Source organism: Euphorbia lathyris, chromosome 7, assembly GCF_963576675.1.
Source record: "Euphorbia lathyris chromosome 7, ddEupLath1.1, whole genome shotgun sequence".
In the NCBI taxonomy this organism is placed as follows: Eukaryota; Viridiplantae; Streptophyta; class Magnoliopsida; order Malpighiales; family Euphorbiaceae; genus Euphorbia; species Euphorbia lathyris.
This window is the reverse complement of record NC_088916.1, coordinates 45,939,331-46,011,419: the sequence shown is the minus strand read 5'-3', so window position 1 is coordinate 46,011,419 and position 72,089 is coordinate 45,939,331. Positions and strand designations below refer to the sequence as shown.

The 72,089-nt window shown below is 34.4% G+C and overlaps 3 protein-coding genes, 1 long non-coding RNA gene and 1 pseudogene across 7 annotated transcripts; 2 read left to right on the top strand and 3 right to left on the bottom strand.

Annotated features, from left to right (window-relative positions):
- Window positions 1-6,931: 6,931 nt before the first annotated feature.
- On the bottom strand, window positions 6,932-11,781 carry LOC136235276 (uncharacterized). Its single transcript, XR_010691739.1, has 3 exons — window positions 11,686-11,781; window positions 8,832-8,868; window positions 6,932-7,170 (listed from the first exon to the last, which is right to left on the bottom strand). It is a non-coding gene; the product is annotated as an uncharacterized lncRNA (long non-coding RNA).
- Window positions 11,782-17,380: 5,599 nt separating this feature from the next.
- Window positions 17,381-25,580, bottom strand: LOC136235069 (adenine phosphoribosyltransferase 1-like). Of its 2 annotated transcripts, none has more exons than XM_066024589.1 (7): window positions 25,363-25,580; window positions 25,027-25,143; window positions 24,752-24,862; window positions 23,897-23,989; window positions 23,393-23,542; window positions 22,283-22,341; window positions 17,381-17,872 (listed from the first exon to the last, which is right to left on the bottom strand). In XM_066024589.1, the coding sequence occupies exons 1-7, from the start codon at window positions 25,520-25,522 to the stop codon at window positions 17,819-17,821; spliced, it is 744 nt and encodes a 247-aa protein (XP_065880661.1). In that variant the 5' UTR covers window positions 25,523-25,580; the 3' UTR covers window positions 17,381-17,818. The 2 variants fall into 2 exon arrangements, with proteins under 2 accessions (XP_065880661.1, XP_065880660.1); XM_066024588.1 differs by having other exon boundaries at window positions 25,027-25,146; window positions 25,363-25,579.
- A 15,750-nt stretch (window positions 25,581-41,330) lies between these two features.
- Window positions 41,331-42,967, bottom strand: LOC136236093 (cytochrome P450 CYP94D108-like; annotated as a pseudogene).
- Window positions 42,968-49,108: 6,141 nt separating this feature from the next.
- On the top strand, window positions 49,109-50,135 carry LOC136200823 (zinc finger protein ZAT10). The gene has a single exon (XM_065991299.1). It carries the CDS (start codon window positions 49,202-49,204, stop codon window positions 49,937-49,939), a length of 738 nt encoding a protein of 245 aa, XP_065847371.1. The 5' UTR covers window positions 49,109-49,201; the 3' UTR covers window positions 49,940-50,135.
- A 15,389-nt stretch (window positions 50,136-65,524) lies between these two features.
- On the top strand, window positions 65,525-68,839 carry LOC136200760 (uncharacterized). 3 transcript variants are annotated; one of them, XR_010673488.1, is made up of 5 exons: window positions 65,525-65,704; window positions 66,178-67,935; window positions 68,099-68,256; window positions 68,338-68,510; window positions 68,594-68,839. XR_010673488.1 is itself a non-coding variant. In XM_065991190.1 (5 exons), exons 2-5 carry the CDS (start codon window positions 67,722-67,724, stop codon window positions 68,695-68,697), a joined length of 696 nt encoding a protein of 231 aa, XP_065847262.1. In that variant the 5' UTR covers window positions 65,525-65,704; window positions 66,178-67,721; the 3' UTR covers window positions 68,698-68,839. The 3 variants fall into 3 exon arrangements, 1 of the variants encoding a protein (XP_065847262.1); XR_010673487.1 differs by having other exon boundaries at window positions 68,096-68,256; XM_065991190.1 differs by having other exon boundaries at window positions 68,052-68,256.
- Window positions 68,840-72,089: the final 3,250 nt, after the last annotated feature.

Below are 72,089 nucleotides of genomic sequence, written 5' to 3'. Positions count from 1 at the left end.
AACCAATACTAATCCTCATAAGTCCAAATTTGAGGATAGATCATTTCCTGCCATTTACCTTGGCAATGCTCCACATCAAAAAGGTTTTAAAACCTATAATTTATCTACACAAAAGCTTGTCGTCTCTCGTGACATACATTTTCAAGAGGAGATGTTTCCCTACAAAAATCTCACACAAATTGCTGATGCTGATGTTCAAAACAACAATACACTCATTTTCCCATCTGTTGTAACAGATGAATCTGATTGTCATTTTCTCCACAATCAATTCAACAAAACCAAGGTGTCAATCAAGATATAGATCTTAATGACAGTCCTTTCATCCAACCTTCAACTCCATCTGATGTACCTATATCTCCACCGTCTGTTCAAATTCTACCTGTTCAGAGACACACCTCTAGAATCATCAAAAAGCCAACAAAATACAATGACTTCATTTTGAATACTGTGGTAGCAGATTCAGAAGCCAGTTTTGCTTTCACAGCCACTCATGAAGCATACCTTGTCAACCTTCACAAAATTCATGAACCCAAATCCTATTCTAAAGCTAAATCTGATCCGAAATGGTTAGAAGCCATGACTAAGGAATTAAATGCCCTTGAAGCTAATCAAACCTGGGTTATGGTTCCTTTACCCCCTGACAAGCAAACTATTTCATCAAAGTGGTTATTTAAAGTTAAATACAACCCTGACGGTTCTGTGGAGCGTTATAAAGCACGACTAGTAGCTCGTGGATACACACAGAAGGCTGGAGTGGATTACAATGAATGTTTTGCTCCTGTTACAAAAGTAACAACTGTCCGTATGTTCATTGTAATCGCAGCAAGTAAAGGCTGGCCAATTCATCAAGCTGACATAAATAATGCATATCTTCATGGCCATATTGATGAAGATTTGTACATGGAGCCTCCAGCAGGACATCATGTTGAGAAACCTGGACATGTTTGTAAACTTGCCAAGTCCTTATATGGTTTAAAACAGGCCGGGCGTCAATGGAACCTAGAATTCAGCAACAAATTGAAAAGTATGGGGTTCAAAAAGAGCATTCATGATTATTGCTTGTTTATTTTGAAACAAGAATCTGATTTAATTGTCCTCATTGTGTATGTTGACGACATCCTCATTACTGGAACTTCAGAAAAGTTAATCCAAGAGATAAAAGAGGAGCTTGATCGCACATTCACCATCAAGGATTTGGGAATTGCTCGTTATTTTTTGGGTGTGGAACTGGCTCGATCAGATTCTGGCATATTACTCACTCAGCAGAAGTATATTCTTGATATGTTAAAAGATGCAAACATGAGTAATGCTAAAGTAGCCAGTAGTCCTTTCCCTTCCGGTTTACAATTTGATGCAATTTCAGATCCTTTTGAAGAACCAGAGCAATACAGGAGACTGATTGGTCGATTTTTGTACCTTGGTTTCACTCGTCCTGACATTGCCTATGTCACACAGCAGCTTAGTCAGCATATGAATTCTCCCACACAGGTCCATATGAAAATTGCTCAACATGTGCTTCAGTATTTGAAAGGAACAATGTCCATAGGGTTGTTCTATGCTGCGGATGCAAAATTCTAGTTATTGGCATATTGCGATTCTGATTGGGGACGATGCAAAATTACACGACGATCTGTAACCGGTTATTGTGTAATGTTAGGCAGCTCTTTGATAAGCTGGAAATCAAAGAAACAAGGAACGGTGATAAAATCGTCCGCTAAAGCTGAGTATCGAGCAATGGCAACCACCGTATGTGAGATCAAGTGGTTAACACACCTCCTTGCTGAGTTCCAGATTCAAGTGCAACTGCCGATTCCCCTGTATTGCGACAATCAGTCAGCAATTTACATTGCTTCAAATCCAGTATTTCATGAACAAACAAAGCATATTGCCATTGATTGCCATATTGTTCGTGAATACTTGGAGGAAAAATTCATCACCACCCCACATGTGGCTTCACAATCACAATTGGCTGATGTGCTCACTAAGCCATTGAATTCTAATCAGATGTGGCCAAGTTTATCCAAGTTGGGACTGGTCCGCATAACATCTCCAACTTGAAGAGGGGGTGTTAGAAATATAGAATCAATTTTACTCAGCTCAGCTCAGCTTTGCTTAGCTCAGCTTTACTCAGCTCAGCTCAGCTTTGCTCAGCTCAGCTTTCCCTGTAATCTGCTATATAAGCAGTTCTTCTCTTCAATAATATTCATTCGGAATAGAAAGATATTTTCTAAAAGCTCTTAGGTTATGAAGAGTTTTTACATAATCCAATCATAAGGATGATTCATGCCCATTTCACTAGTCATGAATTCGAGCTCCACTTAGGAATCAAGCTCAACCATAAGTTTTTGAACCTATTTCTTCCAAGCCAAGTTAAGTCCATAAAAAAGACCCCAAAGCTCCACCAAGGTAACCGTTGAAATCCCAATGTTGACATCATATCCACCTAGCCAATTACCATTTGAGTCCCTCAAGAGACCCTTGACCGAGGCCCACCCCAGATTAGTTTTTCTCTCTTCCTTTCGCTCTTTTGTTTCGATGCTCAATGGCAGTTATCTTAAGAAAGAGTAGGGAGGTCGATTTCCTGGGATACCTTTTCTGTAATCACGACAAAGGAAGTTGCCCATGCCAAGATCAATGAAAATAAAAGCCGACTTTCCATTCTCCCTTCTCTTTGCGTCCTCTTCAATTGTTTTAAATTACGATTATATAAATTCATCTTTATCTGAAAAATAAAAAAATTTCCTTAAGACAATTTATATGCAGAATCTAAAGTATGTAAAAAGAATATGACTATCAACTATCTCGTTTGTACTTCTGGTAATAAACCGAAGCTTTCAGGACGAATTTGAAACACACACTTATGATGAAAAAATCCACAATGTATTTTTAGGCACCCTAACTTCTATTTTTCGCTCATATGGTTGCATTTTATGCTCCGTGTCATACTCACCTTTTTCCGCTATTTTCTTATCTCTTTTGCATTTGCTTTTATTTTTTACTCGTTTTTCGAGTTGCAATTTGCATATATATATATATATATATATATATATATATATTCTATTGGCTCACTTAAGCGGTTGTATCTTATGCTCCCTACCACTTCTCCCCCTTTTCATATCACATTGGATATTTCTCTCAACTTGTTTTTTTCTCTCAAATGCATATACCTCATCCTTTATTGACTTATGATCTTATATGTATTATGACTGTAGTTTTCTTAGTTCCTCATATGTATTTTGAAATAATTTTGAGAAGAATCAAGTTAAAACAGGTTTAAAAACATGTTTTAAGAAATCACAAGTTTAAAAATTGCATATAAACGTTCAATTTTAAAATAAAGATAAAAAATTATACAAGAATAACGTAAAATGACAAAGAGGAAGGGTACCGGGATTGAATTTTTTTATTTATTTTTTCGACCGCTTTCCCTGATTCAAGTCTGTAAAGAGACACAACTTTCTTGAATTTTTTAATTTTTTTGCTTTTTCATTAATAATAATTCTCTTTTTATCATACATAAATTCGATGACTCCCCCTACACTTAAATTGGACAATGTCCTAATTGAGCGGGAAAAACAAAAAATGTAAACATGCTAGAACTAAAAGGTAAAAAAGAATAAAAGAGAAAAGAAAAATGGAAAGATAGAACCTATTCATCAAGGGGTGAAGTCGGTGGAGATGGTGTAAACTCAATATTTTTACATCGGAAAAATGAAAACAATTTTCGACGAGTTGAAGCATGATCCTTCTTCAATGTCTCAACATCTTGGTCGATTTTGTCGACCTTTCTCAGCACCTATGCATTATTTTCATCAACACGATCCAACCGTGTCAAGACTTGCCTCCAACCCGAAACATCCGAGTTGTCCTTCTCATCATCATCATCATCTTCTTCTTCTTCTTCCTCCTCCGTCTCATCTTCTTCTTCCTCTTCAACAACATTTTTGCCTTTGCCTGAACTGCTTCCTACTTCAACATATGTAACCAAAGCCTTGGCAGCCCGTTTTTGGTGTGGAATAAACATACCGGGGTCTTTAACTAACCCAACTTTCTTTAAAAAGGCAAAATCAAGAAGTGGAAGATGAGCATTTTGTGGAATATGAGCCTGCAATTCATTTCTAGCAGCCAAAACAATACCAGTGATAGGGTTATCCATCCCAACTTTCAAAGTTCGGGAGCGTGATGCCTTATAGAGCGCATCAAAGATAATATCAGTAGAATCCACATACTTCCCTTTCAATACACAGTCAATCACAAACAAATCCTTAGGCCAAAAGTTATTTAAGCCAGTCAATTGACTCCATACTGGAATAACATTAAAATCAGCAGGCTTTGGAACAAAACCACGTTTTGGAAAACCAAACCAAGAAAACATCTCATTATACCCAATTTTATATTCAACTCCTCTAATCCTAAACACATGATGACTTTTTCTCTCGTCTTCGTAATAAAAAGTAGAGAAGAACTCAACTGCCCATGCATTAATCTGAATAAACCGAAGTTTTGTAAACTTCTCCCAACATAGGGCTTTGATAAACCTATAAACTTCATCCTTAATTCCCAACGTCTCCAACAACGCATCATCAATAAAAAGCATGCTTTGAAAATCTACCCCTTTAAAGTGAAGATATTGTTTACCTTCATCTGAAGAGTAGATGGGGAATGGAGCATCATACCTCTCAGCCAGATTGGTACGTGAGGAATCACCATGCCTTCACCGGATCCATGCATAGATATCTGAATACCTAAAGTTTAGGAGATCAGCTTTCCGTTCATGAACATAAGACATTGTTACATGCAAGTCGCTGCAGTATTATGTTAATCCTTTAAACATAATACTTTACTTGAGGAAATTTAAGTTGATCAATTAATTAATTAGAATCATAAAGTATAGTCTCATTTCATGCTTGTATGAACACTTTATGACTACTTTTATAAACTTGAGATTTCTTTTATTTAACCTGTTCAGTTTTACATAAAAGATAAATGCCTTTATATAGTTAAACTTACTATATCATGTAAATCAAATGACTTAATAATGAACAATTCATCTATTAATATATTATGTCCTAAAACAATTAGTTTTAGGACACAAAACCAACAACACCTATTAGGAATGTTGAAAATGTTGGTAATGGTGCTTTAGTTGGTAATAGACATGTGGATATTGTTGGGGCAACCCGTGACATCTTTGATCGTGTTAAGATGCTTGACTGCAAACCCAGTTCCACCCCAATAGCAATAACTCCAAATTTATCTCGTGAACATGGCTCACTACTTAATTTAGGGGAGGAATATCGATGTATTGTTGGAGCACTACAATATCTGACTTTCACACGTCCTAACATTGCCTTCTCCATCAACAAGTTGTGTCAATTTCTTCACTGCCCCATTGATGAACATTGGAAAGAGGTCAAACGCGTCCTTCGATACACTAATGGGACTCAGGACTTTGGTATTACTCTTTCCGATTTGGCTATTCAGTCCATTCGTTGTTACTCTAATAATGATCGGGGAGGATGTCCAGACGATCGTCGATCCATAGATGCATTTTGTGTCTATCTTGGCAAAAGCCTGATCTCATGGAATACTCGCAAGCAACCGACCATTGCTCGCTCCTCCACTGAAAGTGAGTACAAAGCCGTTGCAAACGCCACATCTGAGCTTCTCTAGATCCAATCACTTCTTCAAGAACTTAAAGTTTCCATTCCTCGACATGTCTTTCTTTAGTGTGAATGTTGGTGCCATCTATTTTACTGTCCATCCAGTTTTCCATGCTCGCACCAAACATATTGAATTAGACTATCACTTTGTTCGAGAACCATTATCATCTAGTTTTTTTGTCTATTCGATACATACCCATTAAAGATCAAGTTGCAAACGTTCTAATCAAACCTTTATCTAGTGCTCGATTCAACACTCTTTGCTGACAACTCACTCTATGCCCTCGTCCTCAGCTTATGGGGGGAATATTAGTACAAATATTATATTTATCTTCTCATTGTATTTATCTGTATCAAACTCTATCCTATATCTCTAAGTGTACCACGATCACACTCCTAGTTCATATAGGATTGTTCTATACCTATCAACACTAGGGTTATATGGCTTATAAATATATCTGCATAGGTCTGTATATTATTCAAGTAAATACAATACAAACAATTACTTCAATCACAACTTTAATATAAATAACAGTTAAATCAGTCTTTTCAAATTTTGATAGTAGGGCTAATATTGATTTTCCGTGGAAATGTTATAGTTAAATTTTTGCACCATTTCATACGTTATGCCAAAATCTACGCTTCATTTGAAACGTTAATGATTAAATTTGGCTCTTATCCCATTTTGTTTCATTATAGGCCTTTTATCTTTTATTTCGCCTAAAACCTATAAAATGTCAGGATCGGACCTACGATGTTATTCTATACGTGTTGTGGAAATCACGAATGCTTTTTGTTTTAGAGAGAACCCCTAATATTTCTGGTGTATATAGAAAAATTGCTTGTACTGTTAAATGCAGTAAGTTGAATTCCTTTTCCAATTGTACTAGTGTTTTTTTTAGGATGGAATTTTTGTATATTGAGATTTTGTTAATAATATCATATGTTCCTATTTCTGAAAAAAGTAAAGTAAGTACGCGTAGAAAAGTGACACCTGTATGTAATATTTCTAATTAGTAATTAGGCATCACATATACTATTAATTCATGAAAAACACAACACTAATTATATATCCTGAGTCGGTTACGTTATCCAATCACCATAATTAACTAAAATAAATAAATTCTAGAAAGTCATTAATAATTAAAAACGGGATTAGTTCTGCTTCCAGGCATATATAAATTTTTAATTGGGTAACTATCATAATCATACTATTATTTAGCATTCTTTGTCTGTTTCATTACCATATAAAATAAACTGTTACTGTACATTATTAATTGTATATTATATTGTTTTCTTTTTCCTTTCCCTTATCATAACAACTCCCATAAAAGTTCACATTATTGTATATTGAATTACTTAAATAAAAGGTATATACTATATATTTCCCAGAGAGCATGCGCCAGAAGGCGTGGAAGAGTATACTATTCTATGTGGATGTATAGCTCGGTTCCAGTATTTTAGAGCATCTAGCATAATTAATTATAAAATATAGTAGTGCTCCAATCTGAAAAAAAAAAAATCAATAAATTAAATTACTTACTGGTGGTATATTATCATTTTTTTTAGGTTTAAATTATACAAAGTCCTTAAAATTGTCGATTTTTGTTACTTTTCCTTTTAGATTTAAGAGACGACCCATTAGTAATTTTAACTCCTTGAAAATGACCTAACACGTTTTTTATTTCTCAATCGGAGAAGATATTGACGTGTAAAGAACACTTACCTTTCGGTCTCATATGCAATGTTACTTTTCCTTTTATAAAAATTTGCAACGTGGCATTTCATGATGATATTTCAAAGTGCTTATGAGTTTAGAGAGACTATTGCAAAATATACTCTAAAAAAGATAAATTTGTTTGAAGGGAAAAACCACGTTGTATATGGGAAGCCAATTAAAAACCGAGTGGTCAGAATTTAATCCGATTGAGAAAAATAAAATGTGTGTCATGTCACTTTCAATGATAGAGTGAGAGTGACTAATAGATTGTCGTTTAAGTTTGGAAGACAAAGTGATCAAAATTGACAACTTTAAAGAGCTCCATATAATTTAGGTTTTTTATATATATATTGAAAAGGATGAGACAATAGTAAGAAAAACAAAAGATTTACATGAGTCAACTGATTTCGTCTATATCTATGGTAGAAAATCCATAATTTATTAATAATTGGTAAGATGGTATAACAATAAGAAAATCACATCTTTTAACTCTCAATTTTCATGAGATCGGATTACATTCAAAACTCACGCATAAACATATTCTAATAAAGCAAACTCCAAAAGCTTCCAATGCAAGTAAATAAGTAAACAATACTTATACTTATATAGCAAACCAAAATTATTTAATTGGGTTGTTATATCCTTTTTATTTGTTTGTCTCTTGATATAATGTTTTTAGTAGGATGATATTAATGCGAATGTGATATAAAAATATATCATAGGCAATCTTATACTACTTTTAGAATCAAATCATAATTATTCATTTTAATTTTTTATTCATGGATTTGATATTTCTTCCAATAAAAATCACAATTATTGTTCATTTGATCTTGAGTTTTACAACACTGCGACTGTATTCATTGCATTTTTACTCAATTGATATACTGTTAATTCAAGCATATTGACATTATAAAAAATCTATTCATGATAGTATTAGCTTACATGAATAAATATAACGTGTGGATTCTATAATTTTTTAAATATAAAATATGAGTATTTTTTTTATTTTTTTATTGTTACAAATATATTTATTTTTTTTATGTGTTACTTTTTTATTTTTTATATATTATTCTCAAAATAGTGTAAAAACGTTCTTTTATAATAATAATCCACATATTATTGTTAAATAATAATAATAATAATAATAATAATTACAATAATTATAATATACTAATAAATAACCAATTATATCAAAATAATTAAATATTTTATATGATCCTTGCAATGTGTGGATCTTCGACTAGTAGTTAATTATAACTAATAATTTATATGTAGCAAATTTAGTTATTGCTATTTAATAGATTGTTTGTAATTGTGTTAATAACACAATAAATATTTTACACGTAATTAATATTTGAAAGATCCGATATAGAATTTAAATAATAGTAAACCAGTGGATTCAAATTTTTCAATAGCATTTATTATATAGGGGACAATTTTGGACATACCTTGGACATATATATGGAGTTTCCAATCTTCGAAAATCTGCAGAAAATTTCAACCCTAGTTGTTAATTAAGAAGCTACAGACCAAATAATAGTTAATTAAAAGTCAATGCTTATTTAATTAGAATAAGTCAATGTTAATGTGATATGGGCATATATAATATATGAGCAATGTCAACCCTGATTTTCTTTAACATTAAGCTTATTAGTGAACATACTATATAAATTTATTTATTTATTTTTACGAGGGATGGCAATAATAATATACTGTTTATTCATGGCAACATGAAAAATTATTTTGGTAATTAAGAAAAAAAGAGGGACCACTTCCACTCTATAATACAAGTCAAAGAGACTGCTGAGACGTTGTTATCTTGTTTGAGCTGTATCAACTTTTTTAAAATTTGAGTACCTGCATTTCAGATATGTTTCTTTATATATTTTTTCTTTCTGTTTATTAAATAAAATATAAATAAATTCTAAAGGAATGTCGATAGAAGACCATTCAATTCATTTTTATTTTTTTTAATGATATTCATATTTGTTTAATAAGTTAAAGCAATTCGATAGGTAGAGTTTAGGAAGGAGTGATTAAAGACTTAAATCAAGTGTTACAAAATGCTTCTATGGACCATCATCAATTTCCAATGCGAGATGCTTTCTACCAAACATTAATATTACTTTAAAAAATATTCTATAGAAACATCTTAGACGCGTAGATTAAGGTTACCCTTCAATCCGGAGGACATCAGTAACCATTCGATCTAAGAAGAGAATATTCTTTGATGATTCGAATGAAAACGTTCGGCCACGTGGGAGGATCTCTGCCATCCATCTATCCATGCAGCCGTACGGTCTGAAAAGAGCAACCGTTGGATCAAAAAAGACGGTTACGTGAAGGACATGGGACAAGGAATAGTGCACACCGATTGGCATACCAGAGGTCCAAAGGCCGTACGTCCAATGAAATCTAGCCACCTGGCAGAGCGTGTGCAACATGGTAGACTGCACTACCAGACAACGTCACAAACTGAGTATCAAAAAACTAACTGAAAGTTGACACGTGTCTTGTGACTCATTGGGTAAATTCTCAGAATAACAAAGAATACCATTGGTAAACACAATAAATAGAGAAGGTATATAGCCTACACAAGGTACGTGAATTACACAACTAGTATCAATACCCTGAATAAAGGTACGTGGATTCCCGTTGTCTAACTCTGCACCAGATGGGGTTATTTCCATGGAATTGGCTAAGGGCAGTTTTCTTAATAAAGGGATTAGAAGAAAGTCATAAGGTTCCTCTTCACAGTCAGAAGTCTTAGTCATAAAAAGGTAGGAAAGACATCAGAGCATAGGTCAGTCATAGAGGGAAACAATGAAGAAGTTCTAGGGATAAATTTGCCAATGTTGAGTGTTATCGTTATAGCAAGCATGTGCATACCAGAAGGTACTGCAGACAACTAAAGAAAGAGAATAAAAAGGGTGCTAAAAACAATTAGAAGACATGTGGTGGTGGTGGTAATGAAAATACTAAGGTAAATGCTACTACCAATAATTTTCTGATTTATGGTGATTAAGATGTTATTAATCTTGCATGTAATATTTTGAGTTGGGTGGTTGATAGTGGTGTTGTATGTCACGTTACATCACAAAGAGATTTTTATTCATCCCTCATACCAGGTCACTTTGATGATGTTTAGATGAGTAATAATGGACTATCAAAAGTACTTTGGTTTTGGATAATGTGAAACATGTTCCAGATATGAGAACGAACTTGATTTCTACAAGCTTTCTTGATGATGATGGTTACCACAACAATTTTGGTAATGGTCAATGGAAGCTCACTTGAGGTTCTTTAGTTGTGGCAAGAGGGAGTAAGCACTCTAAGTTGTACATGTCACATCCAAAGATCTTTAAGAGCATTGTTAATGCTGTGGAGAATTATAATGTGATTGACTTGTCGCATAAAAGACTTGTCCATATGAGTGAAAAGGGCATGTCTATATTGTCAAAGAAGGAAAAGCTATCTGGTGTGAAGGATATTCACTTGAAGAAATGTTTTGACTGCTTGGCTGGTAAATAGACAATAGTTTCTTTTAAGAGTCATCCTCCTCATAGGAAGGAGAAGATACTTAATTTGGTGCATTCTAATGTCTATGTTCCTATGTCAACTAAGACACTTGGTTCTTATAGTTTGTTTTGATTCCTCTTATGGTTCCAATCTGATTGTTCTGAGCGTTGTAGTTCTGGTTCTGTTTGCGGTTTCGATTCTTCAAACTTTTCTGATTAGGTTTCAAAACAGCTATGGATCTCTTAGTGTTGTTTGAGATAGCAAGCACTTTTTCTTTCTAGTCTTGTTTTCAAGCTTTCTCCTTAATACGAAGATGAGTAATCAGACTTTCCAATGAGAATTCCTTAGTCTTATACCTGAGAACATTCTTAAAGCCCTTCCAAGAAGGAGACAATCTATCAATAATAATAACTTGAATTTTTTTTCATCAAGAGACATACATTCCGAGATAATCTGATGAGAAATTTTCTGGAGTTCATGAGACTTTGCCTCCACGGGTTTATCACCATTCATCTAGAATTTGAGGTAGTGACTATCAACATATTTCTTTTTGTTCCACCCTCCTTGGTATCATACTTCCTATGCAACGCATCCCACACGTCTTTAGTAGATTTGTTCTTATCATTATAGTAATCATACAAGTCATCAACCAGGCCAATCAAGATGTAATTTTTATAGAGAAAAGCAGTCTACTTGCACTTATCAACAACATATTTCTCAGCCTCAAAGGCAGTTTCAGCAAGAATGAGTTTTTCAGAACTGAAAACAGAAATAGAAGCAAACCTTTTTTTCGTAAGGTAAAACAAATCTTCTATTTCCATCTTCGGAAATGAGTTCCCCCCTCAAAACGAAACACCTTATTGATATGAGTCAGCCCAGTAGTCTAATTAATAGTCATGGCAACAAGAATCATCTTAAAATTATTGAAGCATATTAAAATGAAAAAACATTGAATCAAACAATCTAGGATGAGTCACGGATGACGTCGCTCTCTTTAAGACGTTTGCAAGACAGTCTCTATAATGTGCAAGTAGACTATCAATCAATCACCTCTAGGATAAAATACCATAGACACACTATAATTGCAATTCTAAATTGAACGATACATAATCTTTCAATAACCACACTCTAATATAGAATTGTTCAATAACCACGGCCGATTAAGACACCACCTTACAAACTCTGCTTACTAGTGAATAAGTTTATTATGATGGACTCTTAAAACTTGTTTTATCCCAGATTAGAATCTAGTGGGTGTATAAATAGGGTTATTATGTTAGTAAAGTGCAAAGTTCATGGGCTATAATGTCCACTTTGGAAGTCTATGGGCCATAATGAAACTAAGTATAAAGTTTGGGAGCTATAAGTGTAAATTACCCTTCAAAGGTTTGTGGGAAAATTGAGTTTGGATCCTCTCAAGTTGAAATTCTCTCAAGATGGTCATGTTTAATACATCTTAACCATGTGTTGGACAAAATGAATAAAATTATGAAATCAATTTAAATACCATATAAATTTTGGAGAACTTCGTATTAAATTTCCTCAAATGAAACAATAAAAGAAAAATATTACTTATGTTGTTGAGAAAAATGATGTTACCTACTTACTAATTTCAAATTTAATATTAGATAAAGAAAAATATTTTATTAAAAAATAAAATACTTTTTGGTATTTAGTTACAACATTAAAAAGTATTGTCCAATGTTTGTTTATATTTTAGGAAATTCCTATCATTAACTTAAATATATAATATTATATTATATTTATTTATAAATTTTATTTTCAACTAATACTAACATACATATAGTTTATAAAATAATCACTAATAACAAAATATAGATGAAATTTAAATGTATTCTAAATTTAAATATTCATACATAAAAATATTTTTAACCATAATATTAATAGTATTATTATCCTAAGACGAGGAATTTCAAAATGAAGAAATAGGTTAAGCTGATCCATTTAATAAACAAGTTGGGGTAAATTTCACACATGGTGTACAACCTTTACCCTAAATCACATTTTGGTGTACAACCTTCAATTTGTCTCACTAATATGTACCAACTAAGGTGTGACCTCCCAATGTGGTGTATGGCCAGTGAAAATGATCAGTCAATGCCAGTCAACGCACCACATCACTGCTATTTTGAATCTGCTGTTGAAAAACATGGGACCCATAAATGTGTAAAGGCTAAACTACCCTCTTTGGTTTTCCCTCCTAATTTACTGCTGGCACAGTTACTGATATATCTTTCTCCTTCTCTCTCCTATATTTCGCTCTCTCTCTCCGTCATTTGTTAATAGTCATTTTTAAATCATTATTAAAACAATTTTAAGTCTTAAAAATGACTATTAACAATCTTCTAATGAAAATTTCTAAAACTTAAAATTGTTTTAATCAAATCCAAAACTAATGATTTTGAACGTGGTTTTGTAATAAATGTAATACTAAACTTTAATTCTTAGAAATTTCATTTTAAAGTCGTTGACAGTCTTTTATAGTGTCAAACAAAAAAGATCCTCATTTTTTTATGGAAAATTTCATAACACATCAGCAGTTCAATACATCATCAGTTACTATCTTTACATAGAGCAAAAAAACAGGAGGGACGAACAGACTCCATAAAAACTTGATATGAATCTAACAATGATGCATAACGGGCAAGAGAATGTGCCAAGCCATTTGCTTCTCTTTTTACATGGTTAAACGATATGCTTGGGAAGAAGCGAGCGAGGCTACGGATGTCATCACAAATAAGACCTAAATCATTTCGCCTTGGAGTTAGATCACGTATTGCACTGATCACAATAAGGGAGTCGCTTTCGACGTCCAGTTGAAGGAGCCAACAGTCCGCAGCGAATCAAAGCCCAAAAAGAATTGCTAATCCTTCTGCCAAATCAACATCGGAACATTTTATGTTTGGATAACATACCGACACCATAGGCTGCCCAGCATTGTTTCGGATAACAATTCCCAGGCTACACAAGGACCTGTTCACATCAAAAGCAGCATCACAGTTCAGTTTGAAGACATCAGCAAGAGGAGGAGACCAGGTAGAGCTGGTGCCAAGACACACAGAGTGGGTTTGGTTCTGGGGTTGCTTGGTATGACTGCAGTTGTAATCGTTATGCAACTCTATTATTTTTTCCTTCAATGCAGAGGTAGAAAGAGGGGGATCACCATGAATCATTTTGTTCCTATTAAACCATAACATCCAAATAGTTAGCAAAAATAGATTAAAATAGTATGCATCAGTAGTAGAATAAACATCCAAGAACCAAGCTTCAATGGAGTTGACAAAAAGTTTATCAACGCGGAGATCCGGGTTAAGGAGTTTCCACATTTCTTTTGCATTCGGACAGGAACACAGGATATGGCTAATTGCCTCACCAACGCATCCACAGAAGCAGCAATAGTCACATACATTGGCCCCTTTTTGGAATAACTTGTTGAGAGTTGGGACAACATTATGGACTGTTCTCCAGCAGAAAATCTTCACTTTCGATGGAACACCAGAATGCCTGATGATCTTCCAAATCTTGGACTTCTCGCTTAGTGATGTTCCCTCCCCACTTCTACGAATTGCTTCAGCTTGTTGATAACTGTCTTGACAGAGTAAGCTCCATTTTTTGAAAGGGACCAGAAGACAATATCATCAGGAAGACGATAACTAATCGGAATGCTCAGAATAGAGGATACCTCCGAGGGAAGAAAGACAGCATTAATCACATTTCTGTTCCAACAGCGGTGCACCGGATCAATAAGGCATTGGACCAACTCAGATTGAAGTGCATTAGATCTGATCAGGGGCTTCTTGTATCATTGGGTAAAGATCCAATTGTCATTCCAGATATTGATCGATTGACCATTCCCCACACACCAACAAAGCCCTTTCTCCAGGATAGGTCTGCCTTTTAGAATGCTTCGCCAAGTATAACTCGAGTGGAATCCTATAGGAGCTTGAGTGAAGGACGAGTTTGGATAGTATTTTGCCTTGAAGATACGGGCACATAGGGCATCCGGTTGGGTCAAAAGTCTCCAGCCTTGTTTAGCGAGAAATGCAAGATTAAAAGATTCAATCCATCTAAATCCGAGGGCCCCTTGATGTTTAGGTAAGCATAGTTTATTCCATTGGATCCAACACCCCCTTTTGCTACCTTCTTTCTTTCCCCACCAAAATTCTCTGATTAATTTCTGAATTTCTAAGCAAAAAGTGCTAGGGAGGGCAAAAGAACACATGATATACTGTGGGATTGATTGGGCGACTGCTTTAATGAGCACTTCTTTTCCAGCCTGTGATAAGTTCCTGTCTTTCCAGCTATTGAGCTTTTTAACAATTCTGTCCCTGATGAAAGCAAAAATTTGTTTTTTAGACCTGCCAATCATGGAAGGTAGTCCAAGGTAACTCTGAAAGTTCTGCACCTCTTTAACAGATAAGAAATTACATATATAATTCCTCATCTGGGAAGGAACATTCTTGCTAAAAAGGATCTCAGTTTTATCAAAATTGATCCTCTGCCCAGATGCTAGTTCATAGCAGTTCAAAACTTGCTTAATTTGACAACATTCCTCCACGGTAGCCCGGGCAAAAAGGAGAGAGTCATCCGCAAAGAATAGGTGAGAGACTGGTGGTCCCAACCTACTGGCTTTCATTCCGTGAATCAGTTGCCTTCTTTCTGAATATCTCATGAGTGCTGACAAAGCTTGAGCACAAAGTAAAAAAAGGTAAGGGGAGATCGGGTCCCCTTGACGTAGCCCCTTGTTCGGCACCAGATACCCTTGAGCTTGACCATTTATTAAGAAAGAGAACGATACCGAGGATAAACATACCATAACCAAATTGATAAAGCAATCAGGAAACTGCATCTGTTTCATAACTCTCTTCAAAAAAACCCCATTCAATCCGGTCGTATGCTTTACTCATGTCGAGCTTCAGTGCAAACTGCCCTTTAGAACTCAAGCTACGATGCTTCATTGAATGGAATAGCTCAAAGGCAATCAGAGCGTTATCAGTAATGAGTCGACCAGACACCAATGCACTCTGAGCAGGGTCAATAATACACGGCAACACTCGTTTTAACCTATTAGCAAGCACTTTAGAAATCAATTTGTAAAGCACGTTACACAAACTGATGGGCCGTAGATCCTTCATACTTGTTGGCTTGCACTTTTTTGGGATAAGGCATACCAAGGTATGGTTTAAGTTATCAGGCATTTTCCCAGAATTTAGGAACTCCATCACACAAGATTGCACTTCAGGACCCACTACCTCCCAATATGATTGATAGAAAAGAGCTGACATGCCATCAAGTCCGGGGGCCTTATCCGAGTGCATTTGCTTTAGTGCCTCGAAAATCTCCTGAGGAAGATAAGGGCTTGCCAATTCTTCAATTTGCTCATTTGATAAGTGTCGATCAATCACCTCAAAAGGAAACACATTAAGCTCGGGATTTGACGTGGAGAATAGGTCATGATAGAACTCAAAAACAATACTTTCAATGGCCTTTGATCCTTTTTTCAAGCACCCATGTTTATCCTGAAGTTCGGTAATCGTATTTGCCTTTCGTCGGGCCGTTGCTTTAGCGTGAAAATATTTGGTGTTTTTGTCTCCGTCTTTTAACCACATCACACGACTTCTCTGTTTACACATAACTTCCTGACGATGTAGTAATTCATTGAGTTCATTTTTTAATGCTTGTGTCTTTCCGATCGAAACAGCATCAGCCTCCGAGTTTTGAATTTTTTCTAACTGTTCAGAAACATTCTTAATCCTTCTTCCCACATGCCCAAAGCTATCGCGGTTCCATTCACTGAGTTGTTGAGAGCACAATTTAATTCTCTCCAGGATAGAAAACTGCTCCCCGCCCAAATAAGATTTCCATGCCATCTCTATGATTTTTGCACAATTAGGGTCTCGTTGCCACATTTTTTCAAACCGGAAGCGACGTTGTTTACCTCTTTCCCTTATACAGGTACCCTCACAATCAATAAGAATTGGAATATGGTCGGATGCAGAGCAAGGCAGATGTTTCACTAAGCATGCTGGAAAGATAAAAAAGATCCTCATTTTTAGACACATGCATTTGACTACTCGTACAACCACGGATTTTTTTTGGAATTTACCTTTTGTTTTCAATTGATCGGCATAAGATTTTTCCATGACTAATTTTCCTAGCCAAACAAACACCACGATAAAACATTTTTCCACATTATTTTCCTCCAAATAAATGGGCCTCAATATTCGGATTGAATTACTAAGATTTCACCCATCCTTCCTGTTCTACAAATCCAAGCCATGGTTTCCCAACAGGCACAACACAAGGACTTGCTTCATCATGAGTCATAGGGTCTAGTAGTTTGGCACAAGGTTTTTTTGTTCATTTCTTATCCACTCTCCCAAGTCCAATTTTGCATTGGAATTCAACGAGAAAAGAGTTTACAAAAATAAATATTAGTGTTTCAGCTTCAAACACGTCGAATAAAATGGCATCCATGCAGAATCTGTTGGATGCATAATGATATAATTGGACGGGCAACAAAATACAAACCTGACAGGAAAAATGGCCGGCTGGGGAATCTACAGTGCTCCCTTTTTTTTCCAATCCACCCACCAAAGATGAAATGAGTTGGTGGGCGGATTGTACTTCCATCTATCTACCCCAAAACCAGACAAATGATTTCCAATTCCTCTAACACAAAGTTGCGAACCCACACAGGCATAACAACAATCATAAATTAGAACATAATACAATCTAGGAAAAAATAGATAGCATGTACAACGTCTTGTTCTTTATTACCAATTAAGTTTCCTTCTCCTCAATCATCAGATTTCATATTTGTCGTTTGGGGGGTAGAGTTCCAACAATCAAGACACTGGTAGAATAACATGTTGCTATCACAGGAACACCAAACTCAAGCAGAATTCACGAGAACAAAAAGTGGTGTCTCTCCTAACCGGTCCCGACCCTGAAACAAATAAATGCACGCACAGTTTGAACCTAAACAAGATATGCAACTACTTACAAAGGGCAATTATAGACTGAAAATACTGTATGCGCATAACTTAAATAAATTATCAAGCAAATATAGTCCAAGCATTAGCAAGTCGCGGAGCCACGGATATTGTGGCATGTCATATTTAGCAAAGCAAAGATAAGCACCAGGATGGTGGCCACGTCTGCTCGAAAGCTGACATGACCTTGTATTGGAATACACCGGATTGTGAAATTCTTCACATTTTTGCGTATTCTTTAATATATGAAAGCATACATATGTAGCTGGTTAGTTATACCAGTCTTCATACAGAGAAAATGATCGATTTGTGAAACATGCTGAAAATTGCACAAAGCTGACATATTCCCTAAAATCTAACTTCCTTTTTTAGTCTCTATTTTGGTTGCAGTTTCCTATTCCTCCAAGAACAAGAGCAACATTAACTTTTTCTTGAAACTAAGCATACAAAAAGCTTATTTTCAAGGAACACTCTTTTCCACACACTTCACTTCTACAAGGAGTGCAGTTTCCTCTTTTCCACACTCATTCACTGCTATCCTTCTCTTTAAACATTACTCTTCTTTCCACACTCATTCACTGCTCTCTGAACATTTCCGTGAAATTTTTTCTCTTCTCAGATCGGTTTTTCAGCCATTAATCTTTAATCTTCTCTTTGTTTTTTTCCCTAATCTACGAAGATTTCTGGTTTTGTTTTCTCTTCATTCTTTTCACCGATCTACAAAGAACATCTGGTTTTCTCCTTGGTTTTTTTAATCGTTAACTTGTTGTGCGCCTCCACTTGATCTGTGGCAAATATTAGTCGGTCTGAGCATTTGGACTTTGAAATCAACTTCAAGTCTTCATCAGAATCATCGGTGGAGAAATCATTACCTCCTCCAAAACCGTTGCCGGTTAAGATTTACGCATCACCAGTGTTTCCTGGTTGCAACTCTGGTAAAATACATCATCTGGTGGCCTTCTGTCCAGATCTCGACCTACTCCTTTCAGATTGCATTCCAACACGTCTCAAACGACTATAACTATCCACTTCAACTCGCAACTGCAGACAATTCTGGTGTCAGTCTTGTGATTTCTCCGCTCCCCGAACTTAACTACGTCTTATGCAGAGGCGCCATGATTTTGGCTTCAACTTCATTCTTTGTGATAATTTCACACCGATTATCTCTGGAAAGAGCTTGAACAACGCTTCAGCGAGTCTAATGGACCACTGTTGTACCAACTGAAACATGAAATTAGTGATTTTAGGCAAGGAACCATGTCGGTTGCCATATATTTCACTAAACTAAAAAGATTGTGGGATGAATTAGTCTGTGTGTCAAAATGTTATTTATGCAAGGATCCATGTATGTTGCCATATATTTATGCACTTGTTCTGCTGCGAAAAAGGCATGCTGTAAAGACTGTTTTTATACTTCTGCTAATGATATTCTCCTCACTGGTAATTCTGAAAATTCCATAACTAATTTACATGCTCTTTTTACCATTAAGGACTTAGGTCATGCAAAATATTTCCTCGGTATCAAACTAGCTTGGGATAAGAATGGTATCTTCTTATCTCAGCGGAAATATAGATTTAATTTCTGATGCTAGCCATAGTCAAGCTAATCCCTCTACTTGCTCGATGCAACCTGGTCTAAATTTAGACCCTTCTCTTGGATCGGCTTTTCTGCAACCCAATCAATATAGACGATTTGTCGAAAAATTACTTTATCTCAATTTTACACGACCCACATTGGCTTTGCTATTCAACAGCCAAGTCAATTTATGCACATCATACAATTTTATACCTACTTCGATACCTTAAATGTGTTGGGCTTTTGGAGACTAATATATATATGCCCAACTGCAGCGATCCAAACTTTTTTTTGGGCGATTAGGGTTTTGGACGGTTAGGGTTTCTTGAGGAGTATATATGTAACCTCTTTCTCTGTAATCCGCAACTCTTTCATTATAGTAAATATCCTGGCTTGGTAGTGCCCCCAGACGTATTCATTCATATTGAGTGGCGAACTGGGTAAACAATTCTTGTGTGTTTGCTTATTTTTCGTTTATCGTAATTTCAATTATTCCTAACAAAATGTACGATGCATTATGGTTTGTTTTATAGTTTTATTAACAATTTTAAGTTAACCGGCTATAGTGATGTCGATTGGGGGCATTGTAGGAGAGTTTATGATCTATTAGCGGTTATTGCATATTTTTAGGAGATTCTCTTATCTCTTGGAAAGCCAAAAACCAACAAACTGTTAGTCGATCATCGGCTGAGGCTGAGGCTGAGTATCGTAGTATGGCTAGTGCCAATTGCGAGCTCAAATGGATATCCTATTTAATAAATGTTCTTCACATCCTCATTTCTTATCTGATACCTCTTCATTGTGATAATGAAGCAGCCATAGACTGTCATCCTGTTCGTGAACACCTTTTATCGGGTTTTCTTTCTACTCCTCACATATCCTGAAACAATTCAGGATAGCCATGAAGCTTAAAACACCTCCTTCTCGTGACCAGGCTTGTCACAATTGGTGCAAAAACGATCCAACTTATTTCCAGAATCTCGTTTCTGTCCTCTACCACCAGATGAATTAATACCAGGCTTAATAACAGAGGCAACAACTGCAATCTCAATATTAGAAATATCAATATGAATATCTGTTGCTTCTCAACCGTTTGAACCATAGAATAAGTCTTTGTGTATAGTAGGCAGTGGATCTAATAACAACAATTGATGATGATTAGCAAAGTCATCCTGAAGTCCCATAAGAAATTTAACTAGCTGATCAGCATTACAAGAATCACGTGCTTTTTTCGCATAATCTAGATGCTTCACATCTACAAATAACATTTGGACACAAATAGGCTAATTCATCCCACGATCTTTTTAGTTTAGTGAAATATATGGCAACACATGGTTCCTTGACTAAAATCATTAATTTCACGTTGGTACAACGGTGGTGGTCCATTAGACTCGCTGAAGCGTTGTTCAAGTTCTTTCCATAGATTACAAGAAGATGAAGTGAAAATAAAAGCTTCTACTAAATGTCTTGAAATAGAGTTTAAAATCCAGGATTTACATGGAATAGCACGTTTCCACTGTGGATATTCTGGTGAAGGCTTATCAGGTGTTAAATCATCACGAAGAGAAGTTTCTCACTTGATAAGGCCAAAATCATGATGCGGCTCCATGAGACGTAGTTAAGTCCGGTGAGAAGAGAAGTCACAAGACTAACACCAGGATTATCGGTAGTAGTGAGTTGATGCTGATAGTTATAGTCATCTGAGGCGTGTTGGAATGCAGCTCTGAAAGGAGGAGGTCGAGTACGACCAGGAAGCATTGGTGATACAAAAATCTCAACCGGCGACCGTTTTGGAGGATGTAATGATTTCTCCATCGATGATTCCGATGAAGACTTTTGGAGGATGTAATGATTTCTCCATCGACCGATGAAGACTCAGAGTTGATTTCAAAGTCCAGATGCTCAGACTGACTAATATTTGCCATAGATCAAGTGGAGGAGGAGCACAACAAGTTAATGACTAAAAAAAAAATTGAGGAGAAAACCAGATATTCTTCGTAGATCAGCCAGAAAAACGAAGAGAAGACAAAACCAAAAATCTTTGTAGATCAGAAAGAAAAACGAAGAGAAGATTGAAGATTAATGGTTGAAAAACCGATCAAAGAAAAGAAAAAAAAAAATCACCGCCCTAGAGTCTGCAATCGAAAATGTTTAGAGAGAAGGATAGCAGTGAATGAGTGTGGAAAAGAAGAAACTACACTCCTTGGTAGTAGTGAAGAGTGTGGAAAAGAGGTTTCTCAAAAATAAGCTTTTTGTATGCTTAGTTTCAAGAAAAAGTTAATGTTGCTCTTATTCCTAGAGAAATAGAAAACAGCAACAAAAATAGTTACTAAAAAAGGGAGTTAGGTTTTAGGGAAAACGTCAGCTCTGATACCATGAACAACAATAAAATGGGTAAAAACTTTACTTATTCAAATCCTATTTTCAAGGGGATAAGAATATTCCTATGATCTAAAATACAATCACAGATATCTTAACAATATGTGTCCTGAAATCATGAACTATATATGTCATCATTTTCAATCCCTAAAAGCACAGGGTTATGAAGAAAAACCTCATTGATGATAACAGGCACCAACAGCTGATAATTTAAATTTAACAAAGAGACTCATTCAACGAGAAAAACTATTTCATAAAGAGGAAAACAATTCAGTTTTCTTTCAGAAATGAATGCGCCCCCAAAAAATAGAATAGTTGGATCAAAAAAATGCAAGATTTAATACTAAAAAACCATATCAATAGTTACCAGTAGCATGGATGATTGCTTAACATAACTTGATAAACATACCTTTAGCTCAGCCAATTCAATAACACAGGCACATTCTACAACATGTACCCCAACACGCTCTGCCAAGGAAAAGAAACAAATACTTACTGAATTGATTGAGAGGATGAACAATTAAATCATAAAGTCAAATAACCAAAAGGTATTAATTATGACAATCATAGTTATTAAAGGCGCAAGGCGCACTAAGGCGCAAGGGGGGTCCTGGAGCCTTGGCGCAAGGCGCAACTTAAGGCGCGCGCCCGAGCGACTCGAGGCGCACACAAAAAAAAAAAAAAAAATCATAAGTTCATAATACTAGTCACAAATAATCACAAATAGTCAAATAACAACAATAAAACCATAAAATGCATGAGTTAAGTTCTAGTTAACTACTAAGGCATGAGTTAACTGTTGTGATATGTGGAGTAAAAATTGTCGATCTTTGTCTATCCATGCTTTTCTTTTATTTTCTGAACTTGAAAAACCCTAAAATACCCTAACCCTGAAATACCCTCAAAACCCTAAATACCTTCAACCCTAAAATACCCTAAGGTAGCTGAGGCGCGCCAAGGCGCACCAAGGCGCACGCCTGACTGACCGCGCCCGCCGTTGGGCTCCAGAGGCGCTGAGGCTGGAGCCTTAGTCAAGGGGCGCCTTTAATAACTATGATGACAATTGATGAGACAGAGCAAACAACAATGTGCTTCAAACAAATACTTATGTGTACGCTAACCAGCACATCATCACACTAAAAAGCAGAAGTATCATGTGCAGGACAACACCAATATCTTTTAAGAGGAAAGAGATAATGCCTTTAGAAGAAAAAGAAAGCATAGGGCCCTTCATTTAGTCAATGTCAATCATATGTAAACTTACCCTTTGCATTTAAAACTGTTCTGTAACATCTAAGGCCGTAATTTCTGCTCATATTGACTTTCTGAACAGGAATTTTTATTACAGAAAAAAATCATTTGAAAGGGAAAACCCACAGTAAGAAAGTAATTACACTCCTTTGAGGTCTTAAGCAGAATTCATTATGCATGATATAACAACAAAATGATTATGAAGGACAAACAAATAAAAAATATTTGATGCATAATATACTACAGAAATTAAAATTTAAAACTCTACCAAGTAGTTTGATTGCGGCACATAATGTTCCACCAGTTGCAATGAGATCATCAATAACTAAAGCACGTTCTCCTACTTGTACAGCACCTTCATGCATCTCTATTTTGTCTGTTCCATATTCCAATGAGTATTCCTCTGAAATAACTTTCCCTGGTAAAACATCAAAGACCAAAGAATTCCATTGAGTATTCCTTTGGAATAACTTCCCCTTGTAAAAACATCAAACACCAAAGGATTCCAATGAGAACTCCTCTGAATAACTTCCCTAGTAAAAACACCGAACACCAATGAATTAAAGCATAACTAGTAAAACTTATAAAATTAAATTTGGGTTGTCTACTATAGCATATCTTATCAGTCATGCAATCATTCTTAAGCTGTCATAGTAAACTAGATATTAACAATTGTAGCAGCACTGATCAGGATTATTTCGTATTCGAAAAAACTTCTAGAAAGCTACCAAACTGGGAAGGAGGGGAAAAATCAGGTGCAAAAAAGACATACCGGGCAACTTATTTGGTTTCCTCATGGGGACAAATTTTGCCCCAATAGCCAATGCAATCGGAGGTCCAAATATAAAACCTCTTGCTTCAACACCTAAATATGGAATTGACATCAGAACAGAACATATTTTATGTATACACACATGCACCAAACAAATGAAAAATCAGAAAAGTAATTGAAGAAAACTAAGCCATTTTATCTTGTCAACTAGCTAAGTATCCTGTTCTTTTCTGAATTGTTCTCTTAATTTCCAGAGCCAAAGAAAATTATTCAGTTTGCTACTAACATTCCCAGGTATGCAAGTCCAAGTCCAAATTACTGGCTACATGTCAACATATTTTTGAATTTGATAGGGCAACTTTGTTACTGAAATTAGCTACTGCGTTTTATTTGCAGTATATACTGCATCACAACCTTAATTGCAATATTATTACTACTATTCTCTGCAATGTATATGATGCAAGCCAATACGGAAACAGAATATAAGAAGCATGTGCATTTTTCTTCCACTAAAAACGCAAAACAAGCATTGTACTGAGAGGATCAGGAGAAAATAAAATAGACAAAAAATCAATCAAAACTGTTGGTGAAAGAGACACACTCACAACTATGATGAGCTTTTTTAACAAATCGTTTTGAAATTGACAGAAAGAATATTTTCCTGTAAGATACTCTCTCCAAAGACTTCTGCAGCTATGTAATTTTGTGAGGAAAGGAAAGCTGCAACCATCCTAACAGTAAATATACGACGAAGATATACAGAAAAAACTGTATAATAGTCCTACCAATAATTAAATTTTGAAGCAATATGATGCACGGATCACACAAAGAAATGAAACTAAAAAGGATATTAACCTGCAACAACAGAGATATCCTTCTCTTTGTATCTTTCCACAAACAAATCTATTGTGTCCTTAAACGCCTTTGTATCGAGAAGCAACGTCGTTATATCTTGAAACAAAATTCCTAATTGCAAACCACAAAAAAACCAGCGCATCAGAAACACCTTATAACGAAGCCTCTGCTGCTACTGAAGATCAAACCAATCAAAAAACTAATTAAAAAACAAAAACAAAGCTAAGGGTGAAGACTGAACCGAATAATAAGAAAAACTCAAATAAGAAGAAAACCTGGCTTCGGGAAGTCAGGGATGACCCTAATTGAAGAGGAAATCCCCTTAATGCGAGGATCTATCTCGTCTTGAGCTGCCATTTTAGGATTTAGCAGCGGCTGATGAAAGTCTGTTCCTGCTGAACACAGCTAGACAGTAACAATATGAGAGAGAGAGAAAAGAAAGAGAAAACGGCAAGTATTGTGTTGACAAGTAGACCTAATGAAAAACAAAGGTTAAACCAATGAGGTTAAAAACCATATTTAGACGAAATTGCCCACTGCCAAAATATCTTCACCTCATTTAAAAAATAAATAAAAAATGAGAAATGGAGACCGGTGACCGGTAAACTTACCGCTTCCGGCACAACGGAGAGAGGGGAGAAGTGGTGAGTAATTTGGGGAGGAAATAGATTGCAATTTTCGGATCCAAACAGAGTGAGGATCAGAAGGAGGAGATGAGAGTTGGTGAGAGGCAAGTGAAGTGGGATGACGCATAAACACATTCCTGAGCATGATGTTGACTGAGTCCTCCCAAATGGGTCTAATCGATGGCCTCGAGAAAGATATTGAGCTCCGTTTCATGCATTTTAATTTTATTAATCAGTTTTTGAAATCATCCATGTATTCTTTATTTTATTTATAATTTCTTTTAAATTATAGCATGTTATTACAATCGGAAAGTACATCACAAAACCTTTTGATAGAGCAATATGCGAGCATCCCACTCTTAAAGTCATCTTCAGGATTGGTCAATAAGATAGGATTAGTACGTGTAACGGGAGAAACTGAATTGGACTGAATATTCGAGTAAAAAAGATCCAATCGAACTGTTGATTTTTCTAAAGAACTGGACCGAACTAGACTGTTGGCTTTTTGTCTAAGAACTGGACTGAAATTATCCAGAACTTGACCGATAACCGAATTGGATTGGATTGGACCGAACTGGATTGAAAGAACCGAAGATTTATCATATTAAATTTGTATTTTATATATGAAATTTTGTTTTGCTAAAGATCAGATATTTCATAACACGTGAAACAAGTGGAGATTAAATATCATTTTGTAAGAGATTTAATTGTACGTAAGGAAATTAGTGTGAAGTATGTATCAACTCATGACATGATTGTTGATCATTTCACAAAACTTGTCCCTATAGATGTTTATATGAAACATGTTAGATCCAAAGGTTTACGTAGGATCTTGACATACTTCTTATCATGTATTTTGAGAATATGATTATTTAAAGAAGAGCTTTTTGAATTTTACCAATACACGAGTGTAAATATTTATTGTGGAATGTTTACTGTTATATAATGATGCATATGGGACAAACAAGTAGCTCACTTATACGAGTGCTTACTCTTGTTTTTTGTGGCAAAAATAAGAACGACGTTGTTTTTGAACAATATAGAGCTTGCTCAATAACAGAAGTCGTTTTGTAAAAACTATGAACGAGGTTGTTTTCTTCATTAAAGGTAAAAATTATAATTAAGTCCTTGAACTTTACCTGTTTTAAGGATCAAACCTCTGATCAATTATTTTTCCACATTGAGCCTTTGATCATTGATTCTGTTATGGATTCGGCCTTTATTTAACTTTTTCATCGAGTTTGGGCGACACGCATCGTTAAGGCGATTCACTCTATTGACGTGGACAAATAAAAATAAGAGTTTATTGACTAGGATAGATAAAAAGTAAAAGGAAATTGCATAAATCAATTTCCAGTAGGTTCTTCCAAGCTCGATATTCTCATCTTCCATTTCGCGATTTCCAGCATTAGAATCGTCAAATCGATCTTCTCTCATAATATCAAAATCTATTTTTAACAGGTTCTTCCAAGCTCGATTTCCAGCTTGAAAGAACTTAGTGGAAATCGACGTCTGTAATTTCTTTTTACATTTTACTTTCTCTCGCTAATCAAGAAAGTTATTTTTTATTTGTCCACACAGATGTGAGAATATCCACATCAACAGGTCGAATCCCTCAAAGGCTCGTCTTGCCCAAACTCGATGGAAAAATTAAATAATAACCGAAACCATAACAGAATCAATTTTTTTTATATATACCATAACAGAATCAATTATCAAGGAATTAATGTGGAAAAATAATTGATCAAGAGTTTAATCTTTAAAACAGATAAAGTTCAAGGGTTTAATTATACTTTTTGCCTTCATTAAATGACAAGATCTCCATATATACGAAAAAGATCATATGTTGATCTGTAATATAAAGTTATGGAATACCCTTTTTATCCTATTACCGAAAGTTGTTCTGAAAGTAAAGGAACTTAGGTTAGATGTTAGGTGCATCTGAACCGATGCTTCTGTATGGTGTTTTGGACATGTAATTTCTTCAGGACTGAGAAATCAACACCATAACACATGTATGTTGAGCCACCCTAAGATTGAAAACACTGATCTCAACTTTTCCTAGTGCAAGACTAATTTTGCAACTAAAATTATCAAGGTTAATTAAAAAAAATCTACTAATTTGCAAATGAATGATTGTGGTTTTTTTGTTGTCAAAACGAGGAATGTGTTTGTCGCCATTTGCAAAATCAAGGACTTTTAAACTGACACTACCAATTTCACTATTAATGATCTTAATAGAAAATTCTAAGAATTTAATGATATTCTAAGCAACTTTAATTATTCAATTTGTTAGTTTTGAGGTCATTTAGGTGTTGTTTGGGGAGAAAAGAGAAGTTAATGTTTAGAGAGAAAAAGTTCCAAAAATGATGATTTTAGAAAATAAAAAATATTCCACAGTAAATGTGATACTAAACAGCTTAATTCTTGATTTTTTATTTATTTAGAGGTCGTTAACGGCCAAATTGGGAATGTCAATCCAAAAGTCCTTGATTTTGCAAATGGCAACAAGCACAGTCCTCGTTTTGATAAGAAAAAAAATCATAGTCCTTCATCTGTAAATCAATGTAATCACAAGGTTTTCTTTTTGGAATTAACCCAACTTATTATTATTTACGAAAAGTTTTCCTTAGGATCTTAGTTTATTCTGAAAGTCTAATTTAAATGTGGTTGTTTTAGATGGAATCTCTCATGGGCTATGTGATAATTCATCTCGAAAATGACCGATTAGATAAGTGAATTAAAAATATGATGGAAGGAATAAAGTTGAAAGAAATGATTATCATTTAACCATTTCAAGTTTTTATGTTTCATAGTCCAAACAGTTGTCTGAGGTGTACACTTGTAAAAATAGAAAACTATAAAGATCTAAAAAAAGTTACAGGGAATATGAAATATGGGATAATGATATACAACATTTCGATACCTTTTGCAATAGGATATAACATAGTATTCCGCTATTGAGATGATGCATATCACTAATAAGTATATAGCATTGATGGCATCAATAATATGCTAGTCGCACTATATGTTTGCAAATATGAAAAAAAGATTAGATACATGAATATAATACATGCGAGTGGGAGATGCAGAAAATATTCACTTACAATGGATTTTATCTAATTGAGTTATTAGATAATTAGGAAGCCTAACACTACAAGAAAAAACGCTATCACCGACGGAAGAATCTGTCGGTGATAACCAAAATTGTGTCGGTGATCATCATTACCGACGGAAGACCGACGCAATCCAATGTGTTGGCGTTGACCTCGTAGGTAAGCTGCTGCGACAAATTTTTACCAACACAACAAATCGCCAACACAATTTCGGGTCGGTGTTTTGTGTCGGAAATACCGACTACCTTTAGTCGGTGACTTCCGTCGGACATTCCGATAACATTACCGACCCATATGTGTCGGTGATGTATTTTTAAAATATTATTTTAAATAATTCACCGACAAATATTGTGTAATCATCCATTTACGGGATTCAGGTTGTCACACATCAATTATTTTCATAATTTCAATTATTGTTGTTCGAATTTGGGATTTTGGAGAGACAATTTTTAGTTTTTGATCAAAATTATGAGAATGGAAAAAAAAGTCCAAATGAGGACGGTAACTAATAAAAAGGGGACGGTATTTAACAACCCACTAAATAATATATCAATTTATTCTATGTAATAAATAAATAAATAATAACTAAACTAAGTTCAGTAATATTTTCTGCTTCAAAAAAACAAGTTCAGTGATATTTAAATATATTTGTTAGGATAGAGAGAAAAACGATTAATACTATTCAATGGACAAATGTGAATTTAAGGACAAAGAGTTGAGATTTTTTTTTTAAAAGAGTTGGCATTTATTTAGTTATTTTTTTATGGAGAAATATTTGATAGATCAAAGCTTAACGGCATCATTATACACCGAATCTCAAATACAAGCCGGGCAATCCTCAATAAACACTAGTGGCGGAACTATGATCCTGATTGACCCGGGGCTCAAATACTCAACAACAAAATTTTCAAAATATCAATAAAAAAAAATATATAGTCATTAATATCGGCCAATTATAGCCAAGTCAGACTCATTTTCACAAAGTAAATACATAGTTGATGGCCATGTTTGGGAATTAGCTGTTAACTGATTACATTAGCTGATTTAATTAGCTGATTGTGTAGACCTGTTTGGTAAAAATTAGCTGATTGATAACAGCGGTTTGTGCAAAAAGACGAATAAGGGCATTAATTTTGGCGCAGGAGAAGAGTGAGTCTATTTATTAGGGTTAAAGAAGTCTATTAATTTTAATATTGCAAAACGCTAATTGAAAAAGCTCTTTTTAAGAGCTTTTTCTAAATTAGCGTTTTCATCCCAAAACTCTCTCCCAAACCTCTCTTCACCAAACACTCCAATTAGCGGTTTCAATGGTCAAACCTCTAAAGTTGGTCAAAACCGCTCTTTTTATCCCAAAACGCTATTTACCAAACAGGGCTGATGTCTCCATTAGAATCATATAGTTACACTTCTACCCGTCACTTTTTCAATAATATCAGAAGTCATGAAGTATGATAAGTCTAATAAGTATGTAACTTTTTTTAAGAAATACCTCATATTTTATTCATCAGTACCGAACAAATCCTTACAAATAATGGTCTTTAACCAAATAGGGATAGGAGCCGAAGAATTGCAGCTAGCATAGGATAAAGCATGCATTGCAATTGCGCGAGCAGCCTCATTCGCTAGCCTAGGAACAAAAACACATGAAAGTCTACATTTTGAGTTAAAAGATCTCTACACTCCTGTACAATACCTCCAATATTAGAGATATCATGTTGATTCGATTGTAGCTGGTGTACGATCACTTGTGCATCCATTTCCACCACCACTAGATTAAGATGGAACAAGGAGAGCCAAACCAGGGTGTGTCTAAGTGCAATGGCTTCCGCATACCCTAGATCAAACACTCATTATAGTGAGCACCGTAGAACGAAACCACCTCACCACTCCTGATAGGAGCACCCATGCTGCATTTGTTTGCCTTAGCAAAAATCGAGCCGTCTAAATTGCACTACCACCAGCTCGAAGCTAGTCGCTGCCATCCTGCCTGGCTGTTTGGTCTTGGGACATTACACCTGCTCAATCGAAGCCGTTCAGCCACCCTCACCTGGTTCCAGGAAGAAAAAATAAGTTGGGCTATTGTCATGGCTGTTTGTGACACTACACCTTCCATCCCAAATGATACGGTTCCGTTAGGTCCATACCACCCAAAGAACCAACGCCAGGTCAATCACACACTTTGTATAAGCTGCTCTAATAATCTGTCGTAACCAATTTCCGTCTTCCATATCGTCTAAACTCGGACAGCTACTCCCCGCCCAGTCCCAGTAGGTAGGGGTGCACACAAAAATCCAAAAATCCGAAAAACCGAAAAACCAAACCGAAACCAAACCGAAAATAAGGTTAACCAAAACCGATGGACTAGTGTACGGTTTTTAATTTTAAAAATAATGGTTAATGGTTACGGTTACGGTTTTCTTATTTCAAAAACCGCGGTTAACCGAAACCGACCGAATCTCAATTAAATATTAAAAAATAAGAATATATTTATTTATATTTATATAATTATATATTATCCAACTATATTAATTATTAATTAGTTAAATAATTAATTATACTTATCTAATTAACTATATACTTAGTGATGTTTGTTGAAGAAAAAGGAAAGAACATATGAAAAACGAACTTTCAAAATAAAGATAATCTCGTAACAAAAAAAATAAAGATAAAACAATAAGATACTTAAATCATATAATAAACAACATACACAATGTCCGAGATTATCAAAATAGAAATAAGAAACTTATCCAATTCTAGCGTTTATCTCATCCAATTTTGCAGCATAAACTTATCCAATATAAACAACATACACAATGCACGAGATTATCAAAAAAAATATGAACCAAATAAAAATAAAAATAGGATGAAAATAAAAATAAGTTTCTGAATTAAAATTGAATCCTATTTTTATTTTTATTTGGTTCATATTTTTTAGTTTCTACTACCATTTCTCCACCTCATTCACTCTCTAGTGCATAGTTCACACATACACAATGCACGCATATCTCTCTTTTCGCTATTAATCTCCAACTCGCTACTGATCCACTATCCCACTCACAATAAAAATTAGAATTATTTAATTATTTTTATTTTTAGTTACTAATGGTTAGAAACCGAATAAAAGGTTAACCGACCGAAATAATTGGTTAACCGATTAATGGTTAACCGAATTAAGTGGACTAGTGTATGGTTAATGATTTTAAAAAACCGATCAAATGGTTAACCGACCGAATTAAGCTTAATGGACTGGTTAACCGACCATGTGCACCCCTACCAGTAGGTTGTCGCATATGGGCATGCAAGGAAGAGGTGTCTATCATGTTCAATGTTTACACTGCACATCGAACATGTAATAGGCATATCGATATGTTTATTCTGTAAACACCATCGGGTAGGGAGAACTTGTTCCCCAATCTTCCATAAAAAATTCCTAAACTTCGGCGGGACTTCCAACCTCTATAGCCTATGCCACCCCACCTCACTACCCCTTTAACTCTGGTTATCCTCCAACATTTTGTACCCAGATTTAAAACGAAGTATAATCCATTCCGTTTGTAGTGCCATATCAGCTCAGCATACCCCGTCTGCCATGGAAGTATTGTCTTTAGAATTACAACAACATCCCAGTGTTCAAATATGTTATTTACTCCGCCCCTATCCTAGAGTCGCGTCTCCCTGTTGATGAGGCTACCAACCAACTCATTTTCCATGCCCTCCGACCTAGGTGTATGGACGACAAAATCCCCATCATGATTGAGCCATGCATTTCCCAAATCTTGACCTTTTGACCCTTCCCAATTCTCCATCTCACCCCACGCCTAAGAACATCTCTAGACATCCACACACTCCTCTAAACGTAGCTAGGATTATTGCCTAGTTTGGAAGAAAGGAAAGAATCCTTCGAAAAATATTTAGCTTTAAAGATCTTATTAACCAACATGTGTGGTTGATGAATGAACTTCTAGCCCTGCTTACCCAAGAGGGCTGAATTATAATCGTGTAAGTCCCTAAACCCGAGCTCGTCTTTCTCTTTGCGGACACTCAACCCCTCCCATCGTACCTAGTGGATATTTTTCCTCCCATTACTCTTTGTACCCCACCAAAAGGAGTTCATAATTTTTTGAAGCTCATAGCAGATAGATTTAGGGATTAAAAAAGCACTAATGTAGAAAGTTGGTAGTGCCTGTGCAACTAATTTCAACAGAACCTCTTTCCCTACATTAGACAGAAAGCGGTAACTCCAACTCGCTAATCGCTTCTTTAACCGGGTTGTTAGAAGACTAAAGATATTCTTCTTGGACCGGCCAATTAGTGATGGCAACTCCAGATATTTACCCATGTTCAACGTAGCGTAGACATTCAAAATGGAGCAAATCGCACCCTGAAGATCAACGTGAACCACTTTACTGAAGAATATGCCCGGTTTTTGAATGTGGACAGCCTGCCCCGAGGCTGCCTTATACTCTTTAAAAATATTCAGCCCCAACTTGTCCCCTCTTGGTTCCGCCACTGATAAACACCATTGGATAGGAAATGTTCCTAGCCTAAAGTGCCAAATTATTAGTGGATATATTATCTTCTCGATGGATAAACTTAAAAGTACAGTTAGCAAAACTCGAACTAAAACATAAGACGTCCTCATAGAGATGGCTCAAAGAAGTCTGGTGGCACATGGTTCCCGCATAAGGCATCAATGATGATTTGAGCATGAATTTAGAAATTGCCAAGCAATCATTTTGAAAATTAATACTAAATATATATTGGTAGAGCATGGATTAAAAAGTTGTACATTATTTTCATTTAAGGTTATCTTGAGTTAAAAGTCTCCAAGACTCCAATAGCTTAACTATACAATAAAATTAAATTAGAAAAGAAGTCACTTAAAATGTGTATTAGATAGAATAACTTGAACAAAGGTTGTAATTTTAATACGACAATACATGTTTTAATTGATACGATACAATTATTATTGTTATTAGTGCTGAAGCCACAAATTTATATTTGGGAGGTTAATTTTAGTCGTACGGTTGGGGATAATTTTTTCAAAGTCCAACTTGTTAGGGTTAGACAGTTTTTTTAGCATCCAACACGTTAAAACATCGTCGTTTGGTGTATTGCTAAAAAAATTAAAAATGTCCAACGTGAAAAGAGTAGACATATTTAATTTTCTATAAGTGAAACGCTAAAATCTATAAAATTGAAATACTTTTTACACTTTTTTTTTATTTTTAGTTTTAAATTTTTTATAAACTAAAATTTAATTTAGAAATTAAGTTATTTGAGTTTCAAAAATAAAAATTTAATTTTTTAATGGAAAAGAAATATAATAAAAATGAGTTAAAACGTGTTATGAAAATAAAGAATCTATTGAAATTAATTAATAATACTAACGTAGTTCTATAATTATTAAAAAATAAAGTTCAAATAAATAAAAACTTCATAAAATAAAATGTTATTCATATAATTTAAACCTGTAACCTTTTGATTAAAACATATATATATTGAACATTAAACCATCTTATCTACTTTAATATTAATAAAATACTATATAAAACGTATATAAACGAATGTTAAGAGGGCTTCAAAGGACGAAACCACGACAAATTAAGAGTGGAGCTGGTGAGCGGGAGGCACCAACCTCTCGAGCTCTGGGCTGGCTCCGCCCCTGAATATTATTGTATTTATGTTATAATTTTAACATAATAACTTGAATGGCATTGGCAACCTCTTCAAATTTGAAGGTATTAATATCTAGCAAAGCATGGATAAACAATGAAACGAGTCCAATAGGCCATGAGATGGGCTGAAGCCCAATGATTGATACTGTCTATAATAAGAGGGATATAAAATAATTGTATCAATATTTTAGGGCTTTTTACATAAATATCATCATTGACTACAAAATTACAACTAAATCATATTATGAAATTTAATTCTTAATATGTCATTTTTTCTATAAATATCAAATAAAATATGCTTTTACATCTAATTTAAAAAATTTAAACCTTAATTCATAAATCCCAAATTCTTGACAATATATTCTAGACCCATAATTTATAAACTTTAATCTTTAAAAATAATAATTTTATTAGTTTGACATAATTCAAAATTATGATTTGACATAGTTGTAAATAGTTTTTCAAAAGTGAATTTCTATATTTATTGGGCAAATGATGTATTAAGCCCTTCAAATTTGAAGGTATTAATATCCATCAAAGCATGGACAAACAATGAAACGAGTCCAATAGGTCATGAGGTTGGGCTGAAGCCCAATGATTGATACTGTCTATAATAAGAAGGGGAATTTTAATTAATTGTAGTTTTTTTTTTTTTTTTGAAAAGAAATAATTGTAGTTAAATTTGTATTGCTGGCATGTTTTTATCGTTTTAAACATTTATATAGAAGCGTCTTTCATTTTGTGACATGTTATGCTATGCCTATAGTTAAAAGTATGTAACGAATTTTGCTACTTCCTACTTGGATGCTTAATATGGCTACTAACCTTTAGTCATCTACAAAATGACAAATGTGCATGTGTCGTTTTGAAGCAATGGCCCCTCCAATTTTGTTCCCACGCAACCAATTTCTTTTTGTCTTTCAAATGTTATTTTCGATTTCTTATATTAGGCAAGTAAATCTCCATTATACATACATATTTTAACATGAGTACTATAACCTAATAAAATATAATAATAATAGAATTCTTATAACATGAGTACGTTCAATCTGTGCCTATTAAAATATGTATAGAGGGTTATCCATTTGGTAGATCGTCTATTGGAAAACCCGATGCTTTTAATAATTTCTTATCATTTTGTGTCGCCAATGAGGTTTTTATAAAGTCATCGACTTCCATATCAAGTGGAGGACTCATGACTTCTAATAATTTCTTGTTATTTTGTGTTGCCAATGAGATCTTTATACCGTCATCGACTTCCATATCAAGTGGAGAGAACTTCACACATATTTTAACATATCTATTTTGATCACATCTAGAAAATTCATGATATATAGGGTCACATTATATGTGTCAAATAATCTGTTTGGTTCAACTATTGTTGTGTGCTGTTCTTATTAGCTATTGCTGATATTTAGTAGATATTAGTTGATTTTTATGCTAAAAACAGCTTTTCGAAATTTTACTAAACATTTTTTTATCTCCAGTTTAGAATTAAAACACAAAAAGTAATTTTGAAAAATGGAAACAAATGAGCACAAAATGTGTATGAGGGGTCTTTCATTTGACATGGAAATCCAACACCGACCTTACCAATAAAAAGATGATAATTATACTCATATACATAATTAATCATCCACCACATAATTAATCATCCACCACACCCTTAGCAATTAGTAATAGTTCTTTAGCTGTAATCACGTTTAATAACGTAAATACATTTATTAAAGTAACTTATACTTCACCTTCTAGTTACCTTCAACTCTTCATGTATCCACGTTCTACATGGTTTAACTTCCAAATGTAACCTCGACTCTTGAGCCCATAAATAGATTCTCATTTGATGCTAAAGGGGTTGAATTTATTTTTTGAGAAAAGGGAACACAACAGTCACTATGTTTATTGACTTTAACATTAGAGTATTTGTAGGAAGAACAATCTTCCCATATTGTAAGAGGAAATTCCACCAAGAAAGGTCAGAGAATGTCAACCATCATTTTCAAGGAACGTCAAATGTTACAAAGAACTGTCAATTAGAAGTGACAAAAGTACACACGACTGGTTACACGACACAAATCGACACCTAATTTTAGTGTTTGGATTAATTTAATAGGTAATGTGTCATTTTGGGTTGGTATGAAATTGACACGCAAATTCTTAAATTAGGTTAGGGTTGACATTCTAATCCAAAAATGACACGAATATTTGAAATTATTTTTATATTCTTTCCTGTTTTAATGTCGCTTTTATTAATAAAGGTAATAAAAGTACAAATTGTTGGTCCTCAAAATAAAATTTTATTTTTCAAATATATGTAAATAAAAACTATATAATAAATTTTAAAATATAGTTCAAGAAAAATGGTTCACACGCCTTGTGGCTAAATCCACACGCCGTGTGAACTATGTGAGCCTACCACCAAGCAAACGAAGCCACTCACATGACATGTGGAACAACCATACAACGTGTGGGTGTGAATTTGAAATTCATGTCCAAGATTTACTAATTCATACGCCGTGTGGCATAACTCACACGACGTGTGAAGCATAAAACAACATAAAAAGAGTGCGTGGAAGAAAGTCACACACTGTGTGACCTATTCCACACGTCGTGTGGCGTGAATTTCCAGCAACCTATCTACATATGGCTCGACGATTTTGGACCGTGAGATGCACCGCGATAAGCCAACAACCAAATCAAAGACTAACCACTCTAGTCTGATACATCTTTGGCACATGTGCAAAAGGTCATTCACTACCTACCATACACTAAGCCTTAAATCCAGAAGAAGTGAGATGAAATAGTACAACATGGAGCAAAATTAGGCCTTGAAGGATGAAACTAAATAGTGGGTAAAATATGAGAGAAATTTAAGGGAATTGTGCAACTTATTCATTCAATAAATCATGAAAAAAACTATAAATAGACCCCAAAGTAACCATCCCAAACATCAACCAATCAACCGACAAATACGTTATGTCAAATTCTTCCTAGAACTTTTTAGGCTTTGTTTTTCATAATTCCTAGCTTGGATTTCACTTTTCGAGTTCGTTTTAACTTCAATTCAATCCTTTAGCAACATATTTTCAAGTTCCTTACCTTTAATTACCAATTCTTAAGCCAAAAACTACTCAGTTAGAAGTTCATTAAAATCATTTTCTGTCAAGTTTTATAGTTTTCGTCTAACATATTTCCGTTCCCATTTCAAACCATTTTAAGTCTGTTTTTGCTCTCGATCTTTTATAAACATTCGCTCCTAATGCCTTGAACTTCAATTTAGCCTTTCCTTTACTTGATTCTGTATCCGGAAACCCATTTTACAGGCTAATCTTTGCACTTAAAATTCTTTTACACAATCTGCCCAACTTTTACAAATTCTCCGCTTATTTATTTTTCACGTTTCCGAGCCTTTAAAGTCCGTTTCTATCCCCGGTTTTTACATAAACTCATTCTTGACTTTCTGAAGTTCATTTTAGCCTTTTGATTTACTCAATTCCGTGTCCGAAAACTCTCATATGAGTCATCCAAAGTTTAGTCCAAATCTGCCCCTGACTTTAATTACTCGTGCCACTTTCGATACGCTCAAATATCGCTCGAGTCAGAAATCCGCAAACGAAGTCAGCCCCGTCCTTTGCCAACTTCTCGAAGTGTTCATGAATCCAAAGTCAACATCAATTCAACGCCTCGTCGAGATAGCCGACTGTGGCTCCAAGTTTGTGGTTTGAATTTCAATTTTCATTATCGTCATTGTATTTAATGCAATTCGATTCCTGCATGTGTTATTAAATTGTTTTGGTTTTATTTTGCAATTGTTCAGTTATATGTTGGTATAGAGATTTCAATTATAATTATTTATCTCAAACACACGTGCATTCAGACCTCCATTTACACCAATACATATTATTATTTTTTTACCAAATCTGGTGTCAATTTCGCACTTTTATTTTCCTTTATTTATTCGCATTTTACTTACCAGTAATAGCTTAAATAAAATTAACTATTTAGCAAATTTTCATAACGGCGCTAGAGAGCCAATATGGACTTTTTCCATTATTGCGTCTCTTGTCCATCGTTTTGTTTAGATTTCAAGTTGTTGGCTTAAATCCACGAACTTAACCATATACCTTAATTGAAAATTAATTTCCTTGACACGCTCGCATCCAAACCACACGTAACAAGATTGAAATTAGCATATTCATAAAATATCACTAACACAATTATTACGTAAATATGATTTAAACTTTATATATTGTTATAAACACATCACATACCCTCCAAAATGATATTAGGAATTTTAGATGGTTAGAAAATGATAAAACAAAAGTATATATTAGAAAATGGAATGAATAAATTTTAGTTGCGTGCTAATTAGCCCATAAGATAACAGACGATATATGTATTGGGATGAAGGGGATTGCTCGGCCGGTTCTTACTGTATTCTCTCTGAAATGGCAGCCCCCTCCTCAGCGGTGGATTAAAGTTAACACCGACAGGGCAGCAGGCTTGACGGGTGCGGGCGCCGGCGGAATTTTTCGGACTTTCTGTGGGTTTCCTTTAGCTTGTTTTGCGCATCCTTTGGGGCAACAACAAGCTTATATGGCTGAGTTGAAAGCGATGACCATTGCTATCCTCAAAGCAGTTGAGCGGAATTGGTTTCCTTTGTGCATTGAGAGTGACTCAATCTATGCGATTAAGTTACTGAAATCGAGATCGATAAATGTTCATTGGAGCCTTCTTTCGGATTGGTTGATTTGTCTTGACATTCGTACTCGTGCAGTTCGAATTTCTCATGTGTTTAGGGAGGGAAATGCTGTTGCAGATTGTCTTTCCAAGTTTGCTGTCACAGCTACCTCTGACTGTTGGTGGAACTCTTTTCCTTATTTTTGCTCTAATACTGTGTTTAGAGATGCAAATAGGACATTGTATTTTCGCTTTGTTAAATATGCATTTACCTTGATTGTATTGTACTTTTCTTTTTTCCTTTTAATAAAGTTTTTTGCTTTATTGATCGGGGTTTGGTTAGTGCTAACCTAATTGGGATTAACCTTCTTCCTTACCTCCTTGAAACTCAGTTTCACTCAAAAAAAACAGACGATATGGAACTGTATAAATGAAAGAGGTCAGATTTGAAGTGATTATTTATGGCATAACTAATTAGAGAATAAAAATATTATTCACCCAATTAAATGATTTTTGGTTCTAGAACAAGATACGGATGACAGATTATATTATCGGGATGTTTCTGGAATTTTAATTTTTTATTCTTTTTGAAAAAAAGCTAGAAGAAGTAACAGTCATGAAATCTGAAAGCCGATTCCCAGCTAGCTTCCTTTAAAAGTACATAACACGTCTAATTAATTGCTGTTGCTTATGCTCTTATAAATATTTCACATTCGTCCACAGAGATTCAGTTGGTCGAAAATGTTGTATAAAAAAAAGTATGTTATAGTAGGGCCCTGCTTTTGTCTATTTACATAGTCATATATATACACGACTTTGAAAAGTTTATGGGAAAAAAACAAATAATTCTTTTTAAGCATAAAAGGTTCTGGAATCTATTTAATTTATAGCATAAAAAATCAAATCAAATTAATTTGATTGAAATTTAGTTAGTATCAAAATTGCCCAAATTAACTTAGGATTTACTATTTTTAGTTCAATCCATTCAAATAAACTAGTATTCAAGTTACATTTTGTTATCTACAAAATATACAAACCAATACAATTAATCACATTACACGTGTTACTTTAAAAAAATCACATTACACTTGGTTTAATAAGATATTTTTCCCCGAAACAATAACGGTCGAGCCACATGAACCAATTAAAAAAGACTTCAAGGTTATGTACATTCATATTCGCGTCCGATGCTGTGATTTGCAGAATCATTTCTTATTGACATTAGACTTTCACCATTTGAGTGACGACCAAGTCAAGCTAAACTCTCATTTAAGATATACAACTTGATCATCCAGTAAATAAAGGTATTTAGTACACTAAAAAGATATTCAATTCATTCATTTAAGTTGCATACTATTCAATATCACTGGCTTGACCATCGGAACAGGACATCGGTCCTTGATCCCTCATTGATCATTTTCCTATCTTTTTTCATGTACCTACAAAATCGCAACTAACTTAATTCAGATTGTAACACATCACCGCGTGTATATATATATATGAGAGATCATGTGTGACACATTTCTTATGGTGCGACAAGCCTTATTATGTGACAATGACCAATTTTATAATTAACAAGGGGAATGTGGCAAATTTGTAAATAAAAGGGAAGAGAAAATTGTTTTATTTCTTTTTTTTTAAATGCATTTTTCCGACTTTTCCAATCTCGTTTTTCAAAAAATTTTATACATTTGGACTCGTCTTAATTAGACGGTCATTTTAAGATCCCATAAGCTCAGGTAAAAAAATTCCGGTGAATAGAATCCGGCGATTTGTTTTTCTGTGAGAAAACAAATACCCAGAAAATTTTCAAAAATTTTCAAAAAATGTAAAATATTATTCTGAGAAACTTTAATTCTTGACTCAAAGTGATATTTCTTACGGTTTAGTCCCAAAGAAACGGAATCCGGCGATTAGGTGGGCGTTTTCCGGCGAGAAAACAGAAAGTACCCAGAAAATTCTCAAAAAATTCCAGAAAATGTAAAACATTATTTTGAGAAACTTTAATTCGTGGGTCGAAGTAGGATTTCTTACGGTTTAGTCCTAATAAAACAATTTCCTTAATTTTATCCATTTTACATGTTTCAACAATTTATTGGGTCAAAACCGTAAGAAATCTCATTTTGAGTCAAGAATTAAAGTTTCTTAAAATGATGTTTTACATATTTTAGAATTTTTTGATAATTTTCTGGGCACATTTTGGTCTTACCTTTCAGCATTATGTGTTGCAATATTTTGTCGGAACATATAACAATTCTGTTGGAACAATATAATATTCTGTTAGAACAATATAATTATTCTGTTGGAAGAATATAAGAATTAAAATTATTTTCTAAATAATATCACTAGTATAAATTTGAAGATACTATATTAAATACTAAGAAACAAAAATGAAATTGAAGACATAGATAATAAAATTGATTTGGAATAATTGATAAACTGATTTATTATATTGGAACAATATAAGTATTATGCTGGAATAATAAAACTATGTTGTTGGAAAAATTGGTACGCTGATTTATTCTGTTGGAACAATATGAGTATTATGTTGGAACAAATGGTACACTGATTTGAAACAATTTCGGGTAAATTACATACGTGGTGTACAACCTTTACCTGTTTTCACACTTTGTTGTACAACCTTTAATTTTGCACACTAAAATGTACAAACTTCAGATAACATCTCACTAGAGTGTACAGCCGGTAATTATGACCGGTCAACCAGAAGTCAACGTGCCACATCATCATTTTCATCCTACCCATTATAAAAATTGAGGCCCGCTCTTTATGAAATTATAAAAATACCCTTTACCCTTATATAATTACCAAAATATCATTATCTTCTTCCTTCCTCCAATTTTTCTCCATTTTTCTCCTTCCCTTTCTCTCTCTAAATCTTCTCTCTCTAAGTCTCTCGCTCCTCTCTCTCACGTCTTTACCTAAACACATTCTCGGTCCGGCATTAAACACCGAAAACTTAAACGGATTTTCTTGCCTGCAAATTCCATCATCATCTAGCCATCTCTCCAGCAAATATTTGCAGCAACTTTCCCCCCATAGTCCCTCCATCCTCCCCATTACATACATGTGGTAAGCCACGAACCAATTTTTCCCAATGAATGTTGCCTGTAAGTAGTTCATGTCTTTCAGCTCTTCGAAACTGAACGTTTCTCCGTCGCCGGTGATTTTTCCAGTTCTTGCTCTGATCGATTCTGAGTTCGGTTAGTATTTTTCTTTCCACTTGTGGATTTGATGATAGTAGCCAGAAAAACCAGGTTAAAGTTGCGGAAGTGGTGTCTCTGCCGGCAAGAATGAAGCTGATGACTATATCTCGGAGAAATTCCGGTGAGTTACTGTCGTCGTTTTGGATAAAACGGGAGAGTAAATCTAAATCGTCATTTTGATTCTCAGTTCTTTTTGCTATTCAGATTTAATTATCTCGTCGGCAAATTCATGGATTATCTTAATCGATTTTTGGAGTGATTTCTCTTCTCCGATATCAAAAAACTTACTGATTTTCCATAAAAATGGAGCTGCGTGCAAAAATCTTCTGGCGCTAAGCGTGGTTGCTTCTTCAAATGCTTTCATAAACTCACCGATAGCAACACCGTCGCCGCGGATCGACATTGAAAGCAAGTATATAAATATTATCAAACGCAAACCTCTCTAAAATCTCCTGCAAATCCAATTCCTAATTCGGTTTTGAAGCTCTTTCGAGGAGAGGAATCAATCTTGTTGAAGCAGAGCTATGAGTTCAAGTTTTTGCTGGTAATGGAATAAGAAGATAAGACATCTTATCAAATTCAAATTCAAAGCATGTGCTGTGATTTGTGACACGCACTTGGCTTGAAAGGATTTCCTGTAGATGAAGACGGGGAGAGAGACTTAGAGGGAGGAGTTAGAGAGAGAAGATTTAGAGAGAGAAAGGGAAAAAGAAGGATGGAGAAAAATGGGAGGAAGGAAGAAGACAATGACATTTTTAGTAATTATACAAGGGTAAAGGGTATTTTTATAATTTCATAACGAGTGGACCCCACTTTTTATAATGGGTACGATGAAAATGATGATGTGGCACGTTGACTTTGGGTAGACCGGTCACAATTACCGGCTGTACATTTTAGTGGGAAGTCATCTGAAGTTTGTATACTTTAGTGTGTAAAATTAAAGGTTGTACACCAAAGTGTGAAAACAGGTAAAGGTTGTACACCACGTATGTAATTTACCCGAACAATTTCGTACACTATCGGAATAATGTAAGTATGATAAAAAACATACCCAGAAAATTATCAAAAAATTCCAAAACATGTAAAACATCATTTTAAGAAACTTTAATTCTTGGTTCAAAATGATATTCCTTACGGTTTTGACCCAACAAATTGTTGAAGCATGTAAAATGGATAAAATTAAGGAACAAGTTTTATTGGGACTAAACCGTAAGAAATATCGCTTCATCCCAAGAATTAAAGTTTCTCAGAATAATGTTTTACATTTTCTGAAAATTTTTGAGAATTTTCTGGGCATTTTGTTTTCGCCAGAAAACGCCCACCCGGATTCCGTTCACCGGAATTTTTTTTACTTGAGCCTCATGGATCTTAAAATGACTGTCTAATTTAGACGAGTCTAATAGTATAAAAATTTTCGAAAAACGAGGTTAGAAATATTGGAAAAATTTATTTTAAAGAAAAGAAATAAAACAATATTTTCTATCATTTCTTGCTTTTTATTTACAAATTTGTCACCTTGCCCTTTTCAATTATCATCAAAACTACGTAGTTTTGTTATGTCACAAAATAAGCTAATTGTCACACCCTAACCCATTGTCACACTGGATCTCACCTATATATATATATAAATACATGTTTAAGATGTACATTTTACTAGAGAGTAATAAATGTTGGATTATATTAAGATAAGTTAACAATTTATATGAAATCAAATTATTCATATAATTTAGGATTCAGTCAAATAGTGGTTTAAGTTTATAAATAAATTAATAAAATGTATAGGAGTAATATTTTTTTGTTGCTATTTTGTTGTTCTAATAAAATTAAGCATTTATTTAGGAGACAATATAAATATTTTTTTAATTGTTTATAATGGAATCTGTATTCTATGATGATATCCAGTGGAAAGGAGATCCAGAATGTCAATAGACTTACAATGGAAATCAAACTATCAAGATTGAGGTTAAAAAGTCAACCTTTTTTCTACCGAATTCAAGTTAGGTTCAAAGTATTCATAGTCTTACAATAGACTTCAATAGCTTTTTAACACCATGAATACGCCTAAATTGGAGATCTAACGAGAAAGTCACAACCTGCGAAAATATCGGCCATAACCCAAAAAGTTGGTACTTAGCATTGAAAGTTGACTTTTGATAAGGTTAAAATTTGTCTTACGATTAGTGAGAGTCATAATACCCCTCACAAGCTTTCTAACGACACTAAGTATGTTCGATTCCAACATCGAACATAAAAGTTATAACATGTGGAAGTTAGGATGCATGTGGGTAGTTCTTGAAACTGCCCTAAAAGTGTAGGACCCACCAGTTACGAGGAAATGATAATTAGCCTTAGATCTCTTATAGGGAGTTGTTCTCTTAGTTTTAACGGTTTCAGTGCAACTAACAACAATCGATTCCGACATCAGATGAGAGAGTTACGACATGACGAAGTTCGAAAAGTTACAGGGTACTCCTAAAGCCTTCATTGGCCCTGACCGATCACCCAATTTTGGTACCATCCGCGGTCAGTCACTTGTTAGGATGACCAAAAAATTGAATTTCGATCTTATGATCGAATTAGAGAGTTTTTTTTTTGCGTGTGTTAATATTCGAATGACTAGGAAAAACCTCATTTTGACTAGGTATTGATCGGTGGTGTTAATGGCTATAAATGGTGATTGAAAAATATCGTTTTCTTATGTTTTTTTATATCATTTCACCTATAAATTGACCCGTTCTGATTACACTAGAGGGGGAATTACAAACCACTCAAGAGCTTTATTTCTACCATTTCAAAGTCTTAAGAGGGTCCAAAGTTTCAGAAACAATGTTAGGCATTTTAGAAGTTTAAACTATGTGATTTAAACTTAAAAATGATTATTTTAGTGAGCAAAAGTGAAAAGAACCCCCATTTCATCTCTTGACACCTTATGGAGCATCCTCATATAGAGAATGGTAAGTCTTTGAGGGTAAAAAATGGGTTCTAAACCCAAATATTTCACATTTTGTTCATTTTCACCTATTTTTTACCCAATTTCAACAACTTTCAAATACATTTAAATTGATTTCGATCTATTTCAAATCATTCCAAACCATTTTCATTTTGTTTGCCGTGCCATCCTAATATTTTGATATATCGTGTATATATCGGAGTTCACATAAATATAATGGTAAAACCGACTTAAAATGACTTTTTTTTTTACCAAAACGAGTCAAACCATGGTGCCAAGGAAGTGATCAGTCGCGGTTGGTCCCCCTTTTGGGAAACACAAGTTGTGGCTAATGATTAGAAAATTCCCTGATGATTTTCATTTATTTGAGTTTCTGGCAATTTCACTTTTTTTTCTATATTTAAACTTTAAACTCCTTTTAAGTTATTAATATATTTGTTGCGAAATTTTTAGATGTGAACCCCCCGTGAAATAAAGGTGAAAATGCAGGAGAGGAGAAGCCCTCTAACCCTCAATGATTGCGATTGGTGCCCCAAAGGCACCCCAATTGTGGTTAGTCCTTGATGTGGGGAGTAATCCTGCTGCGACTGATGCCCCCACAGACACCCTAACTGGAACTAGTACCCTAGCTGTGATTGGACTTATTCTATAAGGTCTAAACCTTTGTTTTTGGTGTTTTTGTGAATGTAATCAAATTTTCAAGGTCCAAAGACATACTCTGACACATGAGGAAGGAATGGATGCGTGTGAATGCTAAACTTTTATTTTGTAAAAGTCTTTATTTTATTTACTTTCATTTTTGAATTGTAACTTTATTTATTTTTTTTTTGGTACTTTACTCGCTCGCATAACTTGAATTGAAAATGAACTTAAAACAGATAAGTAAAATTTAAATGTAACTTAATGTGTAACGTGTCATGATTATAATGTCAAATCATTATAAATTAATTGTCATAATTTTAAACAGACTATAAGTGTTTTTAGAAATGTTATGTAGGGAGTCGATGTATTCACTGAGCATATTAAGGGTGCTTAATGTCTTCTTTCAAAGTGATATTGACATTCCTCATAGGTACTTAACTTTATGAATCTAGTTACTTCCTTCAAGATCTAGTTATTTTTTTTGGTTAAAAACCAAGTGCTGACCCTAATAGTTTTTGACGTCGAGCACTCCTGAGACACTATGCCATGCAGTAACATTCAATCAGTCTAGAAATTACACGGAAGCCCAAGTTCTCATGCTTCCATACAAGCTAAGAGTAATTTTACCCATAATATCATAAATAATGAAATTTTATGAAACCACAATTATGCAGAATATATTATACTAAATTGTTCATTTTTAAAATAAAATTGGACTGTGTGGTGGATGCAATTCTTGCTCGAAAGGATTATTGAAATGAGTTCAAAGATATCAGTTGTTGTTGTTGTACTCTTTTACATCAAAATAACTATTTTTTAGTCTCTTTTATTTTATTTTTAACAAACAAACAAACAAAAACCTAACCCGGGATCAGTCTAGGAAGACTGACCCCAATCCTATCCTCAAGAAGAGAAGGTAACAGAAAAGAAGGAGGAACGGAAAGGGTAGAAACACCTAACATCCTCCCATGCCCAGCAGCTGCCAAGCGATCCGCCACGCGGTTTTGCTCCCTATACATATGGGAGAAGGTAAGAGAATCGAAGGCAGGACGAAGCCTCAAGATGGCTTTAATGAGATTCTGACTCTTAAGACAAACAACCTGTCTATCCGAAATCTTGTTGATAGCCTCCAAATTATCAGACTCCACCGAAAGTCTTTTAACACCCATGCGAATGGCGAGTTTAATGCCAGACAAGATCCCCCAGAGCTCCGCAGTAAAGGAGGAGCCCGTACCTAAGTTATGGGTAAACCCAGCCAGCCAGGCGCCACCAGCATCCCGAAGAACTCCACCAGCAGCAATTCTGCCATTACTAAGGCAGGAGCCATCCGTATTCAACTTGACAACCCCTTCCATGGGCTTCCTCCAACCAACTAACTGGACCTCTTTAACCGGGGAGGGGTGAACCAGGGGCTCTCCTTCAAAACTCTTTGTAATAACAGAGAGTTTTTTCGAGAAGTAAAACCGGAGGTCAGGAATAAATACAGTCTTCTCAGCAAATAACTCTTCATTCCTCCATTTCCACATTTGGTGACAAATAATAGCGAAGAGAATAGCCCCGTGCTCCATACTGGCCAACAAATTCCCATTAACGCCTTCAGAGAACCAGTCAATATCAGAGAACCCCATAAAGAAAGGAAGGATGTGGTGAGGAAGGACCCCTTCCCAAACCTTTCTACTATTCGGGCAATCCCTCAAAGCATGGCACAAGCTAATGAGATCGTTGATGTTATGGCTAGAAATTTTGTTTCTTTTCTTGCCCCAATTTTTATTCCATTATACGTAGTTCAGTTTTTATAATGAAATTTTGTTCCTTTTCTTGTCCAAATTTTTATAATGATGGTTCTTTTTCTGTCCTCCTTTCGAGCTGTACTATTTGTTTTTTTACAGTATTTTAGAAATGAAAATATAATTTACTGATAAGAAGAAAATTAATGTAATTAGTGTTTTGGTAAAATTTGTAATTATAATTGTAACAATAAAGTCAAATAAGCACTGTTTTAAAAACCGGACCGGACCGGCCGGTCGAACCGGTTCAACCGCGAACCAGCCATGCATCTGGTCCGGTTACTAAACTTTTGGGTCGATATCATTGACCCAGTGAAAACCGGAATCACTCAGTGAACCGGCAAAAAACCGGTGAACCGGTTTGAATCCGGTTTTCAAATTATAATAGGCATCCTTCATTCAGAAGCACCCATGCCTTTTATATAGATTGTTTTCTACTGCTTGGCTCTTTTCTACCGATGTGGGATTCTATAGTTAAACACTCTTAACTATTGAAAGATCCCACATCGAATATAAAATGCTAATAAATCACCCATCTTTATATATTGTGCTCAACGTGTAATGCTTTTCCAAAATATATCCTACTATACTTTTTTTTTTATATAAACTAAATATATCCTACTATTATTTCTATTGAATGTCATGTTCCACATATATTTTTTCCCTGATTCTAATTTTCCTATTTTTTTCAAAACATGTTGGAATCAGTAAAATATTTGCACACAGTAATTATTGTATAAATTATTTTCATTTCTAACTTCATAAGTTTACACCTAACTGCAAACTAATTAAATCTAATAATTAAACAAAACAAATTGATAAAATTCAAATTATATATTATATAAATGATTTTTGTTAAAATTTAAATGATATATTATATATATTATTTATTGTGTCATCCGGTTCAACCAATCCGAATCAACCGGTTGAACCCATTGACCCTTAACCCAGTTGTTAAACCGGTTCGATGTCCGGTCCGGTTTTTAAAACATTGCAAATAAGTAGAGATATACAGTTAAACAAGGTGAGCAACTTGAAAGCGGTGACCTAAGTTAATGGCTTTCCACTACGCATCCTCCACTTGGCTATACTATTATTATCACCACACCATTTAATTAATTAAAAAATAAAATAAATAAATAAAGAGGCATGTGATTTGGGTCCTAATTATACATTTCATTTTAATGCATGAACCGTCGGCTTCAAATACAATTCTTCTTGAGAAAAGTCTTATCTGTATGCCGGCTCAACTTAGATCCTTTTCCACTTAACTTAACGCGTTCCGAACGCTGACTTTCATCTTTGAACCAGTCCTCTCCTCTCTTCACTTCACTCACTACTTCCCTTTTTCACTTTGGTCCCGCTGTTTTTCAAATTTTCTAAAACAACCCCAGTTTTTCTAGTCCTTTCTTTGACCGACTTGAGTCAGTCACTCAATCAAAATTGGCCACCAAGAAACTCTTTTTTAATATTTCCAAATAGCCAATTACTAAACGTGCTCCACTTCCTTTAGTTTTTAGCAAAGCTCTCTTTGGAATCTATTAAATAAAATATTAAATTAAATTAAGTTGTGTTTCTCTTCACACCTCCTCTTACTTTCCCACCACTTGTTACGCAACTTCCTTTATTTCCAGTCTTCAACTCTTCCTTTATAAGCCCCTCTTACCCTCTCACTCCTACTCAATCTCTCTTCTCTACAACTACAACTACAACTAATCCACCGCCGGACTAACCAATTTCAGATCACATGGCACTCCAAGCTCTCAATTCTCCGACCACCGCTCCTCCGTCTTTCCAATTTGACGATTCAACCCATGTTCACTACCTTCCCGAGCCATGGACTAAGCGCAAGCGCTCCAAGCGTCCACATCATCAGCCCACAACCGAGGAAGAGTATCTAGCTCTTTGCCTTATCATGCTTGCTCGTGGTACCACCACCACAACCATGGCCTCTACCTCTACTAATTCCACCTCCTCTGCCTCCCTTCTCCGCCGCCGCTCTCCGGTCAATTCTGAGGAGAAACCTACCTACAAGTGTTCTGTTTGTGACAAGGCTTTTTCTTCTTACCAAGCTTTAGGTGGACATAAGGCAAGTCACCGGAAATTCGCTGGCGGCGCCGATGATCAGTCAACTTCAACTACAACGACCTCTGCAACCGCCGCTGTATCTAACGGAAGCGGGAGGGTTCACGAGTGTTCTATCTGTCATAAGTGTTTTCCTACTGGACAGGCCTTGGGCGGACACAAGAGGTGTCACTACGATGGCGGCGCCGATAAGAGTGGAGTCACAGCTTCAGCTTCGGAAGGCGTTGGTTCTACTAATACTCGCAATATCAGCCATGGACACCGTGAGATCGATCTCAATCTCCCTGCCTTGCCTGAGTTTGCTGCAAATTTCTTTGTGTCCAGTGACGATGAGGTTATGAGCCCACTGCCGGCCAAAAAGCCCCGTATTTTACTGGCAGCCGAAACTCAAGAACAGTAGAAAATTTGAGGAATTTTGCAGGGATATTTTAGGGAAACAGAATTAGAAAAATTGATTAGATATTATTATTATTTTTAATTTTAATTTGAAATATTCTTTAACTAGAGTTGGAAATTCTTTTGTACATAAGATAGCAGTTGAACTCTCATGATCTGTTTGCTCCATTGTCAAGCGTGATATTCAATTCAATTCAATAGATTCTTTTCTAATTTATTTTAACAGTTACTTAATTAATTAGTTAACTGTTACCAATTGAATCCTCTATTCATTACTAATGACCATTTAAGAAGTAGTATTAGCTAACTTTGAACTGATAAAAAAAATTAAATGGTTAAAGGTTTCTAGGATATTATATCCTTGTAATGTTGATCAAAGATAATCACTACTACAGTAATTAAGCTGATGAAAATAACTTTCTAAGTATCTAGTTGGGGGACTTAATGAAAGCCAGATTCTTAATGAAAATATTAGTGATCATAATATTATATACTTTTTATAGGATAGTAGAATCAAATATTATTTACTGATTGGTCACAAAACCTCTAAATTATTATGATGTTAGACGGTGCATTCTGTCACATGACATATATTCCATTCTCACAAGATCTAAGGACTGCCCTCCTTTATTGTACTGATTCTAGACCGAACGATGAATATTGATCAACGTGATTAGATGATACTCTAGGTATTTTCAAAGGATATTTCTTAGTTCAAATCAGACGGTTTTTATGAATTATTTAAATCGTAGGAAGGATATTGATCCACATGGCCGAATGCTCCTCAAATCTTAAGGTATTACATAATTTGCAAAATTGAAAACAATAATTCTATAAAATATAATTTTCAACAATTTTAATTCTTATACTATCTATTTTAATACGGTCATTGGATTATATCGTTACTAAAATGTAAGGTTCAAGAGTTATAAGTTATAAATATGAGAAAAGTAAAAGGCTGTGGATGTAATTTTCTCCTTAAACAATTTACACGTTTTATTATATTATGGCCCTGTTTGGGAATTAGCTGTTAGCTGTTAGCTGATTACATTAGCTGTTAGCTGATTACATTAGCTGTTAGCTGATTACATTAGCTGATTTGACTAGCTGTTTGTATAGACATGTTTGGTAAAAATTAGCTGATTGATAATAGCGGTTTGTGCAAAAAGACGAATAGGGACATTAATTTTGGCGCAGGAGAAGAGAGAGTCTATCTATTAGGGTTAAAGAAGTCCATTAATTTTAATATTGCAAAACGCTAATTGAAAAAGCTCATTTTAAGAGCTTTTTCTAAATTAGCGTTTTCATCCAAAAACTCTCTCTCAAACCTCTCTCCACCAAACACTCTAATTAGCGGTTTCAGTGGTCAAACCTCTAAAGTTGGTCAAAACCGCTCTTTTTATCTCAAAACGCTTTTTACCAAACAGGGCCTATATATTAAGTCAGCGGACTGGGTCTAAAATAATGTGCCGGTAAATGTAAGTGTGGAGTGCTTAAGGCAGTGTATGCGCCACCACGAGACAGAGGCATAGCGGCAGAGTTTGTTGGAGTTTCGGTTAGTTAGGCCACTTGGTGCGTGAGTCATCACTATAGAAGTCATTTAAGATTATTAATTACTAAGAAAATAAATTTAATTAACAAGAATAAAAGCTGACGGTTTTAAATGTATTTTACTATATGTTTTAAAAAAAATATATTTTACTATATATGCCTACCTAAGCATAACGTTTGATGTTAAGCAATTAATTGTATTTTTTTTTTACTAATAGATAAGAAGAGGAGAAGAAAGGGATGTTTAGGTGGAGGAATAGATAAGAAGGAAGAAAGGTAAATGCATTATGCATATATAAGTCTTGTTTTACGAATAGCTGCTAGCTGATTATAGTTGTTAATGGATTATTTTTTTTGTTAGTCGATTTGACTAGTTAGCTGCTTGTGTAACTTGTTTAGTAGAACTTAGCTCATTGTTAATAAAGATTTGTGTAAAATGACAAGTAAGGATATGATAAAAATTTTATTAAAAAAAGATGAAACAATAAACTAATTGAAAATGCTGCTAAAACCCTTTTTAAAATTAGCTTTTTCAATCTATTTTTTCAAATCTCTATTCACCAAACACCAATATTAGAGGTTTGACTAGTTAAAATCTTTAAAGTGGCTCAAATTTTTAGTTTATCTCAAAAAAGTCGACCAAACAGGACGATACATTTTTTAATAATGAAAAATATCTTTTGAGACTAAAAAAACAATAAAATTGGTAGAAACATCACTCATAATACTCAAGACCTTCTATTATACTCTTCTATACATTCAAAAAGTAAAAAATGGAATGCATACCAGTTTATTAAGGGAAATATTTCTACTAAGTATAGTTCTTTGTTTGCATGTTTGCATGTTCATTGTAATTGACTTTTATACTAGTAAGCGAAAAGTACAAAAATAAACTATGTGGTTTGAATCATTTTCAAACTGTTGAAGCCGCAACAGAAATTTGGCTTCTAATAGATAATATGAAGTACAATCCTCGCATAAGTTGAACAAGAAATAACAATAAACTTGTATGAAGGAAATGTAAATGTTGAAGAAGATAGATTAATTACTAATTATATAAAACTTGTTATACTTCTTTATGTTTTTGCTCTCTCTTATTTTCTACCGAAACATGTACATGGTATTTATACTATTTGTAAAAAACTAAATAAAAATTTGCTAAATATGAACCCTCCTTATTTTTCTTCTGATTTCTATTTTCTTTCAGTTCTTGTTTTTCTTTTTTTCATTACCCTTCTCATTTTAACTACCCATACAAAAAATAGAAAAGGTCTCAATTCGTACAATTCTCCACCTTGTGCATAATTTGAAAACATTCAAAATTTGGATGAATAAATTGCATTATTTGAACCGGCTGCACCATAATGTCCATGACTGTCTATGTACCTTGTAACTAGGATCAAGCCAACTATAGTTCTACTTTCCTCCACATGACTCAATATGTTTGGATATTGAGCAAGTCCAAACAATATTTGAACTTAGCACCAGCAAGAACCTTGGTTAACATATCATATGGGTTATCATCTGTGTGTACCTTCGTAAGAGAAATATGACATTCCTCTACGATATCACGTATAAAATGATACCTTACGTCGATATGCTTTGTATGAGCATATGAATCTGATTCTTAGCCAAGTGAATCACACTCTGACTATCACATCTCAGATTCACACATTCTTGCTTCAAACCCAAATCATCTAGAAGACCCCTCAAACACAATGCTTCTTTCACTCCTTCTGCCACAACCATATACTCGGCCTCTATGGTAGATATTGCCACTATAGACTGTAATATCGATCGCCAACTAACCGGAGCACCATGTATTTTATACACATAACTAGTAGTAGATTGTCGTCTATCTAGATCACAAGCATAATCTGAATCAACGAAACTGCTTATTTGATATGTATCTCCACCAAAACACAAACCTGTGTTAATGGTATCTTTCAAGTACCTCAAAAGCCACTTCACTGCTTCCCAATGTGCCTTTCCTGGATTCGTCATGAATCTGCTGACAACACTGACAGCTTGTGAAATATCTGGGTGTGTACACACCATGGCGTACGTCAAAATGCCAACTTCACTAGCATAAGGTACACGTTCTATGAATTCCTTCTCTTCTGCTGTGGTGGGAGATTGTTTACTAGAGAGCCTAAAATGTGGAGCCAATGGAGTCACCACTGACTTAGCATTTTTCATACCAAACCTTTCAATAACCCGCTCAATGTAGCCTTTCTGACTCAAGAAAATTTTTGGTTTGATCTCTCTCATTTAATTTCCATACCCAGTATCTTCTTGGCAGCACCCAAGTTCTTCATCTCAAACTCTTTGCCAAGTTAGATTTTAGTTTTTCAATCTCCACCTTATTATTTGAAGCAATAAGCATGTCATCAACATACAACATAAGATAAACATAATCACCTCTAGGAAGATTACGAATATATACACAACAATCATAAACACTTCTAGAGAACCCTTGTTTTAACATAAAGGGGTCAAATGGCTTGTACCATTAACGAGGAGATTGCTTCAATACATAAAGTGATGTCCTCAAGCGACATACCTGACTCTCCTTACCCTCAACCTTGTACCCCCTCATGCTGATACATATAGATTTCCTCATCCAAGTCTTCATGCAAAAGGTTGTCTTCACGTCAAGTTTTTCCAGCTCAAGATCTCCATATCAAGTGACCAACTCTCTTTATTCTTATCTTTAATAGTTTGTTTGAAGGTGACCGACTCATCATCTTCCACCGAGAGTGCATATTCCACCAAGTTTACCTACCCATAATGCCTCAAAGGTTTTTCTGATCCAAACTTCTGAACTAGTTTGTAATTCCTCTTTAGCCTAGTGGTTACCAAAGATTCCTTGTGCTGCTGTTGTAATACATGTGTATTTTCCTGTTGAATCTCTTTATGATGAAGCTCATTATCCTCATCTTAAGTAACATCATGATTCTTTACCTGGACATGACTAGAATCTGGTTGGCCTCTAGATTCTATCTCCACCATTTGAGTATTTAAAGTCTTCTTAACATCACCATCATTAAGCACCAGAGCTTTTGATGAAGCAAACATGGATCTTTCATCAAAGGTCACGTCCCTACTGATAACAAACTTAGAGTCCTCCACACACCAAAGACAATATTTACTAACTCCTTTTGGATACCCCAAGAATATTGATTTCTTGGCTCTTTCATCAAGCTTGTTATCCTTGACGTTGTAGTAGGCTATGCACCCGAAAACTCTTAGTCTCCCATATTCTGCATGTTCCCTTGACGACACCTTATAAGTTATGTCTCCATTTAAGTAAGAATGTGGGGATCGATTCACTATGTAGCAAGCTGTAGCAACCGACTCTGCCCACCATTCTCTACCTAACCTAGAATTAGAGTGCATACATCTTGCCTTCTTAAGTAGTGTACGATTCAGTCTTTTTATGACTCCATTCTGTTGTGGTGTGTCTTTGATTGTCCATTTTCTCACAATGCCTTCATGATCATATAACTCCTTGAAATCTCCATCCATGTATTCTGTACCATTATCAGACTGTACAGTTTTCAGCTTTCTACCCGCTCTATTCTCAAACATTGCTCTACATCGTTTGAAAATGTCGAATACCTCATTCTTATGCTTAAGGAAGTAAATCTAAGAATATCTAGAATAATCATCAACAAATGTAACAAAGTACCTGGAACCACCCCTAGAAGTAACTTTAGTCGGACCCCAAACATCAGTAAGCACATAGTCTAATAACCCCCTACTTTGTGGTTACTTATAGAAAACTTTAATCTGTGTGCTTTGCCGTAGACGCAGTGCTCACATAATTTCATGCATGGTTTCTTCATGTTCTTCAACACGCCTTTCTCACTAAGCAATTATAGACCATTTTCTGACATATGCCCCAAGGCTCCTGTGCCATATCCTCATGCATTCAGTTTGATCTTTACTTCCACCGATTCCAGCTGCTAAATCTCCTATAACAATTGTCCCCAAAAGAGGATAAAGGTTTCCATGACGAATTCCATTCATCACTACCAAGGAACCACGAACAACCTTCAAAGCTCCATTTTCTATGACAACTTTGCAACCATTATTCTCTAATAAACCAAGAGAAATAAGGTTTTTTTGCAAATCTGGGATGCGTCTTACATCCATCAAAGTTCTTACCACTCCATCATGCATCTTGATTCGGATGGTACCTAACCCCGCAGTTTTACATGCATAATCATTTCCCATCAAAACGGTACCACCATCCAAAATTTGGTAGGTTTTAAACCATTTCCTATTTGGGCACATATGGTGTGAGGCTCCTAAATCAAGCATCCACTTAGCATAGATTTCATTGCATTATTCTGAGACAGAATAACAATAATCATCTTCATCATTTGAGACATAACTTGCCTCCTGCAACTCTTATTGCTTGCCCCTAGAGTTGTTGTTGCTGGTATGATTCCTAATAATTACCCTCTTGTTTGGGCAATTTGCTTTAAAGTGTCCAAGTTCGCCACATTTAAAGCATGCTCTTTCCGCATGTGCTCTAGATTTTGATCTAGACTTCCTTCCCCTGTCTTGTCCCCTTTCATTGGTCCTCCATCTAGTAGCAAACAACCCTTGGGATTGTTTTTTGTGTTCTCTTCCATTACTAGACATCCCACTTTTAGCAACCTTTCGAAGATCATCCACTAAAAGTGATGTTCTAGTCTCATACCTGGTTAGAGTATCGCCTACAAGCATCAAAGTTTGAACCATATTTTCATAGGACTTTGGCAATGAAAGTAACGACATGAGTGTTTGGTCTTCCTCATCTATCTTCACATTTATATCTTTTAAGTTTGATATAATCCTATCAAACTTATTGATATAATCCTGGATTGAGGTGCCTTCCTTCATCTTGCATGTATACAATTTGGACTTTAAGTAGATCCGATTTGTTAGAGTTTTCATCATGAAATTATTCTCTAACTTTTCCCACACGCCGGCTGCAGTTGCTTCTTCATCAACCAAGAATGCAATGTCCCTCTCAAGGCATAAGATTATGGCTGCTCGTGCTTCAAGATCTAGTTCTTCCCAATCCTCATCCTTCATATCCTCAGTTTTTGTGCTATCCTCGCTAACGCCTTGTGTAACTTTTGTGAAATAAGCATATTTTTCATCTGCATCCTCCAATAGGAAAAATCATTTTTCCCATTAAATTTTTCGATTTCATATTTGCCGACTTTGGTCGTCCCACTAGTAGAAGCCATTGTAGTTAATAAAGAAAAAAATAAAGCTCTGCAACTTTATAATTCAATGTTGGCTTTTGATACCAATTGTTGGAGCTGAAGCAGAAATTTGGCTTTTAATAGATAATATGAAATACAACCCTCACATAAGTTGAACAAGAATAACGTAGCCTTGAACAATAAACTCATATGAAGGAAATGTAAATATCTAAGAAGGTAGATTAATTACTAATCATATAAAACTTGTTACACTTCTTTATGTTTTTGCTCTCTCTTATTTTCTACCGAAACATGTACATGGTATTTATACTATTTGTAAAAAACCAAATAAAGATTTGCTAAATATAAACCATCCTTATTTTTCTCCCGAATTCTATTTTCTTTCAATCCTTCTTTTTCTCTTCTTCATTACCTTTCACATTTTAACTACCCATACAAAAAAATAAAAATGTCTCAATTCTTACACAAACATAAACTATATGGTCTAAAAGTTGGCAAACAGGTACCTTGAGGTTGATTCTATTACCAAACACAGTCCAAATTGCCTAAAAAAAGTCAAAAGTTAAAGGAAAAAGAGTTAATTTTGTCTTTATATTTATTTATTTGATAAATTAACCCATTGTTATCTAATTATCACAAACAAACCCCAAAACAAAAATAAAAATTCAAACTCACCATCTTATCTCTTCCTCTTCACCAGCTCTCTCTTTTCAAAAAATCAAATACAGAATGAGATTGAGAAATCAAATACACAAGATCGTGAAATCAAATCAAGATTACAAATTCAAGAGTATGTTCTGCTGGAGCCAAGCTTGATGAGCTCAATCATAAGAACTCGAACCGAGCTGTCGTGGGTAACGCCGACTTTGGAGCTGATGCCGAATTGATCGATCAATTGTCGAAACTAGAGACTATTTCCAGTTATAGCATGGGGCTTGGCAAGGTCGACTTGGAGAAATGTAAGGAGAAAGGAACAAGGGTAATAAACACGCCTTTTTTTCGTTTTCTAAATACCATGAAAGCCATTTATCACAAGTGTCATCTGATTATTAAGTAAATTTTGGATTAAACGCGTGTTTTCTTTAGATGACATAATTGTGTCATTAGAAGGCCACATGTGAATTGAGCTAGTTTACATTTAACCTTTCAGATGACATAATTTTAATATACTGTCACGAAAAACAATCAGACGACACGAAAATAAATGTCTATCATGTATCTTATATCATGTGAAAGGGAAAATGACATAGTGAATTCAAATTCTCATTCACAATTTCATTATCCACAAACTCACAATAAGAATTTAAATCATCATCACCACAAACATCCAACTTCTCACTAGCAATTTGATTACTCATAACTTCAATATGAGAAATTGAAAGTGTAGGACTTACCTCTTGAATGTGCAATGGAGGAAATATTAGTGATGATTCTTTAGGAGGCAACATTGGATCTTATTCTTTTCCTCTATGGTGACCTCCAAAGCGTTATTGTATGGTGTTTCAGATTTCTAGTTTGAAACTCTCCATGGATGCCCTTAACTCCCACATTTGTTCTTCTGTTTGTCTCTGTTCTTCAATTTGAACCCGAAAATGCTCCCTTAGTAGCTCCCTCGTCTTGGGTTTGAAGTCTTGAATCTTCTTATCTACTGCTTTCATAGCTTCTTGTGGTAACCTCGGTTGAACCATTATCAAAAGAATTCACAGGTTAGAAAACGATCGACTCTGATACCAACGGATATAGATCGAGTTAGGGGCGATAGTTTTTAATCATAAACTATCAAAGATATTCTCAAGTTAAACTTAAAGGAGCCGTAAAACCCCCAAATTTACAAGCTAAAACTTATAGGAATTGAAAATCCTCATTGTTAAGAGGGATGAACCCTAAAACAACTCCTAGAGAGATAAATTTGATTGATTGATAAAAAGTTAGGTTCATTACAAGAAAGGGATGATTTTATATCATCTTCTAACCTAAAGATAAAATTACATAAAAGCCTAAAACATAAATAATTAAAGTGACAGGGTTAAAGGGTAAAATGTGATAAATGTAAAGGATGACAAACTTGTAAATAAGTTGATGTTAGGAGTAGTAAATAAAAGGTGACAAACTTGTAATTAGTAGGAAGCTGGCGTAGGGAGAAAAACTGATTTGTATAACCTTTTTAAACTCCACAGAACGTGTGGATTTTATTATGAAAATAAAGCTTGTGACTTTTCAAGTCCACACGACGTGTGAGCTTTCCACATTGTGTGCGAGCTCTGTTTTTCACATGAATTGTCTTTTTTTCCCTTGGTGTGTCACCCATTTGGCTCGGCTTCTTCCAGCACTCGTTTCCACACATTCGGTTGACCTGATGCGTTCATCATAAAATCAGCAAAATACTTACATGAATAGTTTAGATCTTGGATTGATGTATGAAATTGAAGTTGAATTGCAAAATATGAGAAGTGAAGTGAAGTGAAATATTAAGTGATAATATATATACTAAAAGTATTTCGAAAAAGTTAACTTTGAAAGTTTCTAATTTGGTAAGAGATAATATAGTTGGTCTAAATATGTAAACGTGCCCCTTAGTTTGGCCAGTTTTGTAATTTACCCTAATTATAATATTGTTTTTCGTGGTTTGGATGATAATGAAAGTAGGGTTAAGGTGCAAAAGTACCCCTAACGTTTTGTGCTATGAGCAATTTTACTCCCGGCGTCTAAAATGATGCAATTTTACCCCTAACGTTGGAAGCCAAGAGCAATTTTACCCCTAACGTTAATAAATTGGGTCAATTTGAGAAATAATTCATCAAACTGTCTTCTCGGTCATGAATCTTGTTATCTACACTTTATACGTGTGTCATTTTATCAGTAACAAATCACAAACATTCGTTGGGATGTGAAAAAAAAATAAAAAAATATACTGTCTTTTTGTACGGATTAGACAAAAAAAATTCAAAAAATCCACCGAATTTATAAATATTAATCTTAAATTCTATTATTAAATTATAAAAAACATGAAATCCTTTTTTTAGAACGAATTATTATGCAATTGGTGCAGAATAATGAACAAAAATATATGTGTTTTATAATAGTGTCTGAAATTGACCCAATTTATCAATGTTAGGGATAAAATTGCTCTTGGCTTCCAACGTGAGAGGTAAAATTGCACCATTTTAGACGTTAAGGGCAAAATTGCTCCTGGCTCAAAACATTAGGGGTATTTTTGTACCTTAATCCATGAAAGTAAGAGCAAATTGTGGAGCTAGGGGTATAATAATAATTTACCCAAAATCAATTGGCAGATGCGTGTGAATAGTTTTCACAATTAACTTGAAATAAACTAAATAAATAAAGAAATAAAGAAAAGATACAGCTTACCAAGACACCTAAAATAAAGTACAAAAAGTTGGGTTTGAAACGTGGTACAGTGGTTCGGTCGGTGATAGCCAAATAAAGATCTCTTTTACGTGTGGGACACTTTCATTAATATATATTTCATCAAAAAATAGTGTGATGTATATATTGACTTCACTCTTTATCTACTCAAATGCGTTACACAATTGGGTGAAGGATTATTCGGCCTTAGGACTAGTGTTAGCGGATTGCTGCGATCTCGCTATATCTATACCAGGTTGCAGTTTTCATTTCGTCCCGAGAGAAGTCAATCGTGTTGCTTATGAAGCTGCACAATTGGGTTTACTTTCTGACTCCCCTGTTGTAACATCTTTAATCCCCTCCTCATTTGTTAGCCTTATGGCATTTTGATTATTTATATTCAATTATTATTTCATTCAAAAAAAAAAAAAAACAAACGCAATCCTATAAATGATAATGAGGACAATTTCGACCTGAAATAGTTAATGGGAGTTGAAAAATAAAAATAAAAATAAAATAATTTAAATAAAATATTACTAGATAAATAAGATAATGAAAATATTATTTTACTAACGAGAATATCACTATACTCTTTATTGTAATCATTAAATATATTCACTTTTATTGGGTAGGCTTTTGATAAAATTAATTACATATTTTATTTAACAGAAGAAAGAAGATTAAAGATTCTTATTAAATGGAGAAGATAGAGTTACAATGAAGAAAATGAAATTACGATAAGTTGAAGGGAAAGAGGTGGAAGAAAAAGGAAAGAAGAAAGTGAAGAGTTAATCTTAAAAACTGAGCATAAAGTTCTTTATTTATAAATACAAAAGACACAATACCCTTAATTAATTAAAAATACTAAAACGTCCTTTAATATTTCTGTTATCCCCCTCAAGTTGGAGTACAAATTGCGAGTATACCAAATTTGTCATTATTGCCTGCAAAAGCTTTGTAGGTAGAGCTTTTGTAAACAAGCATTTGCAATTTGATTTGTAGTAGAAATATGTAATGACGAATGAGGCATGTAGTAAACTTTTCTTTTACAAAATGACAATCGATTTCAATGTGTTTCATCCTCTCGTGAAAAGTAAAATTGCTTGTTAAATAAATGGCAGACAAATTATCGCAAAAAAGTGGAATATGTTGTTGATGCAATAACTAGAATGCTTATAAAAATGTATACTAGCCATTGAACTCCAGCTTTAACATAAGCCATGGATCTGTACTCAACTTCTGTAGATAATCATAAAACTGTAACTTGTTTCTTGCTCTTCCAAGAAGCCAAAGATTGTCCATAAAAACATAATAGCTAGAAATTGGTTGTTGACTATTCGTAGATGTTTCCCAATCTGCATCAGAATAAGCTTGCAATTTCATCTTGGATGTTGATGAATAAAATAACATTTTAGAGGGATCATGTTTAACATACTGCAAAACTCTTATAGTAGCTTGAAAATGAACATCATTAGGTCTCAATAAATTAACATGTTGATAGAAAAAGTGATATATGGTCTCATGGTAATTAAGTATACCAATCTTCCTATCAAATGTTTGTAGACAGTAGGATCAACCATAATTGTCCCTTGGTCTTTAGATAACCGTAAAGTAGCATCCATCGGAGTTGAATCAGGCTTGGTGAATATTAACCTAACATCCTCTAAGACCTCCAAGACATACTTTCATTGAGTTATGCCTAGTCCTGCACTAAACGAGCAATTTCAAGTCCGAGAAAATATTTTAAAGATCTTAAATCTTTAATTTTAAATCAGAATCTAAAAGACTCTTAATGTGAGAAATCTCAACAATATTATTACCTGTCATGATAATTTCATCTACATAAACTAAGAGGACAATGATGAAAGGTTGTCGAGATTAGTAAATAAAGAATGATCACTATCACATTGTGTATACCAATGTTTAAAAAGAAAAAACAGATAACCTAGTAAACCACTGTCTACTAGCTTGTTTTAAACCATACAAAGAATTTTTTTAATTTACAAACTAAATTAGAATGCGGTAAAACTAGACTAAGAGGTGGTTGCATATCGACTTCTTCATTAAGCTCACCATGGAGAAAATCATTATTTACATCACATTGAAGAAAAATGCCAATTTTAATAGAAGCAACTACTAAAATTAATCTCACACTAGTCATTTTAACAACAGGAGAAAAAGTGTAAATATTCCATGCCTTCTATTTATCTATAATCTTTTGCTACTAACTTAGATTTGTACCTTTCAAGGGTACCATCACTCTGTAATTTGATCTTAAAGACCCATCTACATCCTATAGGAACTTTTCCAATCGGTAAAGAAGTTAAAACCTAGGTCTTAGTGGCTGATAAAGCCTCTAATTCCTTATCCATAACATGACGCCAACAATTATACTGCATACCCTCTTTTATAGGTTTTAGGCTCAGTTATTATACTCATAATTAAAATATAATGCCTATGTGAATGAGACAGTTTGGAATAACCTAAACATTGGACAGAGGATATGGAATACGATGTGAAGGTTCAACTTTTTTTTTTTTTGCTCATCATTAAAAAGACTTCAAAGATTACAATGATATTCAGAAAGATAGTGAGGCACATGTTTAACTCTAGTTGATTTTCGAACAAATACACTATTATCAACAACATTATCAAGTAAAAAATTACTAGTATTACCATCAACATTAGGAATATTAGACACAACAATTGACTCCAACAAAACATCCTCAATTAGACCATGTACAACATCAGTATCAACAGTTGGCATTTCATTATCGACATCATTGGTAAAAATAACAGGTAAAGTATTAGCAAACGAAGTAGAATGAGTATAAACATTTACCTTAATTGGTGAATTAACACTATAAAAAATAGGAGAACAAGATACCATTGATCTAGAAGAAGTCGGTTCTGAAAAATTAGAACAATATTGATCCCCAAATTGTAGCCAACTTTCTAAAATACCATACTTAACATTTGGCCATTAGATATATAGTAGGAACCATTGGATTACAAGCAAAAGGAAAATTATGTCAACAAAATGAACATCTCTAGGCACAATATAAGAATACTCAATAAATTATAAACTTTATATCCTTTAACATGTGGCTTAGATCCTACAAAAACACATGGTATGCTATGCGGATCAAATTTGCTTTTACTTTGTTTTAAATAAAAAATATAAATAAAAGATCCAAAAACTCTCTAATTATCATACTAAGGTAATTTATCATATAATAATTTAAAAGGAGTTAAATTATCAAGCAATGGAGTAGGCATGATATCTATTAAATAAGCAGTATGCATCACACAAATCTGCCAAAAAAGGTAGAGATTCGAGCTAGACTGAAAATACAAAAATCGAGCAACACTTAATAAATGTTGATGTTTTCACTCCACAACACTATTTTGTTGTGGAGTATAAGGACATGAAAATTGATGTAGAATGCCTTTTGCTCGAAAAAATTTACATGATTAAAAGTCCCTGCAGTTGAGACGAGCATCTCCTTAATGGGAGTTTGAGTCTGCTGGTCAGTCATCTTGGTTGGAGGTCATTGCTGAACCGAAAGTCACTTGTTCTCCATGTTCACCACACCAAATAATGGAGATGTGAGAACATGTGATGACCTTCGTTGTTCGGGCTTCACCTGCTCAGGGAACGGTCCCTGGAAACACAATAACGCACAAGTCAGTATTAGCTCTAGAGAGAGAAAATCTTAAGTGGAGAGAGTAAAGTAATCAGACCTTCTTATTGGGGATTGAATGCCTTTATATAAAGTATTCTGATTGGGTATGGGCTGCTCCATGGGTTTGTATTTCCTAGGTCGGTTATCCATAGGGTGATTAGGTTAGGTTAAGTAGGCTTGATCCATATTCCTCATCATCTGTCATTAATAATTGGCCATTATTTCAGTGTGATGTCAATAATACATTCTGGCATGATGAACTTAATAAAAAAGTTTATATAAAGTCTCATCCAAGTATGGTTTTTCCTTAATCCAATCTAAGTTGCAAACTCATTCTATGGTCTAAAACAGGCTAATAGACAATGGTTTACATTTATGATACTATTCTAACATAAATAAATAGTATGAAAATTAATGATATTTAGGCATCCTTGGATGCTGAATTTATAATTAACGACCTTGTTAATTTAAAGTATTGTTTAGGTTTTCAAATTGCTAGATCCAATACAAAAATTAATATATCACTACGAAAGTATGCAATGAATCTTTTGGAAGATACAAGGATCTTAGCTGCTAAACTAATTTCTACACATACAGATCCTACTGTAAGATTGTCAAAAGATGAAAGAAAACCTTTACAAGATCCAACTATTTATAAACGATCAATTGGTAGACTTATATACAGTGGCGAAACTAGGAATTAAAATTTGGGGGGCTAATTTTAACCGTGCGGTTGACGGTAAATTTTTAAAGTAATGGGCTGGGCAAATTTTTTTTAGCCTCCAACACGTTAAAACTGTAAAAATATTATCATTTTTTAGAAACTAGCATTGAACTAATAGAAAATTAAACATGTTTACTTTTTTTTTGAAACCGACATGTTTACTTTTTTTAATGGTAAAGATATAATAAAAATGAATATTAAATATGTTTACTTTTTTTAATGGTAAAAACATTAAAAATGAATTCAAAAGTGTTATCAAAATAAAAATAAATAGTAAATTTAAATTAATTAACAATGGTAACATGTTTTTATAATTATTGAAAAATAAAAATAAAATAAATAATTTTTTTAAAAGAAAATGAGATTGGAGGGAGTTGAACATATGACTTCTCAAATAGAAATAAACATCCTTAACCATGTCATCTACTTTTAAACATTGTAAAATACTACATAGAGTCAATATAATTCTCCCCAAAATATTATCAGACACCATTACTAATTTTTTTTTCTCAATTTTCCGACGGCATGTAGGGGCTCGAGCCTACCCCAACCATCATAGTTCCGCCCCTGCTTATTTATCTTATTAACACTAGGTCTTATATTACTTTTCCAGTTAATACTTTAAGGCAATTCCTAGCAAAGCCAACAACAGAGCATCTTAAAGCATCTCAAAGGATTCTTCATTATGTTGAGGGAGATCCAGGAAAGGGTCTATATTTATCATGGTTTTAAAAACCGGATCGGACCGACCGGTCGGACCGGGTTAGCCAGGAACCGGCCAGACATCCGGTCCGGTTACACTATATAGGGGTCATTGCAAGTGACCCCCTTCGAACCGGGTGAAACCGGCGACCCGGGATCAACCCGGCGACCCGATTTCACCCCGGTTTTTGTTCAATTTTTTTGAAATTGAACAAAAATGCTGCTGATTTAATTGTGGCGGGGTATTAGTTATAAGAAATTAAAACTTTGAGGGACCAATATTTAACTTAACCCACTTATATCATTTTTTAGCAGACCAAATGCATTTCATTTCCGCGACTCTTCTTTCTCTCTTCCCTGCGCGAACCCTAGCTGCTGCAATTTGGGGGTTTTTAGTTTTTCATCAGCTGCTGCGTCTACCTCCGTCGGGCGGCCGGCGATTTCTAGACCGACCACCAGGCGACAACAACTCTCCTCTCCTTCCTTTCTGAACCGACCACCACGGCAATTTTTGGGTTAGTGAATGTTTTTTTTTCTATTTTCTTAAGTTGTTCATATTAAATTAAATTCTTTGAGTTTTTGTTTGTTGTAAAGGCTTAATATTTAGTTTGTTCCTTAATTTATTTATGTTTAATGCTTGATTTGTTTTGGAGGATTGATACTTTTGGTTTGTTGTGTTTATTTATTGTTTGATTTTTTTTGAAGGATTGATATTTATTTTTGGTTTGTTCTGTTTAATGCTTGAGTTTTTTTGAAGGATTGATATTTTTGGCTTGTTCATTAACTTATAATATGTAGTTCATTCTCTCTAAGTTTTTAAATATGTCATTGATTTATGTTATTTATTGGTTTGTTCTGACTCTGTTCAAGGTTATCTCTCTTGTTGCTTGGTTGTCTCTTGTTGCTTTTTGTTTCTGTAATGTGTATGCTCGTGAGGGCTTGATTTTTGTTTTTGTTTAGTTTGTCAATGTTATCAATTTTTTTATAGAAATGGAAACCACTGGATCAACACCAATCCACCAAACACTGAAGAACAGTCTACTGATAGAATTGATCCAGTCGGGCCAAACATTAGGAGAAAGACGGATATAGGATGGAGATATTGTAGCGAAGGCACTAACAATGAGGGTAAAAAGGTTCTGATATGTTGTTTCTGTCTAAAGAAAATAGCTGGGGGTGGTATTAACAGGATGAAACTACATCTTTCAAACATTCAAGGCAATGTTGAACCGTGCCATAAAGTTCATGCGAATGTCAAGTTCTTAATAGAAAGTTCTATGAAAGAAAATGCGCAGAAAGCAAAAGAAAAGAAGGGCTTGATTAGTATGGAAGAGGTAAGAGAGCAGAATTCACCAATTCCAGTAGCATCAAAAGATTTGTGTTCTGCATCCTCCAAAAAGAGAAAAGCTTCAGATATTAGCACTTATTTCAAAGCTGGAAAGCAAGATGCCACACAACCTTCTATCAAGGCATGTATGCAAAGCAAAGAAAGGTGGCACGACACAGATATGAAAATTGCATTATGGTTTTATGATGCTTGCATCCCAATGAATGCAGTGAATTCACCATTTTTTCAGGCTGCTTTGGACAAAGTAGCAAGTATAGGCCATTGATACAAAGCTCCTACATATCATGCCTTGCGTGTCACTTTATTGAAAGATGCAAGAACACAGGTTAGGTTGCTTGTTGATTCTCTTCGTGAACATTGGACTGAGTATGGATGCACAATTATGAGTGATGGATGGACTGATACGAGACAAATACCACTGATTAATTTTTTAGTGTATTGTCCAGAAGACATTTCTTTCATCAAGTCGGTTGATGCTTCAGATATTATCACAAATGCAGACACCTTGTGTAATCTTTTTGGAGAGATTGTTGAGATTGTTGGTCTAGAGAATGTGGTGCATATGGTGACAGACAATGGTGCAAATTATAAAGCTGCAGGAAGGAAACTCTCGGAGAGGTATTCTACTATTAAGTGGTCTCCATGTGCTGTTCATTGTTTGAATTTGGTGATTAAAGATATTGCTGAGATGCCAAAGGTAAAAGATATTGCTACTTTAGCTTCAAAGATCACTGTTTTTGTCTACAATCATAAATGGACATTGAATTGGCTTAGAAAAAGAGCTGGTTGGTCAGAGATAGTTCGTCCTGGAGCTACCCGTTTTGCTACAACATTTATTGCATTGAAGAGCTTACATGATCATAAGAATCACTTGCAGGCATTAGTGGTATGTGATGACTTCAAAAAATTTCTTAAGATGCCAAAAGGTAAAGATGTTAAGCAAATTGTTTTGGATGAAATATTTTGGAACAATAGTTTGATTCTTGTTAGAGTGATGGCACCTTTGATACGCCTTCTGCGAATTTGTGATTCTGATGAAAAACCAGCAATAGGGTATGTGTATGAAGGTATGCATAGGGCTCGTACTGACATAAAAGAATTATTCAAAGGGAAGAAGCAGTTGTACAAGCCTTACACCACAGTTATAAAAAATCGTTGGGACAAAATGTTACGCCATAGTATTCATGCTCCTGCGTATTGGCTTAATCCGGCTTTTCAGTATGACAAAAAAAAATATGTGTCAAAAGCCTGAAATTATGAAATCATTTTTGGATATGGTTGACAATCAAAGCCTCTACAACAAGCAAAAAGTGGTTCAAGAGAATATCATTTATCAAACTAGGAAAAAATGTTTTTCTCGGGATATGGCTCTTGAAAGTTGCAAGACTATGAGGCCTGGTACGTATAGTTAAAATTGTTATTTACTTGATCCTTATTCTTATTTAATACTTGTTATTTTTTTATGTTATGTTAATATTTGTATTGTTTGTTATTTAATCACTTATTTATTTTAGATGAATGGTGGAGGTGTTTTGCTTATGATGTCCCATGCTTGCAGAAGTTTGCAATGAGAATTCTTAGTCAAACTGCTTCTTCGTCTGGATGTGAACGTAATTGGAGTGTATTTGAACGAATACACACCAAAAAGAGAAATCGATTAGAGCATCAGAGACTAAATGACTTGGTGTATGTGCATTACAATTTGCGTTTGCAAAATAGGTATGTGTGCTTCAACCCATTATTAATAGAAATTATTATAACTTTGTAATATTCATTCATTTAAATTATTAATGTTGTTAGGTCCATAATCGAGAAGAGGTCATATGATCCGGTTGATTATGAGTCAATTGACAAAACCGAGTTTTGGATAGTGGAAGAAGAACAAGAAGGAGAACTTAACATTGATGAATTGGAAAATATGATTGATGAATATCCGAACGTTAATGAAGAACCGGTTTCTATTCCTTTTGAAGGTTTGCTTTTAAATATTAAATATAAGCTATTGTTTCTAAGTAAGTTTTATCTTGATTTTGTTATATTGATTTTGTTAATTTAGTGAATGGAGATGAGCCGGTGATACCGGATGAAGATAATGATGATGATGATATTGAAATTAACGTTGATGATGAAGATTGGATGAATTATGGAAGAAATGAGTGATTTGATAAGTGTCTTTTTTATTGGATTATTGTAATGTTGATTTGGGATTTCATTTAATTTTAGTCTTGAATATTGTATTAAACTAATTTGATATATTTTGGTGTATGGATTGTCAAGTTTAATTTATTAGAATTTTATTATATATATATAAAATATATATATTATTTATGACGTCGTCTGGTTCAACCGGTCCGGGCCAACCGGTTGAACCCATTGACCCCTGAACCCTTCGTCCCACCGGTTTGATGTCCGGGCCGGTTTTTAAAACCATGATATTTATTAATCATCCACATAATTAAGTTTAAAAACTTCTTTAGATACAGATTGGGTACATACAGATACAAATATCACAAGGATATCATGTTTTTTTTACACATCTCTATTTCCCCGAAAAGTGAGAAACAAGTAATTATATTGAAATCATTAAGAGAGGCAAAGTATATATTAACGTCATATGTACCCTACAAGTCCACTTTCCATGAGAGAATCAAACACATCGGATTGGATTGTTATTTTGTTGGAGGGACTCATTAGACCATTACGAGTTTGTTCATCAAATTAGTTGGATGACATCTTTATAAAAGCTTTGTCATCAATGTGATCAGCTTAATTAAACCCATTGTTAGCGATGGTAAAATGTGGATACATAGTAGTAGTAGTGGGATAAGTTAAGCTGAACACACGCATATACTATATACTTTTTTTATTTTGGTAGGCCACCGAATTAGTAGTTACTAGTTAGGACGGCTAACTAATAAATAGTGGAGAATGGCCCCAATCAATTCTAACTTATTCATTCATTATATTATGCCACACTATCTCAACTTCAACTTGCCATTCCTATTTTGGCTTTAAATATTTATCAAGAGAATAGGATAGGCTAAGATCGTATCTCAACCAGGGAAAGAAAAAGCAAATTATAACTATAGTTCCTAAATTTTACTTGTACTTTCATTACGATTCTTTGAATTTTAAATTTAAAAATTACGATCTATGAATTTTGCACTTTATTAATGTTATGACCGTTGATCAAGATGACCACCCTAATTTCGTAACTCTCTATTACAGACTTGATTGAAATTATTCTAATCAACTTTAATTATGAATCTTTTGATTTTGAGGTTATTTAAGTATTGTTTTGGTTAAGTATAAAAGTTTGTTGTTTAAAGAGAAAAAACAAAAAATAGTTTGAATAATTGAAAAGAATAATTTTATTTAAAAATGTGGCTTAAACAATTTTAATTTTTGGATTTTTTTTTTCATTTTGAGGTCGTAAATTCACTTGATCAATAATAGAATAGGTCAATATGTTAGTAAAATGCCTGAGTGTAAGAATTATATGTTAGATGTCAAATTTAAGGGCTTTAATGAAGATAAAAGCAAAGTTCAGATGCCATGTGTGTAGTTTATCCGAACCAAATGCAAAGTTTGATGGATGTAGTTGGATTAGAGCGTATGGAGACAATAAAAGTTAACCTCCTCAATGTTGTTTATTTTAAGTATGATTTTCAATTGCTTAATATGTATAAGGCATGAAGAAAACATGATGCTTTTCACAATCCAAAAATGAAGCATGTTTCTGACTTTATTTGTTAATTTCGAAACTAAAATTAAGGTGCATGTATATAAGAAAAATGTTAAATTTTCTCATCTTTCAGGTAAATTAAAATAAAAGTAATGTATAGTGGTAATAGATTGACTACTTTGGCTGGGAATTGAACATTCAACATGACACTTTTGAATTAAATATCTGTTGGCTAATTTTATCGTTACTTACTGTGGGAATTATGACAATTTTATATTGTATTGATAATTACTACAAGGAAATTTGAAATTTTCTTCTGAAAAGAAAAACTGAAATTTTTCACAAGTGATCACCGACAAAAAGAACTCACCCGTCAGTGGAATTATGGGTCAAAATTATCCCTGAAATTGGTAGATAATATCAGTTTAGATCAAATTGAAATTTAGATATCAACTCAGTCCTAAAGTTGGTAAATTTAATTAATTAGTCCAATTTCGACAAACTTTTAGATATTAAAATTGATTGTTTTTGGACTAATTTATCAATATTTACCAACTTCAAAATTAAGTTGATACATAAACTTTTATTTGCGCCAAATTGACCCTGCCTATCAACTTTAGGGGTCATTTTGTGTATTAATTCCCCGTCAGTGATATCAAGCATGAAAGTTCTATCTATGCATCATCGATCGATCTTGTGGAAATCAACTGATTGTATTATTGGTGATTAGAAACAGAAAATAAAATAAACAAATTGATACTGATGTGGGAAAATTCCACCGCTGAAAGATTCGGTACTTTTCTAAGTGAGATTTGGATTGTGTCCGTAACAGAGTAGTTGAATTGACTTGATACGGAAATTGACGGTCTTCCTTGCAAGTCATGCAAAACAAAACTTAGTGAGATCCGACAAGGATATTCCAACGCTTAAGTAAGTTCTGATCTAAATAAAGAAAAGCAACAATAATTGAATTCTTAACTTAGTTGTGAGATTGTAAAAATGTACATTTGTGAAGGGAGTTGTACCCATCTATATAGGAGTGGACACTCCTAATCTAACTAGGAGTAAACTGACTCTGAATCCTTATAAAGAATAAACTCAGAGAAAGTCGCGATTCCTTATTAAAAGGGCACTATCTACATGCTAAGAAGGTTCTTGAACAACATGTAGTTAGATTTTTTTGCTAAGGAATGGGGAAGCTTCTAGAATCTCGGATCGAGCATCCAGTGAATGAGAAGAAGGATCTGGTATGTTTTGAGACCGAACTAAATATTTACATATTTTATTAGAAACCCCCATAAACCGAGTCTAGCCTTTTAAGTTTAGAGCGCACATTTGCGCATCTTAAGAAGTGCACTGTTTCAAGAATGTTATTTTGAACGAGATTTGTTTCGAGCTAACGCTCGATAATGTGAAACTTTTCCCTAATTTTTTTGGGTAAATTACATACGTGGTGTACAATCTTCACCCCAAATCACACTTTGGTGTACAACCAAAATTTTGTCACACTAAACCGTACGAGCTTCAGGCGACCTCCACTAAAGTGTACAGCCGGTTTTTATGACCGGTCAACGCAAGTCAATGTTGCCATGTCAGCAATTTGACCACTTTAGAAGTAAAAAATTGACCTTTTATCATGAAATTACTAAAATATCCTCATCTCCTTCCTTGGAACACCTCTCTCTCTCACTCTTTTTCTTTCTCTCTCTAAATCGTCTCTCCCGCTAACTCATCTCTCTCATATTTCTCTATTAGATTTTTAAAAGCTATTTTTCTAACTCCTCTCTCTAATATTTAATTTAGATAATAACATTATACCATTACTTTTAATTATTAATTGAGCTAAACTTTATCAGTTTTGCTGTAT

Bases quoted from the DNA above. Each gene is read 5' to 3' on its own strand.
- LOC136200823 (XM_065991299.1), top strand. From the start codon at position 49,202: ATGGCACTCCAAGCTCTCAATTCTCCGACCACCGCTCCTCCGTCTTTC.
- LOC136235069 (XM_066024588.1), bottom strand. From the start codon at position 25,522: ATGCTCAGGAATGTGTTTATGCGTCATCCCACTTCACTTGCCTCTCAC. The intron at 25,147-25,362 runs GTAAGTTTACCG...AGCTGTGTTCAG, and splicing joins TCTCCGTTGTGCCGGAAGCG to CAGGAACAGACTTTCATCAG. The intron at 24,863-25,026 runs GTTTTCTTCTTA...GTTTGCAATTAG, and splicing joins CCCTGACTTCCCGAAGCCAG to GAATTTTGTTTCAAGATATA.
- LOC136200760 (XM_065991190.1), top strand. From the start codon at position 67,722: ATGCTCCTGCGTATTGGCTTAATCCGGCTTTTCAGTATGACAAAAAAA. The intron at 67,936-68,051 runs GTACGTATAGTT...TATTTATTTTAG, and splicing joins TTGCAAGACTATGAGGCCTG to ATGAATGGTGGAGGTGTTTT. The intron at 68,257-68,337 runs GTATGTGTGCTT...TAATGTTGTTAG, and splicing joins AATTTGCGTTTGCAAAATAG to GTCCATAATCGAGAAGAGGT.